Genomic DNA, 72,089 nt, shown 5'->3' with positions numbered 1-72,089 from the left:
TCAGAGAGGAGACAAAGCTCGTCCGTTGTTTAGATGAAAAGGGTTTCATTATAGGACTACTGTAGCAACGAGTGCAATTATGTTTTTTTTCCCCTGTGACATGCCCTCTCTATTATGTGCCCGGTAAGTGAAATTACCAACTGAACCTGCCTTAGCATAGTCTTCCCCCAAGCTATCAGAGTCCTCAGTACATAGAGCCTGGACACCAGCTTACTGACTTCCACTGTGCCTATTGTCTTATTTATTATTTATTGTAATGCCTGTACTGTTTTGTGCTCTTTATGCAGTCCTGGGTAGGTCTGCAGTCTAGTGTAATTTTTCTGTGTTGCTTTTAACGTAGTTCTGTGTAGTTTTTGTTCTGTTTCATGTACCACCATGGTCCTCAAAAGCGTCGTCTCGTTTTTATTGTGTACTGCACCGGCAGGTATGGTGGAAATGACAACCAAATGTGTCGATTTGACTTCCGATGAGTTACCTTCGCTGAGCGCTGGCACAGCAACGTAGATGGTGTCTATAAAGTCGGCTTACATTTACAGGTTCATCGGACGTTTCATGGAGCTTTCTCACTCACGTGGCTGCATGTGATAGTCAAAGTACGGGATAAAAACTCTGTAAATGAGCAAGAGATTATCCCCGCCCGAGGCTTTGCAAGCAGGACACCGATCTACCAAGGAGAGAAAAAAAAAACAACAACTCCCAGTGTCCTGCACGAAGACGTCTCACTCACGGAGTTGCTGTGTTCTAGGATTCGCTTACCTGGAACTCCAATCAGGGCAAAGAGGATAGAAAATAATTTCTCGACACGGTAATACGCTTCAAACATTTTCTTCTCACGCAATTAGCCGGTCCGTTTATGTTAAAGACAGTCTGTTTGATTGAATGTTTTCGTCGATGCAGTTTATATCCTTTAGGACCTCCACTGGGACAATCGTTCCCAACTACTACCATTGGATTCTAAAAATGGGAACAAGCAGATGAGGCCATCTCAGTTACATTCCCGACGTGGCAGATTTTGTAAAACTCTGAGTTTGAATGAGCAGACCCGAAACATCTAATCCGATCATACCAATTGCTTAAACTGCAACAGTTCCTTTTCAGTAAATGGGATACCTTTTCAAATGCCAACAGCACATCTCAGTTTCTCATATAGATGGAATGGTATTTATTCTCTTTGTCCTTCACAAATTCACTTTAGCCTCCCGAATCGGTGGATGAACTGTTTATCAATGCTATAATCGAGCATACATGATATTCCAGTATTCATATTAATAGGTCGCATTCCTGGCCTAAATATGGACAGAACAGTTGAATGGTAGCGGCCGCATAAATGTGAGTTTGCTCGTCACATTTGTGTGCATGGGTCTGAGACTACTCGTGAACACGAACATGACGGACGTCTTTGGGTGTTTCTGACTGTACCACCACCTCAACAAAGGAAGATATTTACGTTTGTAACAAATCAGTAGATCCGGCATACTGGATACCGAGAGAATATTACCTAAGTTCCTTTATACTCAGGCGGGCATTCCATTGAAGCACAGACATCTCCCGAAGCATTAATTGCTTATTAATTTCCATAGACGCTGCCTAACCTGCTGTATTCATCCACCATTTTGCCTGTGCTGATTTGGTTTCCAGCATATGCAACATTTTTTGTGTTTATGATTTGCTACTCCTTTGTAAAGTAACGTCGAGGGATGACTACACTGAACAAGTTTAAATCTTCTCAAATATAAAACAAACACCACTCATCCACTCTTCTGTTCCACGCTCTGAATTCTTTCCTGTTCTCACTTATTTATTACGTCCCACTTAGCCTTTTTCTCCTTCTCTTTCTCCCAACGCCCAATCCCTTCCCGTATTAGATTACTCCATCTGCAGACCTTTTCCATTCCCAGACACCAGGCTTCACCTATCAGCTTCTTGCAGAGATCACATCTCTGGCGGTGACACCAATACGGACCCACTCATGGAACTCATGAGGGTAGGCGTACCATGGGAAGAGAAACCAGAACAAGGCAGAATCAGATCTTACAACAGATCGTGCAAAGGCACCTTCGATTAAGAACCAGGCCTCTCCAAGCCATTCTCTTTCGAGTTCACTGCCACCAATGAAATAGTATCAACTTTGTAATTCCAAAGATGTCCGACTGACGCCAGTGGCATTTCCAGATCGAATGCTTACTCCGATGGAACGAGGTAGCATACATCCAAAGGTCATTATCGATGCTTTAGGAAGTTAAATTTTTTAGTTATGTTATTGCTTTCAATCCAATGATCATTTACCTGGGCATATTCCGATTCATCTGGATGACTGTAAGAAAGTTGCAACTGTCAGTCAAATTCCATTAGTCAGTTTGTAATTGTTATTAGAGGACCGTAACGTCGTAGTTGAACAAGTTAACAGTGCTGTCACGCTCGTTGAGAATTGAACTTATCGGGGTGAAACACATGAGTACCCGGTGACAGCAGTACAACAAAGGAAAGGACCATTCTTTCTCATCTTGAATGAATATCAAGAGAGGGCAATAGGGTCATGCGAATGCAAAGTCCATACTTATGGATATTTACTGACGTATGGCGATTAGATCGGGAGGAAGAGTGGTTTGCAGGACCTATCATATACATGCGGAGGGGTAAGAGTACAGATAGAAAGTATTACAACCAATCTTTCTAAATTAATGTATAAGCAAGTGCCCGAACTTGCTTTAATTGATTTTATTGTTCGCAATACAGACGAATATCCATCAGGGAAGACATTACATACAGATAGTATGTGTGTCTTTAATAGTTTGGCTGAATAATTTCCATTATGGGAAGCCCGACCTTACGTTTTAGTCGAGCGTAAAGCTTTACTATCAGCACCCTCCATGTGGTATATGTTTGAGGAGGGTAAATTAAACTCATTTCGATTGATAATTTTTATGTTGATAACCGGGAGAGAAATGAGAGCGATAGAGTTCCTGATTGGCTGGATTTATCAGAGCCGGAGAATGATGCTATTTTAAAAGAGGAATGGTACAAGAATTCATCCGATCTGTTAACGAAGCCCATTTGTAACTCCTCCCATAGCATCAGAGCGAAGAAACTGCTGAACAAAGTTTGTTTATCTTGCGAACAGAACCTAACAGGGAGAAAATGGTACAAAAATAATGTTCTGCTCTCAGTACATCAGCAATTTCTCTTAATATCTTCGGGATCTGTAACACCATATGATGTCGTTGTCAGAGCCAATCCGTCAGCCTATCCAATCCAGATTGTTCAGAATATTTTCGGTTGGTGTCATAGTGACCAAACTGAAACATTTTGGAGAATGGTAATGTCCCCTCGTAACTGTGGCCCAAAAAGCATCTGATGTTCAGGATGGAGATGATGAAGTTCTCATATTTTTTAGCAATTGAGGATGATGAGAATGCAGGAACTACAGCACCTTCAGAGATTTGAGCAATAGTGTTTGAGCAATCACCTCCATGTTTCAACTGAAATCTAAGTATAGTTCACCTCACATTCAGAATCAGAAGGAAACAGTTATGCAAAGCAGTTATTGTAATTGCCCCATCCAATCAGAGATAACGGGAGAGAGATAACCAAATGAAATCACGAGATCTTTTCTGACTAAAGCGGGACAGGTAAGAGCTGAATTTAGGGAAGTATCAGATAAGCGTTGGAATATTCCTACTGAGGGCACCTTACCCATTGTAGAGTCGCCAACAACTGATGACACAACGATTGGAATGCCAACTGTCCCTTGTTCTTTGAGGTGTAATGTGTTTTAGATGAATACAGGGTGGGTTGGACGTATTGGACGTCCTAATCTCTCCTGGTACCGAGACTTAGACATCTGTACGAGACCACACTTGACAAAAGTCCAATTCATAGCTTGCGTGAATAAGCCTCCAGGAGCTGAGCCAAAACTTATAAATTGTACAGAGTACCAAATCAAAATTTAATCTCGAGAGATTGGAAAGGGGGATGCACGGCTAGTTTTACTGTACTGATTGAGATACGCTGCTGTGGAATCCTCGGAAAATACTCTAAATATGGCAGAGGTAGACACGCTGATTTTTTAAAGTAAAATATGGAAATGACTGTAAATCGAGATTGTGAAAATCTGAAAGGAGTTTGCACCGTAGGTAAGTAAAAAAGGAATGCATTGCAGTATTGGAAATACTCCATATTTTACAAGCCTTCGGAAGCAGGGAAACCGAATAATTCACAGTTAATCGTGAAACGGAGATTCAGAGGTGGAGGGTGTCAGCAACATTAAATTAATGGCACCTAGATGCTAGATAACCAATCTGTTTGCCACCTGTGCACTGACAGAAAAACAACAGCAAATGCAATTGCGGAGACGCGATGGATTGCTATCTTGAAACAGAATCAAAAAATGTTATTCATCGGAATTCCAAAAGAAAATCGGTAGCCCGAGACGAATCAGTTTAGAAACTCAAGGACTCCGCAATAAATGCTAATTGGAAGTCCGCTTTATATTGCCAAAGTACGTGGAAAATTCGTGCCTTTCAGAATAAACTGCATTTAACAAATTCCTTCTCTTACGATCTAACAGCAACCTAGCAGGCATATGGATCATTTGATGGCACGAGTTATCGAGTTCGAAACTAGCAAACAAAAAAAAAAACATGCGGATCCCAAGGAACAGGTACAGGTAACTGGGATGAAGCGAAACACTGAAGATGAACACTGAAGGCAGATGTTGCTGTCTTCTCAAGATGGAAATATTGTTTACATAATGGATGATGCGATCTTTAACTTTGACGATTAAAGGTAAATCATAACTGTGTTGTAGAATAACTAGTTGAGGGGATTTAGGCCTTCAAACTTGTATGTGATCGTTTATGCATGGGGCCACCGCGGGTGGGCACGGTCTTCAGTGTGAATATTTTTTCTTGCATTTTAACCGCCAAGAAATAAATCAAGGTGCATAGAGTACATATCTAGAGTAAATCAAACCTGACATGGTGCTTGATATTTAAAAATAAATGTCACCAAATCTCCAGAGCCTGACCAGGCGCACACAGAACAAGTATCAATCCAGCCGATGCCGTAGACACAACGGAACGCATAAAGGCTGGAGACGTGGTGACGTTGTTTCGTTGTGCATGTGTGGAAAAAGTCTAATTTATGGAGCGTTGACTTTAAGTGATTTGAAGATCTCAGGAACAGCCATCCACTTTCTGGCATCGTTTACTACCGCAGCGTTCGATCCAGTTGCTTTGCGCTGAAGTGTCTGAATGAAATGTGGAAGACAGCATGCGATTTTCACCTGAAGGAAACAATGTGGTTACTCATTAGCGTCTCACAGGGATTTGGGATTTTCAGGCACAATTTCACTGTGAATATAAATTATTGCAGTTATTGGTGTTTAACTGGTTTTTAATTGGTGCTTAATAGACCAGCCGGGGAACATGCTGGTAGATAACTGATCGTAGTTTCTAACCCTGTTCAACCCGAATATGGATGGCGAAAGGATGATAGAATTGTGGCAGCTCTGGCTAACGTCTTTAAAGTTCATTAGACTGTACCGCACGCCATTCCGTTGTGGTAAAGTGGTCAAGTCTTTCACTAGGAGAGCTTCAGTTGCTCAAACCGAACAACCATGTGTGTGCATGAAAAGAAAGATCAGCAATCGGTCCACAAACAGCAGCTGATCTCGTGTGGGCTCGTATCTATTTGTTATCAAAAATCCCTGGATTATTGTTCTCGATCTCTGTTATATGCTTTGAAGAAAATACGTACACGTGTTTTATTGAGATAAATGACATCAGCTGTCACTGCGACTTTCAACATTCAAAGCACTTGAAATGATTAGAATGAACGGCAGATAGAATGTCGCATCTGTGCCTTCAATAAGGTACTCCATGTCACCTGGCAAGCCCATTTCCCTCCCTCAATTTTAGAAGCGAATGTGCTCCGCTGAAGGTGACAAAATAAATTTGTCTGAAGTTGATTGCCTGTGGTGATAGTTCAAGATGATAGCCGATGTTAGAAATAACACTGAGCAGACAAATGGCCCATTTCAGCAGCTGAATCCTGAAGTCCTGGAAATTAAATTGGCAATGTGCATGTTATCTATTGTTTTAAAGTATAACACGCCTCATGGCACAGTGACACAGTGAGAAAAATAAATTAATGTAATTGTTTGTGACTGACATGATAACAACACTAAGTGTCTCAGTGGAATTACTCTGAATTGTATATAATTCTGCAAAACTGATCGCCGGTTGATATGAGCAGTTGGAAGATATGGGCGTTGGAACAACGCTGCCTCTGACGGATTATGTGATATCCAGCAATTTACCACATCGCGAGCATTTTCTATCCTGCACTTGTAGCTATCAATATCCCTGGTAAGGTAATAGGTCTGGTAACTATATGTATGGTATTATCGTCATGCTTTTGTTCTGCTGTACTGTTCGGAGCTTTACTCAGCACAGACGCTACCATCGTCTGATAGGTGTTTCCAGAATGGAGGGTTCAAACATCTGACTGTTTCATTTTCATTAACCATACTTTCTCGATGCGATGCTTTTTCTTTGTCAATTACGCTTGTTACTGTAATAGTTACACAATTTCACATTGTTCGGCTTTCTGAAGCGCTACTGATCTGTGGTTTTCTCGGTCCGAGGCTCTGTCAATACAGACACTTCAACCATACAAAAAACATGGCAACTTTCTCAAATTGTTCTGTTTCCGACACGCAGGTCTGTTGATTCATAAATCAGTAAATGATAACTTAAGCTCTCAATCTACTTTGATTAGGCTAGAATTAATCTCTTCAGCCGTTTCACCTTTCATGATGGAAATGATGTTGATTTGGAAACGGTGGACTGCTGACAGGACATGAGTCGTGGAAATCGGATGTCACGCTCGAAACTGTCTCAAGGTCGCTAGCCCACTGCCACTCCAGTCCATTTTTGTCCCCAGCTGGATTTCATTGATGCAGTTCGCACACTGAGATTCTGCTTCTCAATTCCAACAGAAAATAAAAAAAAAACGTCCTGCATAGCATGGGATGAATGGTGGGCATTCAGATATCAGCAACTAACAATATTTCTGCTTTTTCCAAATTTCTTGTAGTTAATTTAATGGCAATTGTGATCCTATCTCGGGGAAAATGCGGACTCTCCAAGTGCATTACCCGTTAACTGGTTGGAATGGCAACAGCGGATCTGATGGTGGTTATCGTTGTTGCTTTACTTGATCAGACAAACAAAATCTACTTTTACTCCAGATCGCTGCTCATTACTCCTGTTTGCGCTCTGACACTTGTACTTGGGGTTGTAACGATCGACTGTTCTGTTTGGTTTACAGTCAGTTTTACCGTCAATCGTTTCATCGCAATATGTTATCTAAAGTTAGGGGAACGATACAGCACTGAGACAACATCAACCTTCGTTATGGTGACCGTGCTTACAGTGAGTTGCGGGAGATGAGTGCCGTTTTACTTTGCCCTTGAACCTTACGTCATCTTTAACAACATACTGTGGCGTTGCTCCCTCACACATGAATACGCTACTTCACCCGTGTGGAAAGGATTCGAGTTGCTGGACATCATTTTAATACCATTGCTACCAATCGATTTCAATGTTCTGCTCAATGGGTTAACAGTAAGACAAATTGCGGCAGAGGACTTCGGAACAGCAGTGAAAATAAAAAGGATCCTGAAGTGGAAAACCGCAGAAAGTCGATGATTTTCTTGTTTGCTATATCAGGTAATTTCATCTTACTCTGGATGCCCTCTGTAGATCATTCCCTGAAATGGCAACCGCAAAACTATTTTTATCTGAATAGATATTTGAGTTCCCCGGTGTACATACTACAACAATTTGGGTATATTGCAAATGCTCAGTATGTGGACGAATACTTGTATCTACACACTGACACAGAAGACATTCAGAAAAGAGCTGAAGAATGGAATCGCTTATGTGTTTACATTAAATGTCCGTCTGTGTAGAAAATGCCCACGTCCAATTGCAAATCAGGGAAGTTTTCTAATAAAACAGTTTTAAAATTGAGTAGGCTTGTCATAAATTCAAACAATCATTTGCCTGAACATCCTGAAATCGCAAAAAAAACGAAGATTAAGGAACGAGACTGGCCAAATTTTCAATGCGCTGGCGTGATTGTTTCATTGGTTGAATTACTCCCAACTATTGCAGAAACATGACAATCAGAAGAACAGGAATGGTCTCTGGTCATACCCGGGATCAGATGTTTCAAGATGTACATAGTGGGGTAAATGGTGGTAAAGGAAGTGTCATTGAAACACAGGGAATGTATAATATTATCACAGGTGCAGAAAGCGAAGTCACGGTAGAAAAACTGCCTATTGATAGACTTTGAGTGGAGCTCGGAAAAAGAAATGGAGCAATCACAAGCATGACAGTATTCTGTGTAGACCAGACCTGCCTGAAACCAACAGAAAAAAAACTGACAGCTCGGTCTCTTTGGGAGGTAGACTTTTGGCCAAGTGCCATATTAATATGGTTGTTGTCACGGATCGCTTAATCTCCCCGGATATTCATTGGCATTTCCTCTGGTTAAAAGGTTTAAACATGACGGAATTTCTCTGTTGTGTGCAGGTAGGATTCCTCATACAATTTGCGTGCGTTCGGACTGGCGAACAGTCCATGTTGGATCTTGTACTGGAAGATGAAACAGATCAGGTGACAGATCTCTCCACGGCAAAACGTTTCAGAACGATAGAGTACAATTTCCCTACATTTACTGTAACCTTGCGTTGGGACGGGAACAACACTATGGAATTTACTTAATTGGTGCTATTAGATAGGAACTCGGGAGCCGAAACTTGTATATGGTCTGCTCATTGAAATGCGCAACAAAATCTGGAGATTGGTAATGGTACATTTGATTTGGAGTCAGTACAGGATTGTCTCATTGAGGCCGCGAACTCATGGTCGTATCAAGTAACCAGGTGGACAAAGGATATGGAACACCTCGACAAGAAGAAGAAAGACAAATACTTAAGGTTTTAGGAAGAAAAGTTAAGGCATTCACAATGTAGCCAGGAGGGATTTAACAATAGACTTAGAAGATTTAGAAGACGACATGAGAAGGCCATGGAGAGCCGCATTAAGGTAGGTGAAGAACAGACGAATTACCAGCGAGACAGTTCAGCGATGAAAGAGGAAGAATGAGACAGGAGTGCAAGGAGGCAGTGAAGCTCCTTATTCACCAATGAGTGCGACCTTGATGAATGCGGATACAGCATAAAAGGCAGTTATACTGGAAACGTAAAACATTAAAAATAAATGTTTGTTAATTACAGAAAACGAGCGAAGATATCACTACGCTTTTGTACATGCCATTTGCGTCCTCACTGGTCGCAGGAGTCGTTCGAGTTGACTGAAGCATGGGAAATGTTGTTGCTTTGCTCAAGAGATGTAATATGGACTGTCTTGATAATTACAGGCCTTTGCGTGTTACCTCAGTAATGAACAAGCAATTGCACAATATTCTAAGAGATGGAATTCATGAGTATCTAGAAATACGTATGCAGGTTGGGTAAAACGTCTCTTCTAAGCAGACGAACAGATGAAATTATACTATTGGAATTGTTTGCTCTGTGCCAAGTTCAATACAGATAAATCGGATGCAAAACTCTGTTTGAAAACATAGGCGCCCTGTGGAAGTGAAATGTTTCAAATACAGATCGACTGCGGATAAAGGTTTGCTTCCATCCCCTAGTGTACTGGAATATCAGGTCAAGGCAAGTCAAGTCACATTTTATTATCATTTCGACCATAACTGCTGGTACAGTACTTAGTAAAAACGAGATAACTTCCATGGCGTTACATGACACAGTACAAAAGCTAGACAGAACTACGTAAAAAAAAACACAGAAAAAGAAAATACAACACAAGACTACAGACCTAACCAGGACTTCATAAAGTGCACAAAACAGAGCAGGCATTACAATAAATAATAAACAAGACAATAGAGCAGTAAGGAGTAAGTCCAGGCTCTGGCTTTTCAGGAGTCTCATAGATTGGGAGAAGAAGCTGTTACATATTCCGATCGTGAGAGCCCGAATGCTTCGGTGCCTTTTTTCAGACGCCAAGAGGGAGAAGAGTTTGTATGAGGGGTACGTGGTGTCTTTCATGATGCTGTTTCCTTTGCGGATGCAACGTGTAGTGGAAATGTCCGTAACGGCGGGAAGAGAGTCCGTGATGATGTTCTCAACTGAACTCACTATCCTCACTGTCCTAGTGGTAGAGCATACTTCCGCCGAGAAGTTAGGGGCTTCTGGAACTGCTAATGACACCGATACCGTTACCGCCAGGAATCTGCAAGAGAGATGTTTCACCCTTTAAAATAGCTAAACAGGTCTATTTTCAGATCAACGTCTGCACCTCATTGCAAAGGTTTTGTAAGTTATGAAACACGGTTCCGCATTCCCTGTGCGGGAAATGGTTGAAAACAGAAACGGAACATTGAAGTAAATGCTAGTTCAAATGGCTGAACAGCAGTGAATCACATGGGTTACTGTCTCACCTTATGTCATTCTGCTAAACCAAACAAACAAAATTTCCTCAATATAATTTGTAATTTTGAAGTTGATTACCAATGGAGAAATGTGTGTGTTAGATTTCCAGATTGGCTGCATTTATCAGAGTATGAGAATGATGCTATTTTAAAAGACGAAGGGTACAGAAATTCATTTGCACTGTTCACAAAGCCTATTTGTTTCGCCGCCCTTAGCACCACACCGGGGAAACTGCAAAACAAAGTGTGTTTGTCGTGCGAACAGAACCTAAGAGGTGGAAAATGGTGCAAGAAATGTTCTCATCTCAGTACATCAGCCATGTCTGTTTATACCTCGGAGATCTGTAGGACCATATGATATTGTTGACAGGGCCATTCCGTCAGCCTATACGATTCAGATTGCTTATAATATTTTCGGCTGATGTCATATTAATCAGACTGAAAGGCTTCAGAGAATGTTAATCACCTCTCGTAACTGTGGTCCATAAAACATTTGATTTTCTGGATGGAGACGATGAAGTTCTCATATTTATAAAGCATTTGAGGATAATGAGAAGGAAGGAACATTCCAGAGCAGCTTTAGTGGTTTGAGCAAGCTCCTTTTGGAAGCTAAGGATAGTTCACCTCATATTAAGAAGCAGAAGGAGACAGTTATGCAAAACATTTATTTTAATATCCCCGGACACATCAGAGACAACGGGAGAGAGAAACAAATGGAATCACCAGATCTCCTCGGACTAAAGCTGGAAGGATAAGAGCCGAATTTAGGGAAGTATGAGATTAGCATTGGAATATTCCCACTGAGTACACCATACCCATTGTAGAGTCGACAACAACTGATAACACAACGACTGACTGTACCTTGTTCTTTGTTGTGTAATAGGTTTTACATGGATACAGGGATAGTAGGACTTGAATAAAGAGTCCTACCATATGTTGGTACCGAGACATAGAGATCTGTAAACTACTGCACTTGACAAAACTCCAGTTCCTAGCTGGTGTGGAATAAGCCTCCAGGACGAAATTTATAAATTGCAATGAGTACCAAATCAAAATTTAATCTCGGGAGATTGGAAAGGGGGACGCACCGTTAGTTTTCGTTACGTGATTGAGATAGGTTGCTGTGGATTCCGCGGTAAACATCAGATTGCACGATTTATGTAGGTCGAAGCCAGAAAAAAAAACATACGGATCCCAAGGTCAGTTACAGACAGCTGAGATAAAGGGACACACTAAACGCAGATGCCGCTGCCTTCTCAAGATTGAAATATGATTTGCGTAATGGATGATGAGATCTTTACCTTTGCCGATTAAAGGTAAATCATAAGTGTGTTCTGCAATAATTAGCTGAGTGGGAAAGAGCCCTCAAACATGTATGTGATCGTTTATGCATGGGGCCACCGAGGGTGGGCACGGTCTTCAGTGTGAATATGTTTTCTTAGATTGTAACCGCAGAGAAATAAATCAAGGTACATGATATGGTGCTTGATATTTTAAAACAAAGGCTACTAAATCTCCAGAGCCTGCCCAGGCGCACATAGTGCAAATATCAATCCAGCCGATGCCGTAGCCAGAACTGAATGCATAAAGGCTGGAGATGTGGTGAGGTTGTTTCGTTGTGCATGTGGAAAAAAAAAGTAATTTATGTGACGTTGACTTTGAGTGATTTGAAGATCTCAGGAACAGCTGATCTCCTGGGAATTTCACTCAGAACAGTTTCTAGGTTGGGAATTATTACGTACAAAAACCTAGTGAATGGCAGTTCTGTAGGCGAAATTGTCTTATTAATGAGAGAGATCAGAAGAGACTGGCCAGACTGATTGAAGTTGGCAGCAAGGAAATACTAACTAAAATATCTATGTGTTGCAATAATGTTGGGAAGGAGAGCATCGCTGAATAGAGTACACATCTAAACTTAAAGAGGATGTGCCCGAGAAGAAGAATGCCATTAGTTTATAATATACTCTGTAGTCCTTTCATCGGTGACGTGAAGTGCCCGATATTGTGGCCAAACTGAGTGTATCCAAAATACTTGTGGTAAGACTTGCTCTTTTGGAAGAGGATAGCGAGGCTTTGAGAGGAAGTGCGGCGGCGGCCATTTTCAAATTGTCCAATTGCTTCTCAGTTCGGAGTTCAGAGAAGCGGGACTGCGCAGGAGCGTGAAGGAGGCCTGGGAAGGAGGGAAGAGCTTAAAATAACGCAACCTTAAGAAGCGGGCAGCTTCGTTTATGGACAGCGGTGTGCGCCGGGTGCAGAGTGTAGGGCTTGGGCTCAGGGGGCTTAGGCAGATGAGGGCTCAGTACGCTTATATTTTAGTTCTTGTTATTTTCAGTTATTCGGGAAGTATGAGTGTGAGGGCAGCTTGTTGTTCTCGGTGTCGGATGTGGGAGGTCCTGGAGTCTCCGAGCCTCCCGGACGTCCTCATCTGCGCCAGGTGCGCCGAACCGCAGCTCCTGAGGGACCGAGTTAGGGAACTGGAGCTGCAGCTCGATGACCTGCGCCTGGTCAGGAAGAGTGAGGAGGTGATAGAGAGAAGTTACAGGCAGGTGGTCACTCCGGGGCCAAGGGAGGCAGATAGGTGGGTCACGGTCAGGAAGTGGAAGAGGCAGGTACTAGAGAGTACCACAGTGGCTGTATCCCTAATCAATACGTACTCATGTTTGAGTGCTGTTGTGGGGGGGGGGGGACAGCCTAACTGGTGGAAGTGGCGGTGGCCGGGCCTCCCGCACAGAGGACGGCCCTGTAGCTCAGAAGGGTAGGGAAAGAAGAAAGAGGACCATAGTAATAGGAGACTCGATAGTCAGGGGTTCAGACAGGCTGTTCTGTGGAGGTGATCGGGAGTCCCGGATGGCAATTTGCCTCCCTAGTGCCAGGGTTCGGGACGTTTCTGATCGGGTCCAAGGTATCCTGAATTGGGAGGGTGAGGAGCCAGAGATCGTGGTACATGTAGGTACCAATGACATAGGTAGGAAAGGGGAATTGGTCCTGAAACGAGAGAATAGGGAGGCAGGAAGGCAGTTAAGAAAAAGGACCGCAAAGGTAGTAATCTCGTGATTACTGACTGTGCCACGCGACATTGAGAGTAGAAATGGAATTAGGTGGATGAATAATGCGTGGCTGTTGGATTGGAGCAGGGGGCAGGGATTCAAGTTTCTGGATTATTGGGACCTTTTCTTGGGCAGGCGTGACCTGTTCAAGAAGGACGGGATAAACTTGAATCCTGGGGGGACCAATATCTTAGCGGGGAGGTTTGCTAGGGCTACAGGGCAGACTTTAATCTAGTAAGATGGGGGGAGGCGGGAATCAATTTGAGGAAACTATGGGAGAGGAGGTTAGTTCACCAGTAGAGCAAGTAAGTAGACAGTGTGTGAGGGAGGAAAGGGAGGTGATGGAGAAGGGATGCGCTCAGCCCGAAGATGTAGGGAAGAAGAAAGAAAAGGATAATAAATTTGAATGCATTGTTAGGGATGGAAAGAGAGGAGGAGGTGGAGAGTATCTTAAATGTATCTATTTCAATGCTAGGAGCATTGTAAGAAAGGTGGATGAGCTTAAAGTGTGGATTGATACCTGGAATTATGATGTTGTAGCTATTAGTTCAACATGGTTGCAGGAAGGGTGTGATTGGCAACTAAATATTCCTGGATTTAGTTGCTTCAGGTGTGATAGAGTAGGAGGGGCCAGAGGAGGAGGTGTTGCGTTGCTTGTCCGAGAAAATCTTATGGCGGTGCTTTGGAAGGATAGATTAGATAGCTCCTCTAGGGAGGCTATTTGGCTGGAATTGAGGAATAGGAAAGGTGTAGTAACACTGATAGGATTGTATTATAGGACACCTAATGGGGAGCGTGAGTTGGAAGAGCAAATGTATAAGGAGATAGCAGATATTTGTAGTAAACACAAGGTGGTGATTGTGGGAGATTTTAATTTTCCACACGTAGACTGGGAAACTCAAAAAGGGCTGGATGGTTTAGAGTTTGTGAAATGTGTGCTGGATAGTTTTTTGCAACAATACATAGAAGTACCGACTAGAGATGGGGCAGTGTTGGATCTCCTGTTAGGGAATGCGATAGGTCAGCTGACAGATGTATGTGTTGGGGAGCGTTTTAGGTCCAGTGATCACAATAGCGTTAGCTTCATTATAATTATGGAGAAGGACGGGACAGGACCTAGAGCTGAGATTTTTGATTGGAGAAAGGCTAACATTGAGGAGATGCGAAGGGATTTACAGAGAGTGGATTGGGTCAAGTTGTTTTATGGGAAGGATGTAATCGAGAAATGGAGGTCATTTAATGGTGAAATTATGAGGGTACAGTGTCATTGTGTTCCTGTTAGGTTGAAAGGAAAGGTTAAAGTTTTGAAAGCACCATGGTTTTCAAGGGATATTGGAAATTTGGTTCGGAAAAAGAGGGATGTCTACAATAGATATAGGCAGCATGGAGTAAAGGAATTGCTCGCGGAATATAAAGAATGTAAAAGGGATCTTAAGAAAGAGATTAGAAAAGCTAAAAGAAGATACGAGGTTGGTTTGGCAAATAAAGTGAAAGTAAATCCGGAAGGTTTCTACAGTTATATTAAAAGCAAGAGGATAGTGATGGATAAAATTGGCCTCTTAGAGAATCAGAGTGGTCAGCTATGCGTGGAGCCGAGGGAGATTGGAGAGATTTTGAACGATTTCTTTTCTTCGGTATTCACTAAGGAGAAGGATAGAGAATTGTGTAAGGTGTGGGAAGCAAGTGAGGAAGTTATGGAACCTATGACAATTAAAGAGGTGGAAGTACTGGCGCTTTTAAGAAATTCAAACATGGATAAATCTTCAGATCCTGACAGGATATTCCCCAGGACCTTGAGGGATGTTTGTGTAGAAATAGCAGGAGCTCTGACGGAGATCTTTAAGATGTCATTAGAGAACGGGATTGTGCCGGAGGATTGGTGTATTGCCCATGTGGTTCCATTGTTTAAAAATGGTTCTAGAAGTAAGCCTAGCAATTATAGAACTGTCAGTTTGAAATCAGTGGTGGATAAATTAATGGAAAGTATTCTTAGAGATAGTATTAATAATTATCTGGATAGACAGGATCTGATTAGGAGTAGCCAGCGTGGATTTGTGAGTGTAAGGTCATGTTTGATAAAACTTATTAACTTTTTTGAAGAAGTTACGAGGAATGTTGACTAGGGTAAGGTAGTGGATGTAATCTATATGGACTCCAGCAAGGCCTTTTTTACAAAGTTCCACATGGAATTTAGTTAAGAAAGTTCAGTCGTTGGGTATTCATGCTGGAGTAATAAAATGGATTCAACAGTGGCTAGATGGGAGATGCCAGAGAGTAGTGGTGGATAATACTTTATCGGGATGGAGGCCAGTGACTAGCGGGGTGCCTCAGCGATCTGTTTTGGGCCCAATGTTGTTTGTAATATAAATAAATGATCTGGATGATGGGGTGGTAAATTGGATTAGTATGTATGCCGATGATACTAAGGTAGGAGGTGTTGTGGATAATGAGGTGGGTTTTCAAAGCTTGCAGGGAGATTTATGCCGGTTAGAAGAATGGGATGAACGTTGGCAGATGGACTTTAATGCTGAGAAGTGTGAGGTTCTACATTTTGGCAGAAATAATCCAAATAGAACATGCAGGGTAAATGGTAGGGCATTGAGGAATGCAGTGGAACAGAGAGATCTAGGAATAACAGTGAATAGTTCCTGAAGGTGGAGTATCATGTAGATAGGGTGGAGGAGAAGGCTTTTGGAACGCTGGCCTTTATAAATCTAAGCATTTAGTACAGAAGTTGGGATGTAATGTTAAAATTGAACAAGCCATTGGTAAGGCCAAATTTGGAATATTGTGTGCTGTTCTGGTCACCGAATTATAGGAAAGATAGCAATAAATTAGAGAGAGTGCAGAGACGATTTACTAGGATGTTACCTGGGTTTCAGCACTTAAGTTACCGAGAAAGGTTGAACAAGTTATGTCTCTATTCATTGAAGCGTAGAAGGTTGAGGGGGGATTTGATCGAGGTATTTAAAATTATGAGAGGGATAGATTGAGTTGACGTGAATAGACTGTTTCCATTGAGAGTAGCGGAGATTCAAACGAGAGGACATTATTTGAGAGTTAGGGGGCAGAAGTTTAATGGAAACACGAGGGGGTATTTCTTTACTCAGAGAGAGATAGCTGCGTGGAATGAACTTCCAGTAGAAGTAGTAGAGGCCAGTTTAGTTGTGTCATTTAAATTAAATTGGATAGGTATATGGACAGGAAAGGAGTGGAGGGTTATGGGCTGAGTGCGGGTAGGTGGGACGGTGAGATTAAGAGTTCGGCACGGACTAGGAGGGCCCAGATGGCCTGTTTCCGTGCTGTGACTGTTATATGGTTATATTGTTATATGGTTAAAATGTGGGCACACCGGTTCGCAAGAGTTAAGATGATAGGGAAAAAGGAGGAGCTGTGGATTGCAATGAAACATTCCCACTGAATCAGAATCATGTTTATTATCAAAGGCATTTGTTAAGAAATTTGTTAACTTACCAGCAGCGGTTAAATGCAACGAAGTTTTCCCAGAATCGCTGAGTATGTCCTTTCAGTCTTCTGTACCTCCTACCGGAAAGTAGCAGTGAGAAGCTGGCATGTCCTGGCCACAGCAGGTCTTTAATAATGGACCCTGACTTTCGGATCCACGGATCCTTGAAGATGTCCTGGGTACTTTGTAGGGTTGTACACAAGATAGAACCAACTAAATTGACAATCATCTGCTGTTTCTTTCAATACTGTACAGATTAGTCTAACGGCCAGGGGTCAGCAACCTTTACCACTGAAAGAGCCACTTGGACCCGTTTCCCACAGAAAAGAAAACACTGGGAGCCGCAAAACTCGTTTGACATTTAAAATGAAATAACACTGCATACAACGTTTTGTTTTGCCTTTATGCTATGTATAAACAAACTATAATGTGTTGCATTTATGAAATTGATGAACTCCTGCAGAGAAAACGAAATTACATTTCTGCATGCAACAAAAACATTTTGAACTCCGAAAAAAAGACGTTGGGTTGAAGGTTACTTTTAAGTAAAATACTCAACGTCTATTTGAGTCCTTCTTGTATTTATGAAAAACGCCAAACTTAAATTTGCCGCCAGCAGCAAACCAAAAATAACGTCAGCCAGCTGTCAACCTGAAAAATAAAAGGACTATTTCACTGAACAATGAAAACATATGAATATACGTAAAATAATAGGCAATTAAAATATTTATCATACTTGGTCAGGTTGACTCACACCTGACAATGCAGTCGTATTCAGTAGGGATGGATCGATGCTTAGGGGAGTGACCGGGAAGGATAATGTGTTTTTTTTTTCCTCTCTGAACTCAGAGAAGCGTTTCCCAAACGATGTTTGCATTGCGATGATTGCAGAATGTAAATACTCCGAATTTATCATGCCGTGACCTTGTTTGAACTCTCTCAAATTGGGGAAGTGAGACAATGTGCATTTCTGTAAATCTCTGGCAAGCAAAGTCAACTTGCGCTCGAATGCCAAAACATCCTCCAACATGTGCAGGGCTGTACGTCATTACCCCTGAAGAGCTGTGTTCAGCGTGTTCAGGTTCGCTGTCATGTCTACCATGAAGTGTAGCTTTTCCAGCCACTCTGGCTGCTCCAGCTCAGGAAAGCTGAGCCCTTTGCTGCCCAGGAAAGTTTTCACTTCTTCCAGACACGCGACAAAGCGTTTCAGCACCTCCCCTCTGGACAGCCAGCGATAAAAACACGTTGTAGCGGTGTGCTACACGCAGTCAGTAAACTGCAGTCAAAGATAGCTTTATTCGAACTAAACAGCCTTGCTTTTAAGCCTCCCTCAACCCGCCCCCCATGGGCGCGGATGCTGCAAAAGACACGTACTCACAAACCCCCGTAGGCTATCTCCCTTAGCCTGAACGCTGGCTAATTGTGAGCCGGTTCGGATGTGTCTGGAAATTTGTCACCACAACGTCTTATTTAGATTGTACAAGATCACCATAATCTTCAAATTTAGAATTACATTTCAAAAACTAACAAACTAACATAAAATACATTTTAATTAAATACTGACCATGTAGCGGTGTGCTACACGCAGCGCTAAAATTACGACTCGGAGTTGGTAACTGCAGTCGAAGGAAAAAAACATTATTCAAAATCTTCAGCCTCACTTTTAAGCCTCCCTCAACCTGCCCCCCATGGCGCAGAGGCTCCAAAGCTCTGTGCTCGCAAACCCCCGTAGGCTATCTAATTGTGAGTCGGTTCGGATGTGCCAGGAAAAGGGTCGCCACAACCAATTATTTCCCAAAGCAACAGGGAGCCGCAGCACAGACGTAAAAGAGCCACATGTGGCTCCAGAGCCGCGGATTGCCGACCGCCGGTCTAACCTTTCCCCTGCCATACAGACAGCTCCGCTGACGTACACTGATCTGCACGCACGCCCAATCCAAGGACAGCAGAATATTTGACACAACACCCTGGAATCAATGCACATTCCCAAACCTGCGTGCAGCACATATTTGGGATACTTATCGCTACATTTTTATGAAGCACGAAATTACGGTGCAGCCCAAATTGGCCGACACTTACTCAAGTCTATGCGCAGCCCTACTTCCATGTGCATCAATTTCACCTTTACCCCAACCCTAAGATTGTGCGCACCTCCAAAACCGCAAGCAAACCGCACATCAGAGTGCACACCCAAATCCACAGACAGCTGAAAGCGTTGGCTCCCTTAAATTGACATCCAGCCGCAAATTCTCAACCACAAACCCGTCGTCAATCACTTTAGGTTATTCCTGAGCAAGAATTATTTCGGAGTTCTCACTATGTAGGCTATCCCCAAAATCGTGCGCACCCACAGATTCAAGAACAAACCCAATATCCCGTTTGCATCCATGTGCTCCCCGAAACTCTGTGCAACCCATTTTCGCTTACACGCCTGATTTCTGCGCAAACCCCAGTGCAGCGCGCACCCAAAACCCGCTGACGCCCCCACACCCCCATGAGATTTTCCCGAGCAAGATACATTCGAGAACAGTTGAGAAATTGGTAGACTCGACATTAATAATCCACACTCAACAAATTCGTGTGCAAAACCTGTTCCGCCAACACACACAAACGGGCATGTATCCCCAAATTTGTGTGCACTGCCAATTTGAAAACGCAACCTCAAATCTGCACACATCGCCAATTGTGCGTGCACCCTCTAATCTGTATACTTCAACAAATTAGTGCGCACCGAAACACGCTTCATCCCACATACATAACAGATGACTCCAAATCAGAACTCACTTCAAACAGTACTGACGTTAAACATTTTTCTCAAACTCCGAATTCCGATAGCAAATCTAAATCGGCCGTCAGTCTAGACTCTGCGTTTCATCCGAAATCCGTCTGCACCCTCATAAACCGAAACGGACGAAAAATCTTCGCAATCCACAATTCAGTGCGCACCCGAATATTTACAATAGACAATAGACAATAGACAGCAGGTGCAGGAGAAGTCAATTCGGTCCTTGTAGCCAGCACAGCCATTCACTCTGATCATCACTATCAGTACCCCGTTCCTGCCCTCTCCCGATATCGCTTGTCCACGCTATCTATAAGAGCTCTATTTATCTCTCGAGAGAGCATCCAGAGACTTGGCATCCACTGCCTTCTGGGGCAGAGCATTTCACATATCCACCGGTCTCTGGGTGAATGTTTTTTTCCGCATCTCTGTTCCAAATGGCCTACCCCTTATTATTAAACCGTGGCCTCCAGTTTTGGACTCACCCATCAGCGGGAACATGCTTTCTGCCTCCAGCGTGACCAATCCCTTAATAATGTTTCAATCAGATCCCCTCTCATCCTTGTAAATTCCAGTGTATTCCAAATTCCAATTTGAGACCACAACCCTAAATTCGTGCGCATACCGAAATCCATGTGCACCCAAAGATCCCCAGATGCACAGTAAGGTATCCCAGAGCAAATATCACGTGGACTGTCCGGGTCTAAGATGAGGGGAAATGTCTCCACTCCGAGGGTGGGGAATGTCTGTAGATCCCACTCACTGAGGGCGGTGAAGACTCACTGATCGTCCTCAGATAAAACAGAGTTCGGCAAATGCGTGGCTACCGAAGAATGGAGTAAATGAGCATCGGGAAGAAACATATAAATTACCTGGGGCAACAGCCTCCATCTTATTGATGGTTGGAGAGGCGGCGTGGCCACCTCCTGCTGTTTCTCAATTGGTGATGTGTATGAGTTACTGTACAGTGAGGCTGGAGGAATGTGAATGGAAATCAATTATTGTAAACACTGAAGTGAATTAAATGACACATTTCCGTTTCGGGTTCAAATTGTATGGTGGAATGGTATGGGGATTAATCCAGTGACTGTGTGAAACTGAGGAGGTGAGTTGGGGGAAGATACGGAAGGGAAAATAAAAATGTAGTTGCTGTATATATGAAATAATATGGAAAATGCTGCAGGTTGGCAGGGAAGCGTATGAAGGTCGAGGAGAAGAGTCACTGGGTTAAGTGTAAGTCTGTAAATCGGTCACGTGATCCGACTTCCCGCTACCATTTTACCGCAGATTTGTAGCATCTCCGGATTTGTTTCTCGTCTATCTAGCTTAATCTGTGCTACGTTCAGACAAAGCATTGAGATCCAGATTTGTCACGTCCTCTCCTTGTATGTGGGCACTTTTCCCCTCACACCTTTGCCGAAGTGTGGCCAACATTTCGCAGTATATGACCATATCGTTCCAAGATTTAGAACTTTTTCATTTATCCGGGCTTCTCAAAAATGTGCACAGTCCATTTAAAGCTCCCTGCAGAAGATCTTAATATGCAACCCAGGCTGTCTAATATTTACACACAATTAAAATGGTCAATCGGATTATTTCCCTTCCATTTAAATTTTGCACTTGTTTATTTTAACACACACACACACACACACACACACACACACACACACACACACACACACACACACACACACACCTTTAAAACGCCGAGAGAATGAGAACTTTGGACACTTTTGGAATTCTACTGACTACAACATTGCTTGGTTAATATGGTGAGAGAAAAGGAGTTGCATGATGGACAATGAATGTTTAGCTTATACAACTTCGAGGCTTGTTTTTAATAAACAAGGTCAGATGATCCTCGTACAGGCAGATATACAGAGATACGGGCTGAGAGTGAAGATCGATTCTGTCAATGGAAGATACCAGTGAGTCGATCGCTGGTTTAAACTTCCAGTAGCCCAAAAGGGGTGAGTAGAGATCGATCCAGAGTATTAATAATCCACTCTCACAAGTGCAGCAATTAGAAGAAATTGGCAGAGAGGAGGGGAGAGGAAAATTTGAAACAGAAGAAACAAAGTTACACAGAGGTCAATGTTTATACTCTCTCGAAGTAGCCCATAAAGGCACACCTGTGGCAAATCACTGTTGCAATAATTTTGTATGTCGTGGAAGCGGATGAGGGGCTATCACGTTGCGTGGTAGTGGTAACCTTATGGAATCTACCGGTGTGTCGACCCTTGCCTTGCTGGTGGTTCCCTTGAATCGGGTCCTCTTTCTGATACGATATAGTTCGTGATAATCCAAATGTGGATTCGGTTTGGGATGTCCCATGGTTGAATTCGGGTGTAACATCACTTGTGTCGAAAGGAGATTCGTTCAAGATCACTGCCCGTGGGTGTGGAGTGGAACATCTACGGAGATAAAAAAATATTGTTATTGTTATTCTGTATTGCTGTCGTGGAATCTGCAAAATATCGACCTAATTGCCTTCTCACAACATTCGCCCTTGGATTACAAATATCTGGCATCTATTAACTTGAGGATGGAACTGTTTTTACATACCATCGTGAGATTTACATACCATCTAAGCTTCAAGAAGTTTGTTGATTTATATACTTACAACTATATATGTATAAGATGTTAATTCTTGATTTACCTGATTTACGTTACCATATGACGTAATTACTAATAAAACAGTGTTTTGTTAACAACACTGCAGGTTTGTTCCACTGCTGCTGATTCTTTTAGTATTGCGTGCATATCACGGGTACTTTCCCCAGGGGTGCGTGCACGTGACAATATATATCAGAAATTCCGTTTATGATGATTTTCATTTTACTGATGCGATAAAGACAATACATTTCCTGAACAATACCAGTGATGTTAACCATGATTCGGAAGTTGTCACGGGAATCCCCCCACCGGTCACGTGTTCACACTTAATTGGATATCTGAAACAGTTGCGGATATGATTCCCAAGTCCCGCCCGCCGCATTTATTTACTGAGCCGAGGGAGCGATCACTGACTGCGGCGTGAAGAAATCAACTTTACATTTGAGAGTAATGAGGCCGGCCCCACGAAAGCAGGTCTTATATTGGGTAGTAAGTCCCGTTAACTTCCCCGAATTGGCAGTCTCGTTTAGTTTCCGAGACAAAGCCTGCTGGCGTCACACGGTATGGGATAACGGCAGGGGAGTCGGGATGACTTCAAGAATTGGAACAGCCCAAGGTTGAATGACGGAGCAGACTCGTGCACCGAATGGCCTACTTCTGCTCCTATAACTTACGGTCTTATGGCGTCTGACCGGGTTGTGGGACGTTCATTGCGAACCGCCTGAGATGAACTGTGGGGGGGGGGGGGAAGAATGAGGCGGTGTTGCCGGGATGTGACCCATCTTTCATCTTTCGCAAGCTCAGACAAGGCGGTAGGTTCCAGATCAGACACGGCCACCCATTATAGGGATACATTCGTTTCTCACTCCCTTCCTCGTTTATGTCCTGACGATGTGTAGCCAATGTTTCCCGATGTAGGATCCTATTTATGGGAGAAGTGAATCTCTTCCATTCATATGTGCTTACACATCTGGAGAAGAAGGATGCCTATGTGAGAATGCTGTTCTTGAACTACAGTACAGCATTCAACGCAGTTGTTCCATCTAGGATCTACAGGAAGCTCAAAGTCTAGGGCCTTGACCCTGCTTTGTCCAGCTATATCCTGGACTTCCTGTCAGATCCCCAGCAGGTTGTAAGAGTAGGCTGCATCCCCTCTGCGCCTCTGAATCTCAATAGAGGGGCCCCTCAGGGCTACGTACTGAGTCCTCTCCTTTACTCCTCTATATCCATGACTGTGTCGCCACCCACAGGCTCCAATCTGCTAATTAAATTTGCCGACGGCACTTCAATGATTGGTCTTACTCAAACAACAAAGAAGTGGCCTACAGGGAAGAGGAACTCTCTCTGACACAGTGGTGTCAAGAAAACAACCTCACCCTAATGTAGCAAAAACAAAGGAACTAGTTGTGGATTACAGGAGAAATGGAGACGGGCGAACCCCTATTGACATCAATGAATCTGGGCTTGAGAGGGAAGCAGCTTCAAGTTCCTCGTCATCCACATTACTGAGGACATCATGTGGTCTGTACACACCAGCTGTGTGATGAAAAAGGCGCAATAGCTCCTCCTCAACCTCAGACAGTTGAGCCAGTATGGTATGGCCCCTGTATCCTAAGAACATTCTACAGGGGCTTAATTGAGAGCATCCTGACTGGCTGCATTACTGCTTGGTATGGAAACTGTACCTTCCTCAATCGCAGGACTCTGCAGAGAGCGGTGTGGACAGCCCAGCGCATCTGCAGTTGTGAACTTCCGATGATTCAGAACAGTTACAAAGACGGGTGTGTAGCAAGAGCTAATAGGATCATCGCAGACCCAAGCCATCCCAACCACAATCTGTTCCAGCTGCCGCTATCCGGGAAGCGGTACAGCAGCATAAAAGCCAGGACTAGCAGTCTCCAGGACCGCTTCTTCCAGCAGGCCATCAGATTAATGAACTCACGCGGACTTGAGTGTACTGTATATTAGATTGACTGCCCAATTTATTATAAATTATTTTAAATTACTATGATTGCACATTTCACATTTGGATGGAGATGTAACGTAAGGATGTTTACTCCCCACGTATGTGAAGGATGGAAGAAACAAAGGCAATTCAATGCAATTCATTTCAAAATAAAAAAAGTGCAGTTTCGTTACTTGTTCCTCGTTCCTTCCTCCAAATCAGCAGTCCAGTTTGTTTAATTGACATGGGAGAGTTACAAATCGGTCATGTGAGCCTCTCTACTGTGGAGCTGCAACATCTGCGGGTTGGTTTCCGCCCACCCCTCCCACTTCAGCTCTGAAGACGGGAAGCTCAAAATGCGCATGCTCAGTCTCTGGATAGTTGGTGCTTCCATTTCAGTACTGTGTTGATGCTGATCGTCGGCGGGCAGCGGGGGGAAGATTTACTGTCTGCAGGAAAAGCTCCTTTCGGTGAGTATTGTGGCCCGTCCCGAGCGGGGAAGCCTGATGAAGGGTAGAGAGTCCCGTTAACTCACCAGAACAGGTTGCTGGACAAAATTTGCTGGGGTCGACTCGGGTTTTGGACCATCACACTGAACGCCTGAAATGAGCCTACCCTCAACCATGCTGCTCTAGTCCCAGGAGCGGGAAAAGGCAGGGTGCCGGGACTGCTCCCATCTGTGGAGTTGTTGCTCTGGAACTTTACCTCCATCACCCGGTAGCAGATCCAAATGTCACCTGGATCGTTAATTGGCCATTCGATCATGTGGCGTTCTTGCAGACACAGAAGGCTAGAGGCAGTAGTCCCACCTTTGAGGCACTACCCCATGTGTATGAGCCGTTTAACCTTACTTCTCTTCAGACAAAGCAGTGAGATCCACATTTGTGACGTCCCCTTATTTCGTCTGCACATTTTATTCCTGATTCCACTCCCATGTTACGGCTTGCCGAACTGCAGCCAGTGCTTCCGTGTATATGACCCTATTAATGCGAGAATTAAGCGTAATCCATGTATGTGGGCTCCTCAGAGGTTTGTACACTTTCGGCAAATCTCCCTCCGGATGTCCCAGAGCAGAAGTTACGTCTGTATAATATATCTACAGAATTAAAGTCGGACTTGTTTATTATTGTCACGTACATTGAAAAACTTGTCTTGCATGCCATCCATCGAGATCAACATATTACAATAGTACATTGAGGTGAGAGAAGGTAAAACAATAGCAGAATATAAAAAGTATTATCACATGCAGTTAGATAGTGAGGTCCAGAGTCCAGATTACTAAGCTGTGTTTTATACTGGAGACATTCAAATTGATATAGAGCGGCATGCAAAAGTTTGGGCACTCCTGGTCAAAATTCCTGTTACTGTGACTGGCTAAGCGACTAAAAGATGACCTGATTCCAAAAATCAAAAATTTCAAGTTGACACATTTCTTTAATATTTAAGCAATGTTACTTTATTATTTCCATATTTTACAGTTTCAAAATATCAAAAAAGGAGAAGGGCCCGAAGCAACAGTTTGGGCACCCTGCATGGTCAGTACTCAGTAACAACCCCCTTGGCAAGTATCACAGCTTGTAAACGCTTTCTGTAGTCAGCTAAGAGTCACTCAAATCTTGTTTCGGAGCTTTTCGCCCATTCGTCCTTCTAAATGACTTCTAATTCTGTGAGGGTCTTGGGTCGTCTTGTATGGACTCTCTTTTGAGGTCTATCCAGAGATTTTCGATGACATTTAGGTTGGGGGACAGTCAGGGCCATGGGAAAACCTTCAGCTTTCGCCTTTTGATTTTGAGGAGTCTTTAGGATCATTATCCTGTTGTAGAAAACATACGCTTCTCATCTTCAACTATATTTTTCAGACGGTGTGATGTTTGCTTTCAGAATTTGGTGGTACTTAATTGAATTCATTCTTCCTTCACCAGTGAAATGTTCCCCATGCCAGTGGCTGCAACACAAGACCAATGCATGATCGATCCACCCTATTGCTTAACAGTTGAAAAGGTGTTCTTTTCATGAAAATCTGCGCCGTTTTTTCACCAAACATGCATTTCTTCATTTCGGCCACAAAGTTCTATTTTAACTTAATCAGTCCAGAGGTTTTCGAAAGGCATCAGGCTTGTTTAGATGTTCCTTTGCAAACTTCTGACGCTGAATTTTGTGGTTAGGACGCAGGAAATGTTTTCTTCTGATGAATCTTCCATGAAGGTCATATTTGTGCAGTTGTCGCTGCACAGTGGAACAGTGTGTTTCCACTCCAGGGTCTGTTAAATCATCCTGAAGGTCTTTTGCTGTCAGACGGGGCTTTTGATTTGCCTTTCTAGGAATCCTACAGGCAGTTCTCTGGGAAAGTTTTCTTGGACTTCCAGAGCTCAACTTCACCTCCACCGTTCCTATTTACTGCCATTCCTTAATTACATTATGAATTCAGGCAAAGGCTACCTGAAAACGCTTTACTGTCTTATAGCGTTCTCTTCTGCTTTGTGGTCATCGGTTATTTTAATTTTCAGAGTGCCAGGCAGCTGCTTAGACGAGCCCATGTTGCTGATTGCTGAGACAAGGTTTGGGGATTCAGGGTATTTATAAAACTTTGTAATTTGTGACCTTTCCTAACCATGATTTTGAACAAGCCGTAGCCTTAAAAAGTTTGTTAAGTTCTGAAATCTTGGTAAAAGGTATTTGAGCGCTCAAATCTCTCGGGTTGCCCAAACTTTTGCAAGTTGCTACTTTCCTTTTTTCACTCTAAAATTGTACAAAACAAATATACTACAATAGTCTTACTTAAAATGTAGAAATAATGTTTCATCTTTAACGTTTTGATTTTTGGAGATCAGTTCATCTTCTACTCACATTATTCACAGTAACAGAAATTTTGATCGGGGTGCCCAAACTTTTGCATGCCACTGTAACAGCAAAATGGAAGACACCTTTGAGCCTAGTGGCATGTTTTCCGTTTTTTTCTAAGTCTTTGATCAGGTGGGAGTGTGAGAGGTGATTATGTCTAGGTTTGTGAGAAACTTTAACTATGTTTCCTGCTTTGCCGCGGGAAATGTAGACATAGTCTATGGAGAGGCGGCCTGTTTCTATGTTGTGCTCAGCAGTGTCCACAGTTCTCTGCTGTTTCAAATTGTCATGGGCAGAGCAGCATCCGTACGCAGGCGGGAAGTATCCCGATCGGATATTTTCCTTGACGAATTGATGCTCGGTAAGGTGCAACGATCATATGCCAAATTTCCTATTGTTTGCTGTAGCTTTGTCATAAGTATCAGCAAACTCTCTTCTGACATAGGTCTGCATCGTAAAGTGAACTCTTTCACAGTTTCCTTCTTTTAATTTTCTAGGAATAGTTGTTGTTTTATTTGTTTTCTAATTTGTGTTTTTGTTGTTTTTTTTATTTTGTTAGCTAGGACGACCAGGGGTCTAATTGAGTACAGCACGAGGCAGAGTAAAAGCAGGCATTACAATTTTAGTTTCACCGTTATGAAATAGCTGCAGTGTTGACCGTTGTCATAATCAAACATAGCTTTTTTTTTAGTTTGTTGTTTCCTTTCTCAGTTACTTTTTCTGACCCACTTCCTCTGTTTCCATGGTAACGGCCCGCCAGAGCTGCAAGGGGTGTTGCACATTTTATCGCTCTGTGGTCACCGCCTCTCAGGGTAGAGACAGTTGCCTCAGGAGCAAATGCAACAGAATGACAGTGTGAGGGAAAGATCCTGTGAGCTCTGACTGGACGGGATGTATTACACCGGGGTCGGAATAAACACAGGACTAACCAATTGGAGGAGTGGAGATGGCCTTTTAGGTTGTTCGAAGCATTTTGAAATCAGCTAATATCTGTGCAATAAAAATAAACACAAACTGTTTTTGCCTGAAAATTTAATGCAAGAGAAAAAAAGAATAGTAGAAACGTTCAGCAGACCGGCCGCATCTTGGACGGTTCCATTTCTGAAACTTCCACCCTTTCTCCTTTCATGGATGTAGTCTGATATACTGAATTCCCAGCCTTTTCTATTTTATAATTTTACATTTCTGCTACCCTGAAGGAAACATGCAGCCAATCATGTAGGGTAGGATGCCTCACAGTAATAAGATCTTGATCAAATGTGCTCAGTTGAGCTTCTGAAGTGCATCCGTATCCTCTCTCAAACTATAGCCTGGTTAATCAGCCTGAGCCCCGGCACAGCAGAGGGTCATTTCGTTCCTGTTCCACCTTAGTTTGTAAATCGAAAGCGGCAGGAACACCACGACAAATCGCCGTTCAAAGCGTTTGTGTGTTGGTTATAATATTAGGATGGAGTCTTTCAGAATATAAAACTGGCACTCTACGTGCTTCAGTCCAGGTTGGTAATTCTAAAGATGGGATCGGAATTTCCTCAGTCTGCAGTGAGGCTGAAGTCTCAGATGTTTGGCGACTACAGCACCCAGAGGGACATCATACCTCTCAAGTTTTCTGGAGACGTGTGAAAAATAACTATGGAGATAGGTGAAGAAGGGAAGTGATATTCTGAATACGGACTTTGGTAAAGCCCAAAGATCCCGCATGGCAGCTGATCCGGAAGCTTTGGTCAAGTGGGATTCACGGGGAGCTTGCAAGGTATGTTTACACCGGGCTCAATGACAGGAAGCAGAGAATAATAGAATTCCACTTGTCCTTATCTACCTCCCCTTCAGCCTCTGCGACTTCCACGATATCCAAAGAGGTCTTACAACTAAACATATCTTTACTTTCCTCGCTACAACCCCGCCCTCTTCTTTTAACAGGGATCTCACCCCCCTCAATTACCTTGTCCTTTCATCCCTCCTCACTAATCTCCCTGAAGTCACTTGACGTGCAAGTAGCCTAAGAGCTACACCTTCCAGTACACCTCCTCCCTCATCTGTATTCGGAGCCCAAAACTGCCCTTCCAGGTGCGGCAACACTTCACCTACGGATCTGCTGCGGTCATTTCTTGTATGCCGAGCTTCCGCTGAGTTCTCATTTACATTGATGAGACCCACATACCGTTTTGAAGAGCAACTCTGTATCTTCTTCCACAAAGGGGACTTCGCTGTGGCCAAATATTTAATTCTGATTCCCATTCCGACCTCTCGATCAATGGCTTCCTGTTGTGCCAAGATGAGATCACGCTCTGGGTGGAAGAAAAGCACCTTATATTCTATCTGGTTACCCTCTAACCTGATTGTATGAATATTGAATTCTCTTTCCGGTAAATAAATACCCCACCCCCACAAACCTCTCTATTCCCCACTCTGAACTTTCATTTCTCCTCACCATCCTATTACTTCCACTGTGTCCCCTTCTTCCCTTTCTCCTAATGAGAACTCTCCGATTTTTTTCTTCTCCAGTGCTTGACCCGTCCTACACTTGGCTTCACCTATCACCTTCCAGCTTGCCTCTTTCTCCTCCCCGACCTTTTTATTCACATATCTTTCCCCTCCCTCCTCCGTAGCAAAGAAGGCTCTTTGTTCAAAATGTCGCCTGTTTACTCTTCTCCGTAGATAAAGCCTGATGTACTGATTTCCTCTAGCATTTTGTGTTTGTTGCTTTGGATTTCCAAAATTTGCAAGCTTTCTCGTCTTTAAGAGAGGTATTTACCATAATAATTACTTGTACCTTGTTCGGATTGGATCTTGAATGTGGTGTAAACTCTTGATCCCCAGACTAACACGGGTTATATAGAGCAAAGCACACATGGCCTGAGGAACTCAGTCAGTCGGGCAGCATCTGTATAGCGAAATGAACAGTCAACATTTCGGGCTGAGACCCTCCAGGAAATAGTCAGAGAAAGGAGTTGTGTGGTGGTCCAGTGCAATAGCTGGAGAGTAAGAGGTAGATCCAGTTGAGGGGGAGGTGGTAAGTTGGAAATAGTGACAGAGGGTGGTGGTGAGCGGATGGGGCAATACGGGGCTGAAAAAATAGAATTTAATTCCATGAAGAATTAACAAATAGGTTAGAGAGTATATGCTTTAGAGATTTACAAGTCTGATTCTTGGAGGATGATGATGATCAGTGATCATCTTTACATAAAACAGAGGTCGGCAGATGTGTGGAGACCGAATGGTGCGAGGAAATGCGGATCAGGCAGAAACATATGGCTGAGATGAGAGAGCAGCCGCCATCTTGTTGATGGTTTGATGGGCTGAATGCTCACCTCCTTCTGCTTTTCATTTAATTTTTCAGTTTTCCTGTCCTCTGAGTCCTCGGGGGAATGGGAATAGAAATTAGTATTTATAAACACAGAACTGATTTGTATGAAATCTTTTCGGGTATGACTTTTGTATCGGATTGGGATGGGAATCGAAACCGTAACTATTGGGAACCGAGAGGTGGAGCGATAGGGACGCCGAAGATACCGAGGGGGAAAAATCCATATATATATAACGTATGATGTAACGTGCAAAGGTGCGGCAGATCGGTCGGGCAGTGTGTGAGGGGCGAGGAGCAGCGTCACCGGTTCAGCTGGGAGACCATCCACCCGTCAGGAGATCCAATTTCTCTCTCCCATTTCAATGCAGATCAGCAGCATCCGCTTCCGCGCCCAGCCCCCGCTCTCAAAGTCTCTGGAATGGCGGTGGTTTCCTTTCCGTTTGCTGCTGAAGCGTATATCGTCGGCTGTGAGCCGGTGGGGTGATCGCTGTCTGCGGGACAAATTGGTCAGGTTCTCATCGCTCAGTGTTGAGGCCTGTCACTGGGGGTGAACGCGACCGGTAATTTCCCTTCGGTGAGTACTGAACCCGATCCCGGGGGTGGAGAACCTGATGTTGGGCAGAGAGTCCTCGAACTTGCGGCCTCTTCCCACTTCCTGGATACAACCTGTCGCGGTCTTTCCGGGTTCACACCGAACCGCCTGAGATGAGCCGCCGCTCAGTCCCTGGTATTCTGGTCCCAGGAGCGGGATAATAGACAATAGACAATAGACATAAGGTGCAGGAGTAGGTCTTTCGGCCCTTCTAATCAGCACCGCCATTCACTGTGATCATGGCTGATCATATACAATCAGTATCCCGTTCCTGTCCTCTCCCCATATCCCTTGATCCCGGTATCTATAAGAGCTCTATCTAACTCTCTCTTGAATGCATCCAGAGACTTAGCCTACACTGCCTTCTGGGGCAGAACACTTCACATGTCCACCACTCTCTGGGTGAAAAATTCTTTCCGCATCTCGATGTGGTGATGATGCCGAGACTAAACCCATCCATTCAGATGCACCTGGGAAAATCTACCTCCAGCACCCGGCCCAGTATTGGATCCGAACTCCACCTGGATCAATAACTGTTTTACATGTTCCCAGCACACTGGAAGCGGCCGTTCGGCCCGTTGTGTTCTTGCAGACTCAGGGGTTAAACAGAGTAATCGCACCCTCGGGACACTGTTCCACGTGTATGAGTAGTTTCAATTTCCCCCGTTCAGACAGGACAGTGAAATCTAGATCTCTCACGTCCTCTTGGGGGGACTGGGAAGTTTATTTCCATCTTCTTTCCATGTCTCCGACTTGCCGAAATGCTGACAGTGTTTCCCGATATCATGCCCTATTAATGTGAGTATTAAGTCTAGTTCATTTATTTGGGTTTCTCGGAAATGTGTACACTCACTCCTGAATTTCCAAAAGTGTACAGAGGAAGTGCAGTGCAGGCAGATATGTGGTACAAGGTCACATCGATTTAGACTGTGAGGTCAGGAGTCCACTGATCAAGCTGTTCGCTTCGAACAGCAGAATGGACACCGTCCTTGACCCTGTGGTATATTTCTGTTTTATTTTATCTTCGCCCCTATGGGAGGGTGAGAATTGAGAATGTTCAGGGTTGTGGGGATCTTTCATTATGTTGTCTGCTTTATTGAGGCAGTGGGAAGTATAGATAGAGTCGATAGAGGGGACGTTAGTTTCTATGTTGTGCTCAGCTGTGCCCACAGTTTTCCGTTATTTCATTCAGTTAAAGGAAGAGCAGTAACCGTATGAAGATGTAAAGTATGAAGATGGGGTAATTTCTACGGTGTATTGAAAACGCGTTTAGAGTAGAAAAGTGTATATACCAAAGTTCTTATTGTTTATTCTGGATTTCTTATATTGGAATCTGTTATCTACTCGTGCGTACAATTATCTCAGGATCTGTGTATTGCTGGAGGGCTATCGGGGATCGTCCTTCATCTCCTTCTACCATGAGGTTCCATCTGCTCATCCCCTCCCCATCGTGTTCAACCTCTTTCCAGCCTGTATCCCATCACATCAATGGTATATATCAACCACCTTGTTCAAACTCTAACCAGCCAGTATCACATTGCTGCAATAAAATATTTCAGCAAACTCTCTTCATTCTGATGATTTGTTTTGTATCTTTTCCAGGACTGGTCTTTTGATAGCTTGGACTACCAGAGGTGTAATTGAATACAGTACACGGCAGGGTGAAAACAACCCTGTTTAGATTCCCCGTTACAAAATTGCTGCAGTGTTAATCTTTGTCATAATGGAACTCATAGCATCTGATGTTTTTCGGTTATTTTCGGTGAGCCACTTCCTGTGTTTCCAGGGTAACAGCCCATCAGAGCCGCAGCAAGTGTTGCCCATTTTAATGTTCTGTGGTCACCGCCTCTCAGCGTAGACATAGTGTCCTCAGGAGCAAATGTAACAGAACGACAGTGGAAGGAAGGGATGCCGTGAGTATTAACTGTGTGGTATGTATTACACAAGGATCAGAATGAACTCCGAAATAACAAATTGCTTGTACTGGGGTGGCATTTACAGTTTAGGGTAGCAATCAGTTATTATCCGTGCATTAAGGCAAAGAGGGAAAAATACTACTGCAGGACATTTAAGTTAAGGAGGAGAAAATACCGGAGACGCTCAGCAGATCGGCAGCATCTCGGACAGTCTCAGTTCTGGAACTGGGTCTTCCACCATTTGACCTGTCAGAGATGTAGTCTGATGTACCGAGTTCCCAGCATTTTCTACTTTATAATTTTACGTTTTGTTCCTGCTACACTGCAGGAAATATGGCAACCAGCTGTGCTGGGCAAGATCCTACACAGCAAGTGATTGTGATCAAATGTGCTCGGTTTAGCTGCTGGGGACAGGATGAAGTGTAACCGCAACCTCTACACAGCATCGGCCCCGGCAGAGGGTCATTAGGTTCCAGTTCCACCTTTAGTTTGTGAATCGGAAATGGCAGGAGCACGAAGGCAAATCGCCGGCACCAAAGCGTCTTTGTATTGTTTATAATATTGCGCCGGTGACTCTGAGGATATGGAATATCCAAGGCTTCAATCCTGATTGGTAATTCGACAGCTGGGATCGGAATTCCCTCAGCCTGCAGTGAAGCTGAAATTTGGGCATTGGTTATGGGGTTATCACCATCTACACGGCCCAATGGGACATAATTTCTGCCAAGCATTTTGGAGATTATTTAACAGTTAACTAGGGAGTTAGATGAAGTTGGGGAGTGATGTTGTCAAGATGAACTTTGGTACAGTCTGTAACAAGATCACGCATGGCAGCTGATCTGGAAGTTTAGGTCACGTGGGATTCAGGGGGAGCTGGCGAGGTGGATTCACACCAGGCTTTAGAAGAAGAAGCAAAGGGAGATTATTGAAGTTGGTTTGAGCAAATAGATGCTTGTGATGAGTGCGATGTGTGTGCCAGTGTCGAGACATCTGTAATTCATTATTCATGCCATTGATTTGTATATGAACGTACATGGCACGATTAATAAGTTTGAATTGAATTAAACTGAATTGATTTCTTACATCCTTCACATACACCAGGAGTAAAAGGAGTTTAATCATTCTGGCCTTCTTCAGTTAGAGCACTGAGTTCCGGATTATGGGTAATGTATTGTTTGTGCGGCTACACAGTATTATGTACACCTTCTGGAGAGGGTGCTGACAAGAAATCTGAAGATATTGCCAGGACTGGAGAGCCTAATAATAGGAAAAGGTTTGTCGAGCTGGATCTTTATTCCAGAGGAGAATGAAGATGACATTGTTGGTTATCATATTATTAGGAGGGAGTATAAATAATATGGTTGTTCGTGTTTTTTCCCCAGGGTTCAAGATTCAAAATTGTTTAATGTCATTCTAGTACACAAGTGTAAATGAGAACAAGAAAGGATCCAAAGCAAGAAAGTTAAAATAATGCAACATTATAGTGGCTAGAACAATAAACAAAACAATACACATTAAGTGTGACAACTTAAAAACATTGATCGTATATCCCTAAAGTGACGTTAGGCACAGGAGTGTCTGGACATAGGAGACTGACATTGATTCTGTGTCCATAAAGGGACGTTAGGCACGCAATTGGGGGGACATATGGTTCTGACATTGATTGCCTTTCCATAAAGTGATGTTAGGCACAGGAGTGCCCAGAACTATTAAGAAATGTTAAATTAGTAGTGGGTGTGGTGTGGAGGGTGGGTTAGTGAGTGCCGGTGTTGATCAGGCTTACAGTTTGGAGAAGGTAACTGTTTTGACCCAGATTGTCCTGGCGTGCATGTTACAGAACCACAATTCCTTCAAGGTAGCACGAGGGTCGTAACGTGAGTTTTGGGCATATTGACCTTTAAAACGAAGGCTATTAAGAAGAGGGGTGTCACATGGGGACAGGAGGCTGTACTCAAGTGCAGGACGCAGGCACTGAAGTACAAGGGGTGGGACAAGAATAATTAAAGGATAGAACCAAATGGGGATACCAGGGCGTGCGAAAGATACGAGGCCTGCTAGGTAATCCTGGGGTTCAGAGAGAGTTCGTGGCTGGGCTGTATCCCGGAGTTCGTGGCTAGGCTGGGTCTTGGGAATTCCGTGGCTAGGCTGGGTCTTGGAGTTCGTGGCTAGGTTGGGTCTTGGGAATTCCGTGGCTAGGCTGGGTCTTGGATTCCGTGTCTATGCAGAGTCTTAGATTCCGTGACTAGGCAGGGTCTTGGAGTTCCGTGGCAAGGCAAGAGAACCCCATGGGTGACCGCATAACTCCAGGGCAGGGCCGCCTCCCCGGCAGGAACACGGAGGCCCGGGAACGACGCGGAAAACCTGGGCAGGTGCGGGCACAATCCGTGGAGTGCAAGGGGTAGGAACGGGCAGAGACCTCAGGGTGGGCCGCATAATCCTTGGTAGGGTCGCCTCCCTAGCAGGAACACGGAGGCCCGGGCAAGACGAAGGACACCTGGGCAGGTAGCGGACACAATCCCCCTCGCCGGGCAAAGGCAGTCTGGCCTGCTACCTGATAGAGGCAAGGTGTCGGAGCGGAACTTAGTCCGGGCTGACTCCAAGGCTGATTCACATAAATTGAGTATGAAGACGTGAGCCCTCCAAGCCGGGACGACCGGAACTAACAGAGCCGATCGGAAGAAACACCTCTGAACATGGCAAACCAGCTCGGACAAGACAACCAGCGAACAGGACAAAACAGGTTCAGAGCAGGACGATCCCCCAAATAGGCTCGCTCCCAGAGTCCCTATGTCCACCTGCCAGCTGATAGGCAACAGGTGCATCTTCTTAAGCCAAGGTGATCCTATTTGGTTTAAGGGTGACAGGAGGGACGGCTGCAAGACCCAGAGTCTGGAGTCTGCTGATCGAATGAAGACCCGGAATGCGGGCTCTGGACCGCACCATAACAGGGGGTTGGGATATTAATGATAAAGTTGCAAAATAAACCGTGATTCCAAAATATGCAAACTGTGTGCAGTTCTTTTCAGCTACTTGGAGGAAAGATATCGATAGGCGTGGAAGTGTGCAGGAAAAATTACACGGACATTGCTGGTAATTCAGGAAATAGTTATAGTGACAGGTGGAACAGGATAGAACTTGATTGCCTGGAATGCAGGGGAATGAGGGGCTATGCTAACAGGGTTCCAACTTTTCTATGCCATTTGTCCTAAAATTAAAGGGGGGGGTCCATTGACCCCTGGTTGAGAAAACCTGCTGGAGATATAGCAATAAATGATGGTATAAATAGGGTAAATGCGGGTGGGCATTTTCCCCTCAGGTTGGATAAGATCATGGATTTAGGGCAAGAAGTGAATTATTTACGGGGAATCTGAGGGGGAACTACTTCACTCAGAGGATGTGCGAATGCGGAAACAGCTCTCAGCAGAGGTAACAGATGAAGGTTCAATTGTAGGAACTGAGAGATGTTTGCTTGGGTATATGGATGAGCGAGATCTAGAGGGCTATGGCCTGAGTGCAGGGAGATAGGACCACAGTGAACACGGCACTGGCTGGATGGGCTAACAGTCTTGTGTTTGCCCTGTCATGGTTCTAAGAATCTGAATTGTAACTTCTACACATAATCGACATTTGTTGCAGACGTGACGCATCCAACAATGTGTTTTTATTTCGGACCAGCGTCTGCACTGCTGAGAGTTCTGTACAGCTGAAACTACCATGAGGTTTACTGAATGCACCTCGAAAGGGTATAAACAACCACTGGAATTTGGAAGGGTGTTGAACATGTTTCTCGCTCTCTGGTTGCTGACACTCAGCGGAGTGAGAGTGGTCTTAGATACGAGGATGCTTTGAGCATTTACTGATTTACTGTACGGAATGGAATGAAGAAGATTGCAGGGATTGTATTTATGCAATTCTGTTCAGGGTGTAAATCATCTTGCAGTCAGTCAATCGTTTCTGCATTAATAGAATTTAAAAAAAAAATCTCCTGTGCTGTGTTTCTAGTGCCAAATTTTCAATTTTATATTTAAAACATTTTATTCCTGTTATACGACGTGGTAAGTGGCTGCTAATTAACCTGGGCAACACCGCACTCAATAATAAAATAATGAACAAATGTACTCAATGTAACTGAGAGACAAGTTGAAATGTACCAGCACCCATGTCTCCCAGCTGCGCTCCATCCAGACAAAAGATCATCAGGCTCCTTTGCTGTCATGGCTTGATCTGGGTGTGTACGTTTTTGGTCTGGGATTAGCCGAGACACTGCCGCATATTACCGGCATCAAAGAGCCATGGGAGGTTTGAAGCTGGCGATACAATCTTGGGATTGGGCTCTAAGAATATGGAACTGGCAGTGTTTGGGCTTTGGTCTACGTTGGTGTTTTTACAGATGCAGATGTCTCCGGTGACAGGATATTGGTAGCGCGAATCTTTCAGTGTAGGATGTAGGAATACCCAGTGTGAGATGAGGAAAATATGTGCGAGGCCCTCGGCGTGGGCTGTAACCCTCTGAAGTTAGTTCCTGGCATACATCACATATTTTGACCCAGATAAAATGAATCAGGGGTCAAGATGCCCGGATTTATGTGCTACTGAGCGAGTATTTCTGTTCTGTGCTCAGATGTTTGGTTCTGCATTTCCTTTGGAAGTAAATCAGAGAATGAGTTCCCATTCCATCCATCACAGGGAGAGGCTGTGATTAAATACACTGTTTTATGTTTGCACCAGAAGAAAAAAAAAACGACTGGTGCTTCAGAATTAAATTCTCATTTGGAAATTCCCCCTCACTGTCACCTGCTTACCTGCCAGAGGGAGTCAAACAGAAATTCAAGATGCTGAAGATAGAACAGAACATGGAACAGTACATCACAGGAACAGGCCCTTCGGCTACAATGGTGGACAAACCAGCTGAAGAGAAAATCAACCTCCCCAAAAAATGCTAATGACTCCTACCTGCACAATGTCCGTATCCTCTCAATCTCCCTCTCACCCACGTGCCTATCTAAATGTTTTTTAAAAGCCTCCAGCGTATTTGCTTCCACCGCCATAACAGGCAGCGCATTCCAGGCATCCACACCTCTCTGAGTAGAACAACGTACTCTCAAATTTCCTTTGCATCTACTTCTTCTCACCTTCACTGCATGTCCTCTGGTATTTTTAACCAACAAAAAGATACTCCCTGTCTACTCTGTCGATGTCTTTCAGAATCTGAAAAAACTCTACCAGATCTTCCCTCAGTCCGCACCGCTGCATGGAGAAAAATCCAAGATTTCCCACTCAAAACTGAATGCTGTTTGTATCCAATCTGACACAAGGTCAGGAAATCAAATCGCTGAGCTTTTTCCTCTCCCCACAGCTGTCCCTTACCTGTTGAGCGTTTCTAGTGATTCCAGTTTCTCTTTATTACATTCACCCTAGAACATTTGAAATCTCCTGCGAATGGACCAGTGTACCAGCCCTCGTTTTGTCAGAGTTGATAGAAGAGTAAAGAAACCATAGCTTTTCCCACTCTATTATCCTGGTAATAATTGTCATGTTTTTCCCGGAAATGTATTCAGTACAGCGGTTGCTAACAATGTTCACAAGAATAATTTGAGGAATGATAAGCATTATTCATGAGGAGCAGTTGATGGCCCTGTGCCTGTGTTCATGGATCTCAGAGTGATGGTGTTTGAGGGTTGTGGGGTGGGGGGTTTGGTGAGGGGTGATTATTTAAAACAATTGAATAACAGCAAGGCTGGATGCAATTTGAATGGAGAGCGTGTCTTGATTAGCCAGGGAGTCTGGGATCTGAGACTACTCTCTCAGAATAAAGAAGCATTACTTTAAAACTGAGATGAGAGAAATTACTTCAGAAAAATGTTGGGTGAGATGTGGAATTTGTTACCAAAGAGGCTGTTGGAAAATATCGTTGGGTATATTTATGTTCTGGATTGCTAAATATGTTGAGTATTATAACAGGGAAGCAAGAATACGGTGTTGGAAAAAAAATCCTCCATGATTGATTATGAAGCAGAATAGATTGACCGAATCACATGATTCTACTCCTATATATACTTGTATCTCATATCATGACTGAACGATGTTTCCCATCACATCCCTTGTATCCCATTACAAACAAGAGAAAATTTTCAAATGCTGGAAATCCAAGCAACGTAATAAATTCTGGAGGATCTCAGCAGGCAAGGCTGCATCTATGGAAGAGAGTAGTGTTGACAAACAGATGCTGCCTGGCCTGATGAGTTCATTCAGAATTTTGGGTATGTGTGTTCTTTTCTATCCAATGTTAGGCTTCTGACTCCGAGTTTCCATTCATTCAGTCAGGAGAAAGTTTCGTGAGTCTGATTTACGCTAGCACTGGTCCATTAGACATTAAATTTCTGAACCAAGGAAAATAGAAAATACCTGGAGTGAGACTGAATAAACCTAGTAGTACCAGTTATGCTAGTTGCAATCATCCCAGATCTGCTGCCAGCATCAGCTCTGTGAAGCCACGCATATTCCCTGATATTGGTTGCTCATTTCAAACTTGTCACTTCTGATGTTTCCTTGCTTGTCTGTGTTAAGTCAGAATGATTTCAAAATGCCTGACAATTTCCTCCCTCTGGAAGACGCCACAGATGTTTCCTGCTTCAGTGGTTATATCACTAGAGTGACATATTAACAAACCTTTTCAACCTTTGTCCTGTCTGTATCCCACCAACTCAATGATATCTATCAATCATCTTATACAACCTCTGGTCAACCTATACACACCCATAATTAGCTATCAACAATATTTCTCCTCCATTGTCTTCATCGTGAAGTATTTTGCCTCACTAAGGTATTTCCGTAATCGGAGTTTATTACTTGTAACTACCAGAGGATTTATTTAATGCAGAATGAGGAAGGATAAAGACAGTCACCACAATTTTAGTTTCAAAGTTACCAAATGGCCTTTGTGTTAATCTTTGTCAACAGGAGACACTCCATTTAAAGTTGAGTCGGTTATGTACTGTTTTGGTCATTTTTAGACAGTTAATTTCTCTGGGACCAGATGGAACAGATTAATAGTAGGGTGGGGAGGATGTTTTGAGCATTGACCGTATCGGTTGTAACATGCCTGTGTTAGACTGAGGAGAAAGCTAATGAATGTGGGCATAACATTTGTGCAACTTATTCCAGGCCATCACAAGCATCTTGTAATCAGTTATTAGTTGTGCATAAAGTAAAAAGTAAAAAGAAGAAATGCTGGACGTGTTCAGCAGATCAGGCAGCATCTTGGACAATCCCAGTTCTGATGCTGGGTCTTCCACAGTTTCTCTTTCCACAGATCCGATCTGATGTACCAATTTTCCAGCACTTTACTTTCTATTTTAAATTAAAAACCTCTCATTCCTGTTAGCCTAAAGGAAATGTGACGGCCAACTGTGCTGGGCAAAATCTCGTTTAACAATAAGATAATGATAAAATGTTTTCAGTTTAGATGCTAGAGACAATGCGAAACGTATCCATGCCTACTGGAGAACCAGGCAAAGTTTTTTCCAGCTTAATATCTAGCTCAGCCAGAGGATTATCAGGTGAACATGAAGAGTATGTTTCCATTAGACCAAGAGTCCGGGGTCTGACATCACAGTCTCAGCATAAGGAAGCTCACCTTTAAAGTTGAGATGAGGAGGATATCTTAAGTAAAGGGTGGCAGATGTATGGAACTTGGTGTCACAGAGTGTGGTTGAGGCTGCCATTTAGGTATATTTAAGGCAGAGGTTAATATATTTGTGATTTGAAGGTAGTTTCAAATATGGAGGAATATGTTGGAATATAACTCAGCCATGGATTGAATTGTAGAGCAGATGCGATGGACTAAATCAGTAATTCTGTTCTTGTGGCTCATGTCCCACCATGATTGAATGACGACTCCTTCATCACCCATACCAGGTTTTGTAACGTGCGAGGGATATTTACAGATTTTTTCAGTACGATCATTGTATTTATCTTAAATGTTTAAATTTCACTTTCTTTGGAACATTGAACAAAAGTGTTCTCCTTTGTATTGGTAACGCGGTTTATTATCTCTCTGGTTAAAGTTTGACCTGTGTTGAGAGGTTTATTGGAAGAAGAGCCCACAACTGGAAGCGAACCACAACTGAAAATGAAAGAACAGCAGCAGGTGAACCAGGGCTGAGAGCATCAGCTGGAGAGAACGCCTCTGACTCAGGGTGTCCTTTGATTTCGTCAGGAGAAAGACTGGTGAGTCTCAGTTACTCAAGCACTGGTCTTTAGATAATACATACCTACACAAAGGAGGGTAGGAAATAGTTGGAGTGAGACTGAATCTGCCCAGAAGTACCGGATATAAATCTGTCAGATCCAGTTACAATCACTACAGGTCTGATGATGTGCTATCCGTATTCCAGCTCTTTAAAGTCACACTCATGCTCCCAGTGTTTGCTCATTTCAAAGACTTGCATCTTGTGAAATAGGTTTTGGTCGTTTTTGAGTGGGGAGATGGAAACAGAGTGAAGAGTTCATAAATAATATATTTCAAACAAAATAATTGTTTGAACTTGCTGCAAACTTATTTGGCCTTTTGTCCTTGCAGCGATAGAGGATTGGAGTTGAGCTGATAAAGGTGTATAAGATGATGAGAAGCATTGATCGTGCTGATAGCCAGAGATATTCTCCCAGGGCGGAAATTACTAACATGAGGGTCACAGTTTTAAGGTGCTTGGAATTAGATGGAGAGAGGATTTCAGGAGTGTAGGGGTGTGTGTGTAATGCAATGCCGACGACTGTAGCGGAGACGGATACAAGAGGGTATTTTAAGAGAGTCTAAGATGGGTACATGGAGATTAGATAAATAATTTTATACACTTGGATAATTCTACACAGTTTCTGGAATAGGTTACATGGTCGGCAGAACATTGTGAGCTGAAGAATCTGTAATATGCTGCAGATTTCTACGTTCCATCACTAGGTTATTGATACAGGTGACAAGTAACAATGGGTGGAAACACGGGGAACATCACTAGGCACTGGCCTCGATTCCAAGAAACAGTCACTCAGTATCACCCTCTGTTTCCGGCCATTCAACTCTTCCCAGACTATGGGGCTGTCACAAACACAACGTTATCAGGAAAATTGGACAGTAATTAACGTGAAAAGAGAATAGTTGCTTCCAGAAAGGTCACGTAACCTTTCAGATTCAATGGACTATCTCCTGCCGTGTTTACGACTTAATTTGTCCTGCAACCAATCTTCTGGGTCACACTGCATCTGACGACCCATAACCCCGAACCTCCCTCCACCCCGTCAATGGCGCCAAACCCTTTCTACCCTTTACACAACACAGGCACACTAAGACTGATCCACATCTTCCACATCCTCCCTCCATCCTGCCAATGGCCCCACACCCTTTCAACCATCTACCACACACCCGCGCATGTAGACTTATCCACATTACCCTCATCCTCCCTCCCAGCTTAGGGAACCACAACTATCTGATCCCACAATCTCGGCTCGGGCATGAAACTAGAACGAGAGCTGCAAGACTAGATAGCCTGTACTCTGCAGCCATCCGGCTCGGTCCTGGAACCACGATCACCGCAACAAACGCTCGATTTACACAAATCTGGGATCAGCCTCTTCTTCAACGCCGCCTGAACAGAAGAACCAGTGGATGACACTTGTTAGGTTTCCTTCGTTGTTCCCCTGAAATCATTAAAAACGTCTACTGAACAGCTTTTCAAAACAAGGTAACACTCACATGTGACGTCTCTCTACACACCTACCTACCTCATGATACGTGTGGTTTTCCCACACGGGGATCTTGACATCACTCTGCGCTCCCGCATGATTGATGTCACATGTGGGTTCCCCACACCATGATCTGATGTCACGTGTGTAGTTACTTATGTTACCTAGGCCCTGAGATGGTTGAACTTTACTGGCTAGGGTAATAACTACCTGGCACACCACAGAGTCAACAGAGCAGTTACACTCTTCCCATCGGTGCATAACGATGTTAATCTCTGGTTACACTTAATAGCCGAAGCGAGCTAGTCGAGTGGGCGTTACCCCTGCTGATACATCTTCTGCTCCCGCACCGAAACTCCCCATTCAATGGGAACAAATCCCAAAGTTAACGTCGCACTTTTTGATTTATTTCTATTTCCCTCCACGGGAAGTAGGGGGCGTTTGTGAAGTGTCATCTGCGGCTGGAGTATAACACATCTCTGACAGGCAGGAGGAGACCGTCGGTCAATTGGCTTGATGCAGGCTCTCTGCGGAGGGAGTGATCCAGCAGAAAGATGAGGGGGAGGGATTTTACTGAGAGGATGAAGGTGTTGTGAGAGGAGGTGGGTAGGATGGAGTCTGAAAGGATGTTTGGCCCCGTGGGGATCAAGGAGCCGGATAGGAAAGGAGCCCAATAACTGTCAGGAAGAGACATGAAATGTCTATGGAAATGCCTGAGCCCATGGTGGTGGCGATCAGAGATACTTTGTTGGGCAAACACTGGCAGACTGTTGAGGTGCAAGTGGGGTTGTAGGACCTTCACACTGAACTGCCGCTCAGCCTTGTTGGAATAGGCCCGACACAGGAAATTAGGACCATAACTGTTGGCACTATGGTTAGCATTTTCTCGTTAGGCTGAAAGGTGTGTGTCTGTGCTCTGTAGCTCTGTGACTCTATCAGTAGGATGCGCTAGATATCACTGGACAGACATACAGATGTGGTGTCGAAGTTGATGTTATTGGGGAATGTTTAGTTCCTGAGCAAACTGCTGCTCTGATACAGGGGCTGGAGGTACTGTCATATTTACAAAGTGATCGTTCTCCTTCTGACCTTCTCATGTAGTTCAGGGGATCACCAGCAGGTGGAGCTTTCCTGCACCAGGACCATTGTGTAAACAAGAAGAGACTATCAACAATCACAAGTCAGAAACAGAATGGACACAGGTATGATCACTGGAATCTTTATAATCTATTATATTGGTGCATAATATTTCAGATGATGAATCTTAAACAGATGCAAACAGAGCACAGAAAAGTTTAATCAAACAGGGTCGATGAATCTGTTGGTAAAGAGGCCTTGAGTAATCGATCAATCCAACAGTTCCAACATAGGGACCTGGCACCGGTAACGGTCCAATCATTCCGCTAACCATGCAAAACATCAGCTGAGTGAAAGCAGCAGAAAGTCGTGAATGAAGTGGTTGTGAGTGAAACACAGTCAAGAATGTGACAGTGGTCTTGTGGATGACGTTAATGTCCAGAGAGGAGAAAGGGTCTGTTTCACCTCGAGATATGGAGGCCCTGATATGGAAGATGTTTCGAAAGTTCATCTCTTAAATCTGGTGCCAGATAATTGGAGCATGTTCAGGAAACATAGAAACATTGAACATAGGTGCAGGAGTAGGCCATTCTGCCCTTCGAGCCTGCACCGCCATTCAGTATGATCATGGCTGATCATCCAACTCGGAACCCTGTACCTGCTTTCACTCCATACCCCCTGATCCCATCAGCCACAAGGGCCATATCTAACTTCCTCTTAAATATAGCCAATGAACTGGCCTCAACTGTTTCCTGTGGCAGAGAATTCCACAGATTCACCACTCTGTGTGAAGAAGTTTCTCCTCATCTCGGTCCAAAAAGTCTTCCCCTTTATCCTTAAACTGTGGCCCCTCGTTCTGGACTTCCCCAACAACGGAAACAATCTTCCTGCATCTAGCCAATCCAATCCCTTTAGAATTTTATACGTTTCAATAAGATCCCCACTCAATCTTCCAAATTCCAGTGAGTATAAGCCTAGTCGATCTCAGGAGGTCTGGGCTTGAGCGATATGAGTACATTTCAGCTTGGGGAAGGGAGATTCCCTGTAGGTTTTTGATATTTTTGCACAGTAGAGATGTGGGGAGCTTCCTGGAGTCCGTTTTATGTGGCTGAGTTGGAGAATGTTTCCAATGGGTGGAATAGCTTAGGGATCAGCTCATTGTAAATGAGTCACTCTTACAGATTTACTGTGTGTTATCACACTTTAATGCCCCAATGAGCATGTGATTCTACTGATGCTACAAATCCAGAGTAAACACACATGCGCAATGCGGGAGGAATTCAGCAGGTCAGGCAGCATCCATGGAAATAATAAATAACCTACGTTTTGGGCCAATGTCCTTCTTCAGGACTGGCCAAGGAAGGTCGGCTCTCATGAAGGGTCTCAACAGTTTTGACTGTCAGTGAAACTGGCTTTACGGACTTAGTCCCAGCCCGGTGAATAGTCAAAGACTAAAGAATGCAGCGCAAGTAGTGAGGACCAAGAAGCTATCCTCAAGGGAGGCAGAGGATTAAGCGGCCGTACTGGACAATATTCAGGAATCTTTGAATCTGAATAAATACGGCACATTTGTCCCCGACTTCATTAACACCAGTGTAGATGAGTGGGTGCCTTCGAGGACATTTCATAAATACCCAATCAAAAGCTGTGGGTGAACCAGGGGATTTAAAGTTTGCTAAACTCTGCCCGTTTAGAAAATCGTCTATACTTGTGTTCCTTCTAAGTGCATAGCCATACACATTTCCAACTCTGTATTGTCTGCCAGTTCACTCACTATTTTCCTCATCTCTCCACAGTAGGTCCACCTCCTGCCTCTTTGCTTCCTCAATACAACCTGCCATTTTACCTATTGTTGTACTGTCTGTGAACGCGGCTACACAGCCAACAATTCCATCATTGACTTGGAAACAGAAGAGTCCTAACACAGACCCCAGTGGAACACCGGCAGCCAACAGGCAAAGGCTCCATTTGTTCCCACTCTGTGCCTCCTGACAGTCACCCTGTCCTCTGTGCATGCCAATATCGTACCTATTATACCATGGACACCTACATTGCTTAGCAGCCTCAAAGATCTTCTGAAAACCGAAGTAAGCTGCATCCACTGATTCTCCTTTGTCCACCCTGCGTGTTGTTTCCTTAAACAATTCCAACATATTTGTCAGGCAAGGTTGTCCCTTCAGGAAACCATGCTGACTTTGCCCACGAGAAAAACTGCAGATGCTTTAAATTCAAAGACACACAAAAAATGCCGGTGGGGCGCAGCAGGCCGGACAGCACCTATAGGAAGAAGTACAGTCAACGTTTCCAGCCGAGAACCTTCGTCAGGACTAACTGAAAGGAGAGGTAGTAATAGATTTGAGTGGGAGGGGAGGTTGGGATCCGAGTTGATAGGAGAAGACAGCAGGAGGAGGGAAGAAGCTGAGCGGGAAAGTTGATTGAGAAACTGGATCAAAAGTTGCAGAAGGGGGAGGATCATGGGACAGGAGGCATACGGAGAAAGAAGGGGGGGTGAATCTCAAAGGAATTTGGACAGCAGGCAAGGCTTGATTGGGTGAGATGGAGAGAGAAGAAAAAAGTGAAAAAAGAAAAGGCGGAAAAGTAAAAATAAATACGGAAACAAACGGTAAATATAAGTAAGGAATACGGTAAGAAGGGGAGGAGCTGCATTGACGGAAGTTAGGTAGATCAGTGTTCATGCCGTCAGGATGGAGGATACCCAGATGGAATATAAGGTGTTGTCCCGACAACCTGAGTGTGGCTTCATCTTGACAACAGAGTAGGCCATGGATAGACATAACAGAATGTGAATGGGGCGTGAAATTAATATGTGTGGCCACTGGAAAGTCCTGCTTTCTCTGGCGGATAGAGCGTAGGTGTTCAGCAAAACGGTCTCCCAGTCTGCCTCGGGTCTCCCCAATACATAGAAGGTCGCACCGGGAGCAACAGACGCAGTATACCACACCAGCTGACTCACAGGTGAAGTGTCGCCACAGCTGGACGGACTGTCTTGGGCCATGAATGGTGGTGCGGCAGGTGTTGCACTTGTACCGTTTAATAGGATAAGTGCCTGGAGGGAGATCGGTGGGAATGTGTGTTGGATACGAATGGACGAGGGAGTCGCGTAGGGAGCGATCCCTGCGGAAAGCAAAATGGGGCGGGCGGAGGGAAAGTTATGCTTCCTTTTGGAGGTGGTGGATGTTTCGGAGAATTATATGTTGGACGCGGAGGATGTTGGGGTGGTACATGAGGACAAGGGGAACCCTATCCCGAGTGTGTGGCGGGAGGATGTGGTGGGAACAGATGTGCGTGAGATGGCTGAGATGCGTTTGAAAGCAGAGTTGATGGTGGAGGAATTGACCCCCCTTTCTTTAAAAAGCGGAAGACATCTTCTTCGTCCTGGAATGAAAAGCCTCATCCTGAGAGTAGATGCGGCTCAGACGGAGGAATTGTGAGAAGGGGTTAGCAGTTTTGCAAGAGACAGTGTGGGAAGATAAATAAACCAGGTAGTTATGAGAGTCCATAGGTTTATCGTAGACATCAGTGGATAATCTGTCTCCAGAGATAGAGACAGAAAGATCCAGAAAGGGGAGGGATGTGTCGAAAACGGACCCGGTAAATTGGAGAGCAGGGTGATAGTTGGAGGCAACGTTAATGAAGTCAATGAGCTCAGCATGCGTGCCGGAGGCAGCGGCAAAGCAGTCGTCGATGTAGCAAATGATAAGTTGGGGACGGATATTAGTATATGCTTGCAACATGGACTGTTCCACAAAGCCAACAAAAAAGCAGCCATAGCCCCAGTCCTGGGCCCATACGGGTGCCCATGGCTACACGTTTAGTTTGGAGGAAGTAGGAAATGCAAAGAAAAAATAAAATAGAAAGGACCAATTCCGCAAGACGGAAGAGAATGGTTTTATGGGGGAACTGTTTATGTCTGGAATCCAAAAAGAAGTGGAGAGCTTTGAGTCCTTTGTTCTCCACTTCTTTTTGGATTCTAGACCAAACCAAATTTCTATAGATGTATCATAGAGAACCTATTAATTGTCTGTATCAACATCTATTATGGAGCGGCCACAGTATAGGATCAGGGAAGAGCTGCAGAAATTCGCAAACTCAGCCACTTCCATCTTGGAGGACACCTTTCCAGCATTGGGGACGACAGCAAATGGCAATAATTAAAAAAAACGTCTCCGTTATTAAGAACTCCCTTCACACTCTTTTCCTTCCATCAAAAAGGAGGTACGGGAGCCTATGGACACATACTCAGTGTTTTAGTGACTACGTCCTCTCTGCTATCACTGGAATACTCAAAGCATTAATCATCAGACTAAGTAGAACCGTTTGGAAACATTATGGCGATTTACAGCATTGGTCGAGGATAGTGTACTAACATAGAACAGTCTTTCTATAGCTGTAGGAAACTTTGATCAGGGCCCAATTGCAGATCGTGTCCAGTTCTGGTTTGTGGAGTCTCCCGACCAAGTGCAGAACAATGCTGTATTGATCACAGAGCATCCGCTATAAGGAGACATTTGACAAGCTTGTATTTCTTTCTTTCCAGACTCAGGGTTTGATGCTGTGGTGTATAAAACAGAGAGGCATATATTGCATAGGCAGACGGCAACTTACTCAGGAAGGGCATATCAAAACCAGTGGGCATGAGGTTTTGTTAGGGGATTGTGCAAAGGAGAATTACATTGCTCGTTTTCCATTGAGAGTGATCAGAGCCTGGAACGCGCTGCCAAGGAGCTGACGGTATCAGATACGACTGCAGTGTTTCAAAGACAGTCAAACCTGCACATAGTCAGACAGGGACTGGAGGTATGTAGACCATGAGCATTTAGACAAGATTGTTTCATCTTGGCATCGTGTTCGACACAGATGTGCTGTCACAATGGGGATGTTCCTGTGCTGTACTGTTCCATGTTCTATATGCCTGTTCACAGATCTGAATTCCGCTATCTCCAAGTTCTTCTCAAACTGTGAGGATCACCAACTGTTCTGGTTGACGATATTCTACATGGAGCGACTGCAGCAGGCTTTTGAAGAGGGTGTGGAGGAGCTCGGCCTCATCTTAACAGGCAAGGATCGCTGCACCGCACGACAGTATCATGTAAGTAGAAAGTACACTAACAGATTGAGTTTCAATGCTTCAACAGCCTGGCAGAACAGATGTAAACAACCAGGTCTGTGTGGGTCAACAAGGCAGAACAGGGCTGCAGCCATGCTGAGTCTGTATTTGGCAGATACAAGATGCGACAGGAGTCTCTCCAATTACCTGAACACATTCGTTTTTAGTCGGGTTAAAATACAGTCAATGATTGAAGGGTGATTGTTAGTGTTGTGATATGTGATGGGTAGTTTCAATGATCAGAGAAATGTTTTATATTAATCTGTCTAACTTCCCAACATGTGACCAATGATTGACCTGGGCGACCATGCAACAGTGTTGCCTTGAAGACTTCTGGGATCCCACAATCCATATAGATTCTACTGTCTTTCTCCACCCATGTCTGAGCTCTGCCTTCACTTGTCATTCGATCCCATGGAATCAGTTGAATCGACAGAACTGGACTAGTGTCTCTCCTTTGAACTACTGACTCTGTCTGTTTTGATAATGTATCCTATCATGCCTTATGGTTCCGTTGCATTCAGTTCCTTGTGACAGTGTCAGTTTGAGGTAGGAATTACTACAGCATGTGATATCAACACTGAGAATTGCATAATTAGAGTAACTGAAAATATTCCAAATATCCCCAGCTAACCTCGGCACATTTACCTGCTGCCAACCAGACTGAATTTAAGCAAAGATACATTATTTGTAACTCTCCACTACATTTTCCATCTGACAGCTGACTGTTTCACTTCATACTTCCTTCTCTACATTGCTACCAGTTAGATTTGGCCTCACAGACATGCACAAGGGTCTTGCGATTCACTGTAATTTCCCAGCTGTCGGCTGACACTGGACCCTCATGGATCCCAACAGTGAATTGTGAACCTGCTGTAGTTCACCAGGGATTTACCGCAGCCGAAATCGGTACGGACACTTTTATCGTCCGATCTCCAGAGTGCAGCAACGGACACTTCAGCACATCTATTCCACACTGACCCAGCAACCTGCTTAGCCCCATTGAGCTGCAACCAGTCTTTAAATGTCGTACTCCTCCCATCCATGTACTTACAAAATTTGCCCTTAAATATTGAAATCGAAAGCAGAGCAACAACTTCAGGTGGTAATCTCTAAGTGAAGAAGCCTGCGGTTTTAACTAAGCTGTTGCAGTTCTCGTAAGAACGTTGCCCTGCGGAAGTAAGGCGTTAATCACCTTTGACAAATATACTAAACCGAATGTTCCAAACAGAGGCCCTTAGCAGCAAGCAAGGAACATTCTGCAAATGCAGAGTTTTCACCACCACACTTACTCTTACAAATGTCTCTTTCACCTTTCACCTTTAATCGATGACATCTAAATCCATTCACACACAACATCGGTAGCAAATGCATTTTTGCATTTATCAGTACTATACATTTTATAAACGTTTATACTTCTCTTTCTGTTGTAGCAGAGTTTTAACACTTTACTTAAAATAAAAGACAGAGACTCTCTGGGCTCAGTTCGCAGCGAGAACCTTTATTGTCATGATGAATACGGAGAGCCAACACTCACGGTGGAGCGACTGACTCTGACTCGCGTATGCGAGTTGACCTTTATACAGATAGATGAAACGGTTTAACATACAGGAAAGTAATCACATCGTATGTCACCTCTTAGCCTGCGGTTTTAACTAAGCTGTTGCAGTTCTCGTAAGAACGTTGCCCTGCGGAAGTAAGGCGTTAATCACCTTTGACAAATATACTAAACCGAATGTTCCAAACAGAGGCCCTTAACAGCAAGCAAGGAACACTCTGCAAATGCAGAGTTTTCACCAGCGCACTTACTCTTACAAATGTCTCTTGATTCTCCGACACGCAAGGTAATAATGTTGTAACCTATTCAGACTTCCTCTATCTCTGGGGACATCCTTGTAAATTTATTCTGCACTCTTTCAATCTTATCTATAGGTCGGTGCACACAATACTCCAAATTATACCACAGCAATATCTTATTCAATTTCAACATAATATTCCATCTTCGGCAGCCAATAATATGATATATGGAATCCTATGTCCTAAGCAGTAGCAGAAGGTCGTACAGGAGTCTCCTGCGGTTATCAGCCTCCAAAGCAGGTATACCGCTTTTGAGTCCGGCTCATCAGGTGAAGGCAGCAGTAGCCAGGATCATGGCACCATGGGTGGAAAGCGCAAGAGGGCAAGAAAAAGAGTGGCAGAGCTGTTGTGATAGGGGTTCCAATGTTAAGGGGAATAGAGAGGAGCTTCTGTGGCCGAAAACGGGACTCCTATATGGAGTGATGCTTCTCGCGTGTAAGTGCCAGAGATGTCGTGGAGAGGCTGCAGGACACTCTGAAAGGGGACGGTGAGCAGCCAGCTGTCGTGGCGCAAGTAGATACTAAAGATATAGAACAAAAACGGGATGCCGTCCTACAAGTTGAATTTAGGGAGCTAGGAGATAAATTAAAGAGTAGGACCTCAAAGGGAATCATCTCAGGATTTTTACCAGTGCCATGTGCGAGCCAGAGTTGGAGTAGCAGGATAGCTAAAATTAATATGTGGCTTGACCGGTGGTGGTGGAGAAGGGATGTTTTCCGATTCTTGGAGCAATGGAACCGCTTCTGAGGGAGGCGGGACCAGTTCCGACCGGACGGTCTACTTCTGGGCGGAGCCAAGATCAATGTCCTAGGGAGATTTTTTTGCTGGTGCTGTCGTGGAGGCTTTAAACGAATATGGCAGGGGGATGGAAACACACACAGGAAAGAAGAGAGAAGTGATGCAGTGACTGAAGCTACAGTTAGTGAAGAAAAAAGTAAGAGTGCAGTGCATTAAAGTAAAAAAAAAAAATCGCTGAGGTCACTAGATTCTAAAAGGAGAATGAATATAAGGGCACTTTAGCTAAATTCCCGTAGTATTCGAAACAAGGTTAGTGAAATTGTGGCACAGATGAGTACCAAGGCATATGATTTATTGGCCATTACAGAAACCTGGTTGCACGGCGGAGGTGAATGGGAATGAAATATCCAAGGGTATCAGGTAACATGGAAAGATAAGCAGGAAGGCAAAGGAGGTATGGTTGCACTCGTGATTAAGAATGAGATAAGCGCGAATGTAAGAGATGATATAAAATCTACGGAGCAGAATATTGAGTACATCTGAGTAGAGATTAAGAATATTAAAGGGAAATATATCACTGCTGGATGTTGTCTACAGTCCACCTAATAAAATATGGCAGTGGCAGAGGCGATTAACCAAGAAATAACTGAGGCTTGTAAGAAGGGAACGGCAGTTGTGAAAGGGGTTTTTGAACTTTCGCACAGATTGGGTGAATCGGGTAGGTTAAGGAAGTCTTAAGGAGGACTTCACATACTGCATCCGTGATGGCTTTATTGAGCAGCATGTTAGTGAATATATAAGGGAAAATATTACTTTAGATCTACTCCTTTGCAGTGAGGCAGATGAGATTAACGATCTTGTAGTCAGTGATCCTCTTAGAAAGAGTGATCGTAGTATGATTGAATTTCGCACTCAGATGGAGGATGAAATAGATCTAAAACTAGTGCATTGTACTTGAACAAGGGAGACTACAAAGAGATGAGGGAGGAGTTGGCTAATGTGGATTGGCAGCACAAGCTATTTGGTAGAACAGTTGAGGAACAGTGGATTAATTTCAGGGAGGTTTTCCACAGTGCTCAACAAAACTATATTCCAGTCAAACGTAGAGACAGTAAGTGTGGGGAGAGCCAGCCTTGGATAACGAAGGAAGTAAAAGACAGTATCAAATTAAAAGCTCATGTGTACAAAGTTGCAAAGAGTAGTGGGAGACCAGAGGATTGGGAAAACTTAAAAAAAAGATAACAGCAGAGAGAATCTGACGAAGGGTCTCGGCCCGAAGCGTCGACAGTACTTCTTCGTATAGATGCTGCCTGGCCTGCTGTGTTCCTCCAGCATTTTGGATGTGTTGCAGAGAACAACTAAACAAGAAATAAGGAAAATGAAGATAGAGTACTAAAGTAAAGTAGCACAAAATATAAAAATAGCTCCCAAAAGTTTAAGTAAATATATAAAGTGGAAGAAGATACCTAAAGTCTACCTAGGTCCCTTCGAAGCCGAAAAGGGGAAATCGTTCTTAGATGATAAGGACATTGCTGAGGCATTGAACGACTATTTTGTGTCGGTCTTCACGGCAGAGAAAACGTCTAAATATAGCGAAGAAGGATGTTATCGACGAATGGGAGGTGAGAACCTCGAGAAAATGAATATCACTAAATAGATAGTAATGAGAAATCTAGAGGGCCTGAAGTTAGATAAGTTCCCTGCTCCTGGTGGGATGCATCCCAGGGTGTTGACGTTATGGTAGTTGGTAATAATTTATCAAAACTCTCTAGACTCAGGGCAGGTGCCAGCTTGGAAACCAGCAAATGTCCGGCCACTTTTAAGAAAAAAGATGTCGGAAAAAGACAGACAAATATACGCCAGTTAGCATAACAGTTGTAGTCGGGAAAATGCTTGAAGCTGTCATGAATGAAGAGATAGCGAAACATTTAGAAAAGAGTGGTTCCATTAGGCAGACGCAGCATAGATTCAGAAAGGGTGGGCCCTGTTTGACGAACTCATCGGAGTTATTTGAGGACATTATGAGCTCAATGGATAGAGGGGGAACAGTTGGATGTCGTATACTAGGATTTCAAGAAGTTGTTCGATAATGTGCCGTACAAGAGATTTATAAATATGATACGGATTCATGGAGTAGGAGGAAGTGCATTGGCATGGATAATGTATTGGTAAACCGATGGAAGACAGAGAGTTGGTACAAGTTTGTGTTTCTCTTGTTGGCAGTCAGTAGTGAATGGAGAGCCGCAGGTGTCGGTGCTCGGCCGGCACATGTTTAACATTTACGTTGAGGATTTGGAAGAGGAGACTAAGTGTATCACAGCAAGGTTTGCTAATGACACTAAACTGAGTGGAAAAGAAAATTCTAAAGAACATGTGGAGAGTGGAGAGTCTGCAGAGGGATATAGATAGGTTATGTGAGTGGGCCAAGGTCTGGCAGATGGAATATAACGTTGCAAATGGGAGATCATACACTTTGGAAGGAATAATAGAAGACCACATTATTATTTCAGTGGTGAAAGTTTGCAGCATGCTGTTGCGCAGAGGAATCTGGGAATGTCTGTTCATGAATCGCCAGAAGTTGTCTTGCATCTTCAGCAGGTTATTAAGAAGGCAATCGGAATGTTGGCCTTCATTGCTAAAGGGATTGAATTCAACAGCAGGGAGGTCATGCTACAGTGCAGAGGAGGTTTACTAGGATAATTCCAGGGAGGAATGGGTTAATGCACAAGGAGAGATTGAGTAGCCTGGGAATATATTCTCTGGAGTTCAGAAGAATGAGAGGGGATCTTATAGAAACATACAGAAATTGAAAGGGATAGATGAGATAGAAGTAGGAAATTTATTTCCATAGGCAGCTGAGACTAGAACTAGAGGACATGGTCTCAAGATTCAGGGGAGAAAATTTAGGACGGAGATGAGCATAAACTGTTTTGCCCAGAGAATGGTAAATCTGTAGAATTCTCTGCCCGGGAAAGCACTTCAGGTTTCCTTACTAAATATATTTAAGGAACAGTTAGATAGGTTTTTACATAGCAAGTAGATTAAGGGTTGTGGGCAAAAGGCAGGTGGATGGAGAATACGGACAGATCAGCCATGATTTTATTGAATGGCAGAGCAGACCCGATGGGGCCGGATGGCTTACTCCTACTCCTATTACTTATGTCCTTATGTTCTCTCTTTACAACCCTATCTACCGTCGACACATTCAAAAAATTATGTATCTGTGCTTCCTGATGCCATGGTTCTAGTACACCTTCTGATGGCTTACCACTCACCATCTGTTTTTATTTCGTGGTCTATCCTCCAAAACGCAACACCTTATCCTCATTAAATTCCATCTACCATTTTAATTCCACTTTTTCCTGCTACAGGTCTCACTGCAAGCTTTGATTAACTTCTTCGTTATCCGCTGCTTTGGTGTCATCCACGAATTTGCTGATACTGTTTTCCACATTAATTTCCAGAGATTCCAAATATTTGAGAAACAACACCAGGCCCAGCACAGATCCCTGCATCATAGACCTCCAGCCAGAGAGTCAAGCATTTACTACCGTGATTCTCCCATGAATCTAATATCTAAAGAATTTACTTAGCGTGCCATAAATGCCAAGCAACTGAATCTTATCGACCAGGGTCCCATTTGGGACTTGCTGAAGTCCATGCAAATAAACATCCACTGCCTTGCCCTCACTATTTTCTTGGGAACTTCTTCGAGAAACTATAAGATGGGTTAGACAGTATCTGCGCACACGAATCAGTGTGGACTACCCCTAATCAATCCTTGTCCATCCAAAAACTCCTACCTAGTCGCTTAGAATAACTGCCAATAAGTTTACCACCACCAGTGTTAAACATACCAACCTGTACTTCGGTGGTTTAATCTTACAGCCTTTTCGAAAAGCAGGACAACATTAGTTATCTTCCAATCATCTTGCATCTCTTATTTTGAATAACTTCGCTGGGGCTTCTGCGATTTTTGAACTAGCCTCAAACAAGGCATGCAGGAAAACCTTGAGGATTTATCCTGCCTCATCTGCCTTTCGATAGCAAACATTTCTTCCTCTGTAATCTATTTACAGTCCATGATCTCACTGCTGTTTTCCCTCACTGTATGAGTCCCGAGTAAATATAACTGTAAAACTTCTATTTTAAATCTCTCCCACCTTCTTCAGCTACATGCATAAATGTCCATTCTGAACTTTAAGAGGACCAATTTTGTCTGTTGCTATACATGCACTGAATATATTGGAAGAAGGATCCCCTTTTCCTTATCTGCTATAGCAAACATGCCGTACCTTTACCCTCTTGATTTTCTCCTTTAGTATCTCTTGATTTATTTATACTCAATCAGTACCTCATTTGTTATTCTCTGCCTATACAGTACCCTCTTTGTTCTCCATGGACTTAATATCTGTCAAAAACCAAGGTTCCCTAAACATCAAACACGAGAAAATCTGCAGATGCTAGAAATTCAAACATCAACACACACAAAATTCTGGTGGAACACAGCAGGCCAGGATTTGTGTAGGGTCTTGAATTTTCTTGGCCCGGTACGTGGACAGTGCTTCTCCTTATAGATGCTGCCTGGCCTGCTGTGTTCCACCAGATTTTTTTCTGTGGTGTTGCCGTTCCCTAAACATGCTACCCTTGCCTTTTATTCTGCCAGGAACATTTGTAATCTTCACGAGGTCATTTATACATTTGAAATCTGCTGTCTCAAAATTTCAGTTTTGAATGCATCACACTTACTAGCACAGCATTGCCGAAAACAACATGTCCCAAACCGCATGCATCAGATCCTTTCTGATACAATTAAAATTGGTCTTTTTCCAAATTAGTCTCTTGACCAGAGGATCAGATCTACTCTGTTACACAATGAACTTTAAACGAAGGGCAGTATGATCCCAAGATCCAAAGTGTTCCCCTGTGCACACCTCTGTCATCTGCCCTGTCATGTACACTATCAGAATTCCAGAATGAACTGTCTGTAGTTATGACAATATATTGATCACAAAAACTTCCTTGAACCCATTTGACCAATAATATCCTATCAGCCCTTTAAGGTATGGGTGTTCCGGTCAATAAATGGAAAATTACAATTGCTTAGTATCCTAACCTGTTTCTCGTAACTGCCTGTGATTTCTCAACAAATCTGATCCTCTTAAATCACATTTTCACCCATATAGCCTCAGTGGATGAGCTCTCCAATTTGTCCTCTCTGAGCAATGCAGTGATATTCTCCCTGACGAGTTATGCCAACTCTCCTTTAATCCCTCCCACTCTATCAAATTGTGTCTCATGCAACGGAACTGTTGAAGTCTGACCTTCTAAGTCCTGCACCTCCTCCAATCAAATTATATTGATGTTGTAATTCAATGCGCTGATCGATGCTTTAAACTGATCTGCCTTTCCTACAATAGTCCTTGTATGAAACAGTACACATGTTTGAGCATTAGGTTCACTGTACTCTTCCTTTCGATTTCTGGCTTTGAATGCAGGATTGACAACCTCTAACCACACAACTGCTCCACTATCCACTCTGGTACTTCATCCCTCGGCAACGTTAGTTTAACACCTATGCAATGTTAACAAGCCTACCCGCAAGGGTATCAGTACCCCTCCAGTTGGGATGCAAAATGATCAAGTCTGTCCAGGTCCCATCTACCTTGGAAGAGAGCCCAATCATCCAAATATCTGAAGCGTCCATTGTGCACCATCTAAACAGTCATACGTTAAGCTGTATTATCATCTTATTTCATGCCTTACTAGCAGGTGGTGAGGGTGGCAATCCTTAGAACACCATCCTGGATATCGTGCGCTTTTACCTATCACCTACGTCCATGAACTCACTTTCCAGGACTTCATGACATTTCCTCCCATGCTATTGGTGCTGATGTGAACCCTGACCTCTGACTGCTCACCCCCCCCCCCCGAATCTGTTTCAGATTCCATTCGAGATATCCCTGACCTTGGCAAAACACCGCCAGCAATCTTGTTTTCATCAACAGAATCTCTAATCTGTTCTCCTGACCATTGTATTCCCAGTGTGTGCAACTCTCTTCTTTCACCCTTTCTGTACCACAAAAACCAACTGAGTGGCAGAGGCATAGTCTCTGTGGCTTCCCTCTGCTAGTATTACTGAAAGTGTTTGCCTTTCCGATTTCCAAATCCTGACAGTCCACCCAGTTATCTATGTACTGTGTAGCCTGTCAGTCAAACTCTCAGACTCCTGGATGACCCTGGGTTCATCTGGATGCAGCTCCAATTCCTTCGCTCAGTCTGTAAGAAGCTGTAGCTGGATTCATTTCTTGACGGTGTGGTTTTCAGGGATACCGGTGGTCTCTTTGCCTTGAGACAACCTGTAGGAATAGTTCTCCCCTTTCCTGCCTGGCATTCCAACTGTTCTAACTAAGAAAAAGAAAGAAAAGTAATTGCCCAAACTCTAATGAAAAGCTCAGATTATCCTCAGTGAACGCTCTCTGATTTAAAATCTCAACTTCCCACTCTACCTCTGGTTCACTCACGTGATGTCTGTTCCACTGAACCCTTGGCAAGCAGATAATTGTTCCGCAAACAGAGGCATTCACGAAGTCGTGACTGAACCCGCTCACTTCTTTCAAAATCTCTTTCCTACTACTAACACTTCAATGCCTATTAGTGATATCTGGCGTGCAGAATATGCTTGCTCATTCCATGTTCAGGCTAAGTTTGTATGCATCCATCCGCTCCTCAATATATTCCCCATTGTTCATTACAGAGCGTGACTGAGCTCGTGGAGAAGGGAAACCGAGCGGGCGCTTCCAAGCTCCTCCTGGATCTGGTGATGGAGAAGGGCTCCGGGGCCCGGAGGGTGATGTGGGACTCCTTTGTGAAACTGCACTACCATTTACCGAAACTGAGCAGAATACTGAATGAAATACGGGAACGTGGTACGGTGAACAATACAGTGTGCGTTACAAATGATAAACTTACAATATTACACAAAACAGACTTCATGCAGCTTAATATGTTTCAACAGGTGACGGCCAGTTCGACTACATGGACGCTGAGCCGGGTTTTTCTGAAATGCCAAGAGATCTAAAAGGTAAGCGATGGAACGGAATCACAAAGTCTTCAGTCTGAGAGTCTTGAGTTACTGTCTTTAGAGACTCTCAGAGGTCATGAGGAAGATTTTTTTTGGCTGTAGCAAGAAGACAGGAAACTATTTGTCACAACACATGGCACGTTCCCGATCTCGGGCTGTGACCCAGATATCTCTGTGACATTTATAAGCAGACTTTTCCGTCAGTCGGAGAAAACCACGTCGTTCCCCTTTCCCTAGCGCCGAATATCCCGAGATTTGACCAAGTTGAAGCCAAACCATTCCAATTGGAACATCCACCACAGGTCCGAGAAATTACACCTCGGGTCTGAAGATGAGATGAGATTTGCTGTTATTCCTCCATAATACCACAAGGCATGGGAGCAGAAATAGGACATCCATCTCACCGAGTCTGCTCCGCCATTACATTATGGCTGATTCCGGGTCTGACTCAAACACATAATCTGATTCTCACCATATCATTTGATGTTCTGACCTGTCAGGAAGCGATCAGCTTCCGACCTCAATATACCCACGAACTTGGCCTCCAGCGCAGTTTGTGGCAGAGTATTCTATAAAATCACTACTCGCGGGCAAAAAGATTTCATCTTTGCCTACGTGGCGTAGGGGCATCAGCTCTGGAGTTCGAAGCAAAGGCTCCCGAGTTCCAATCCAGCCGTTTGCCTTACGTGCATTCCATCCGTACTGTGTTGATCGTCGAGCTAGCAACCTGGTCTCGTAAAAATAAGAAAGCCTGCTAAGAACAACGCCGTCACGACGGCGTCCCAATTACTCCGCTCGGAGTTAAGCGCCTTCTTCCCCTTCTCCTCCTTCTCCTCCTCCTCCTCCTCCTCCTCCTCCTTCTTCTTCTTCTTCTTCTTCTTCTTCTTCTTCTTCTTCTTCTTCTTCTTCTTCTTCTTCTTCTTCTTCTTCTTCTTCTTCTTCTTCTTCTTCTTCTTCTTCTTCTTCTTCTTCTTCTTCTTCTTCTTCTTCTTCTTCTTCTTCTTCTTCTTCTTCTTCTTCTTCTTCTTCTTCTTCTTCTTCTTCTTCTTCTTCTTCTTCTTCATCTTCTTCTTCATCTCCTTCTCCTTCTTCTTCTTCTGATAGAAAGGATCACCCCTTAATTTTGAGTTTGGAGCCTCTAGCTATGGAAACATCCACCATAGAATGAATCCTCTCCACAGCCCCCAGATTTTGGTCTTTCAACCTTCTGTAGGTTTCATTTAGATCACCCTGCATTATTTTAAATTCCAGTAAGTGCAGACCCAAAGTTGCTAAACCGCTCCTCATATGTTAACTTCATTTCCGGAATCATCCACATGAATCTCCTCCGGAATATCTCCAATAATATCACCTACTTCCGAAGATGTGGAGCCCAGAACAGTTGATATTACACCAAGTGCGGCCTGCTTAGTGTCCATAAAACCTCAGCGTTATCGGATTGAGTTTATATTCTATTCCCCCTTCAAATAAATGCCAACATTGCATTTGCCTTCTTTACCACAGATTCAACCAGTAAATTAACATTCTGGGAGCCTTGCACTAGGATTACTAAGTTCCTCTGCACCTGTGATGTTTGAACCTTCTCCCCATTTCTCCTTTTACCAAAATGCATTATCAGCCATTTGCCAACACAGTATTCTATATGCACTTTTTTATTGCCCTTTCTTAAAATTTCCCGAAGTCCTACTCCATTCACTTTGGTGCGTGGCCTTAACAACACATTGCTCTGCGAAGATACCGGTGCCAAGCTGCATGGGTCCTAGTGCCCTTCCCTTGGACAACATCGGTGGCGTGGAGAGGAGAAGGCCTGTAGCTTGGGCAACTGCCGGTCTCCCATACAACTCTGCCCAGGCCTGCGCTCTGGAAACTCCAGACGCAGATCCATGGTCTCTTGAGACCGACGGATGCCACACACACTCCATTCACATTGTTTCTTCAAGTACTTACTAACTACCCCTCCAGCGTTCTTCATATCTTCCACAAACCTTGCCACAAAGCCATCAACTTAATTATCTAAATTATTGACAATCAATGTAAAAAGCAGCTTTTCCCATGAGGAACTCCAACTTGTCACCAACAATCAATTAGAAAAGGCCCCTTTTATTTCAACTCACTCCGTCCCAACTGTCAGCCATTCTGCTATCCATGACGTTATCTTTCTTGTTATGCCATTGGATTTTATTTTGTTAAGCAGTCTTCTGTGTGGCTCCTTATCAAATGTTTTCTGAAAATCCAAGTAAATGACATCCACTGCCTCTGCGTTGTATTCGATAAACTCCAACAGGTTTGTCAGACAAGATTTTCCTTTACAAAAAACAGGCTGACTTTGACTTATTTTGATCATTACTGCTCAAGGTTAGGCGGATTGGCCCATAATTTCCTCACGTTTCCTTTCCTCCAGTCTTAAGGAGTTGAGTGACACTTGCAATCAGAATCACGTTAGTATTGAAAGATCATGAGCAATGCATCCGTTATTTCTACAACAAACTCTCTCGGGACGTGAGTAATCTTTTTGGAGTTTGCTGAGGGTGTAACAAGGATGTTAGACGAGGGTAGGCCAGTGGATGCTGTGTACCTAGATTTTCAGAAGGCATTCGATAAGGTGCCACATAGGAGATTGGCGAGTAAAATCAGAGCTCATGGCATGGGGACAGGTTTTCAACATGGATTTGGGACTACAGCTCTTTACGATTTATGTCAACGATTTAGATGAGGGCAGTGAAAACTATATCAGCAAGTTTTCTGACGATACTAAACTGGGTGGCAGTGTGACATGCGAAGAGGACGTTAGGAGAATACAGGGAGACTTGGATAGGCTGGGTGAGTGGGCAGATACTTGGCAGATGTCATTCAATGTGAATAAATGTGAAGTTATCCACTTTGGAAGCAGGAACAAGAGGGCAGAGTATTGTCTGAACGGTGTAGAGTTAGGTAAGGGAGAAATGCAAAGAGACCTAGGAGTCCTAGTTCATCAGTCAATGAAGGTGAATGAGCAAGTGCAACAGGCAGTGAAGCGGGCAAATGGAATGTTGGCCTTTATTACAAGGGGAATTGAGTACAAGAGCAAGGATGTCCTTTTGCATTTGTACAGGGCCCTGGTTAGACCACACCTGGAATATTGTGTACAGTTTTGATCTCCAGGTTTAAGGAAGGAAATTCCGGCAATTGAGGAAGTGCAGCGTAGATTCACTAGGTTGATTCCTGGGATGGCAGGGCTGTCTTACGCAGAGAGATTGGAGAGATTGGGATTGTACACACTGGAATTGAGGAGATTGATAGGGGATCTGATTGAAACGTTTAAGGTAATTAAAGGATTTGATAGGATTGAGGCAGGAAATATGTTCCAGATGTTCGGAGAGTCAAGTACCAGAGGGCACGGGTTGAGAATAAGAGGTCAGTTATTTAAAACAGAGTTGAGGAAGAACTTCTTCTCCCAGAGAGTTGTGGAGGTGTGGAATGCACTGCCTCGGAAGACGGTGGAGGCCAATTCTCTGGATGCTTTCAAGAAGGTGCTAGATAGATATCTGCTGGATAGGGGAATCAAGGGATATGGGGACAAGGCAGGGACTGGGTATTGATAGTGAATGATCAGCCATGATCTCAGAATGGCGGTGCAGAATCGAGGAGCCGAATGGTCTACTTCTGCACCTATTGTCTATTGTCTATTGACTCTGGAATATAGTCCATCGGGCCCAGTTGACATCCACCTTCAAACTTTTCTGTTTCCACAGCTGATTTTTCCCTTTGTAATAGTGATGACAGTCACTGCTTCTCCCTGTCACTCACGGAACTCTGTTAGACTGATAGTGTCTTCACAGCGAAGACATATACAAAGTACGCAATAGCCGCATAGGACCCTGAGCAGACCCTACTTGGAGTACTGTGCTCAGTTCTGGTCACTCCACCAACGGAAGTATGTGGAAACTCTAGAAAGGGTGCAGTGGAAATTAACAAGGAGCTTGCCTGGATTGCGGAGCATGCCTTATAAAAACAGATTGAGTGAACTCAGCTTTTTTCTCCTTGGAGCGGCGGACGATGAGAAGTGATCTGACAGAGGTGTATAAGATGATGAGAGTCATTGTTTGTCTGGATAGAGCCTTTTTCCCAGGGCTGAAATGGCTGATACGAGGGAGCGCAGATTTAAGGTGCTTGAAATTGGAGAGGAGATGTCAAGTGCAAGTTTTTTTATGCAGAAATTGGTGAGTGCATGGAATGGGCTGCCAGCGATGGTGATGGGGGTGGTTTTGATAGGGTCTTTTAAGAGACTCCTCGATAGGTACATGAGCTTTGAAAAATAGAAGGCTATGGATAACGTTAGGTAACTTCTAATACGTACGTGTTCGACACTGCATTGTGGACCGAAGGGCCTGTATTATGTGATAGGTTTTCTATTTTTATAAAATTCATCTGCTAATTATTTGTCCCGCATTTCGACCTCACCAATATTATTTCCCAATGGCTCAATATCAACTCTCAACTCTATTTTACTCTTTATATAACTAAACAAAAACAAATGTTATCCTGCTTTATATATTGGCTAGTCTAGCGTCATATTTCATCATATTTCATCTTTCCCTTTCTTATAGCTTTTTAGTTGCTTTTGTTAGTTTTTAAATGCTGTCCAATTATCCAGCTTCTCACTGACTTTTGATTCCGTATAGGCGCGCGCGCGCGCGCGCACACACACACACACACACACACACACACACACACACACACACACATACACACACACACACACACACGCACACACACGCACACACACACACACACACACACACACACACACACACACACACACACACACACACGCTAATCACAGGACACACAAAAGTCGATCAATAGAGATCACCAGCATTTCATTTGTTTTCATTCGAAGTGGCACTGGTTAATGAAATATCTGCAAGCTAACAAACCAGCTCGCCGAGCCACACAAAATCAAGATCTGAGTTATTGCACAACACTCAATCTAAGCTAGATTTTCACCAATTAGGCTCGAGCACAATATATACCCTTTCCTGTGACCCAACAACTTAATTAGGCTTAATATTTCTATTCCCTTTGTATATTGAAGTACTCCAGTAAAAAAACAAGTATTACCCCTATTACTCGTACATGCCTGTTCCAGGTTCTTTACAATCACAATTCCACAGCTTAGGGACTATTTTGGGAACTATATATGATTTCCATAAGGTTTCTTGCTACCCATGTAAATTGTTATCTCCACCCACAAAGATTCAACATTCTCTGATCCTATGTCCCCTCGTTCTGAAGATGTAATTCCATCTCGAAAATACAACCACACCACCGCCGAAATCTTTCTGCCTGTCCTTTCTATACAAAATATACCCTTTGCTATAAGTCTCCCAATCAAGCCCTTATTTCTGCCAATACTCAGTCACGCCCAGAACGTGATACCGACTAAAATCGCATTTTACCTCTGTGGTACAATTTAATACTCGGCTGTGTCAGCATTTAATCCTAGTGGTTCATCCTCAGCTCTATCATACTGGTTTCCATCCTCCTGTCTTATTAGTTTAAAACAATCGCAACAGCTCTAATAAATCTGTCGGCAAGAATGTTATGCCCCCCTCGTATTCAAACGCAGCCCATCACCTTTGTACAGGTCCCACCTGCCCCAGAAGTGCTCCCAACTATTCGGAAACATGAATCACGCCCCATTAATATAATTATTCGGCCACACATTTATCTGACACCTCAATCTATTCTCTGTACTCTTGCTATGTCGGTGGTACCAATATTTACCACGACTCCCAGTGGCTCGCCCTCCCTGTTCAGGATATTGTGGATGCGTCCAGAAAAATCGGGCCCAGGAACCTGGGAGTCAAATTACCATCTGTGACTTCTTTTTGTGACACAGAATAGCCCATCTCTCCCCCTCACTATAGAGTCCGCTATTACTGTCCTCATCATCTTCAGTTTCCTGCTCTCTGCGTAACATCAGGGAATTGCCTGAATTCACGCACCAGATTCTCGGAGCAGAGGGAACTGCAGAGATGTGGTGGGAGCAAATTGTCTGAGGTCACCTAAAAGCCTCCCGGTGCAGAGGAGACTGCTGAGCTCTGCAGCGGGCTTATTCCCTGAGTTGACATAACAAATCTTCGGAGCAGAGGAGACTGTAGAGTTGTGGTGGGGTGTTTTGTCTGAGTTAATGTACTAGCTCCTTGGAACAGAGGGTACTGTTGAGGTGTGTGGTAGCGTGTTACACAGTACCTAGCTCAGACTGGAACTTGAAACAGAAGTTATGTTCTTTTTCTTTGACTCAGCACTGAGAGTTTAAACCTAACGGAGTATCAAGCTCCATTGTCAGAACAGTAAAATTAGGTAGAGCAAGTAAGTTCCACCCACCCCCATCCCCTCCCACTGTAACCCTCTGCAGGGTTGCACACTTCAGCAGAAGCTGAGCAGTGAAACCACCCGCTCCACACAACGTTGTCCTCTCCAGAATCACGTGTGCACTTGGTGCTCGCTGGAACACCGGGGAATCTGCAAACTACGAACAGAGTGGAGAGTGGAGACTTTAATAGCGAATCTGAATCAGGTCAGAATTGCTTCTGGACGGTTGTTCACTTTCTGACACTGTTATCTCTGATTTCCCGATTTCACCCAAAAAATGTCCTTACCAAGTTTTTTTTCTGTAGCCCCCGGCTCACCTTAGTCTCGCTCAGCTCCCTTGCGACTAGTGGAAGCATCCTTCGGCCCCGCCAAACTGGGTAGCTAGCTTGTGTGATGTCCCCACCCCGACAAATAACAGACAGTACACCGTATGCGATTAAATGATTACACTTTATATATATCACTAGAACTAAGTGATTAAAAAGGATAGAGTATATATGAAAGAAAAGAAAATAAAGAAAAGGCGCCAAAGTTATCCAAGTCCACAACAGTTGGAGCTGAATTACCGAAGTCTCCTGGCCACCATTCGATCCCCTCCGAACTCCTGGACTTGAAGGTCAGGACCACCCGAAGTGATCAATCAAACCCATTTGTCCTTGTCTCCTCTCCACGCCGAACCTGGCCTCGGACTCCCGCTTGGGTTCCTTTCCTCACCCAGCTTACAGCATCGCGTTCTCTATCTCTGACCGCCTCGCGCCGACACTGCAAAAGCCCGCTATCAAAGCTTACAGACCCAGAATAACAATAATCCGTATTGGTTAACAAACGAATACAATTCTCTTCATCAGTAAATTTTACCCAAACAAACTACGAGAGAATACACTTATCATAACAAAGAAGCATTCCTGCTTTTAACAAAACAAATAAGTCATTTTGATTAACATACGCAGTAACAAAGGAACCCTCTTACATTTTTAATTTTGAAAAATGTGTTCAATGTTCTGTTCATCAGATCAAGCATTGATAACTTATTTATGTCCGTTCTAAGACGTTCGACGGAAACACATGGAGACTCTGCGGAAACAAACTGAAACATTGAGAGCGAGCACGATCCTGATGAGGGAGAAGGTGAAGGTTTTCCAGCTGCTTGATCGATACGCTGAGCTCACGGTTATTTCTACTGTTCAAGATTGGGCACTTGTGGAACATGAGCTGCTGGCAAGAGGCAGAGACCACGAGGAGTGGAGAGAGAAACATATCCAAGGAGAGGTGGACAAAATCCGGACGGATGAGTTTTTCCAGATGTGCTTTGTTAAAAAACTGAGAAGATCTTTCTTTGGAATGAAATCCGGGAAGTTCGCAGCAGTGGCCGGAGTCGCGGGGATCGGGAAAACGACAATGGTACAAAAGATTGTTTACGACTGGGCCACGGGAAAAATATACCAACAGTTCCAGTTTGTCTTCAGTTTCAAATTCAGAGATTTAAACAACTTTAACTGCGGAATAAACCTCAGGGAACTGATACTGCATCAGTATCCTTACTTTGTGAATTGCCTGAGAGAGGTCTGGAAACACCCAGAGGTGTTGCTGTTTATATTTGATGGTCTGGATGAATTCGAGGACAGATTCAATTTTGCTGAGGGTCGGAGATACACAGAATCTCAGTACACAGATCCTGAATTCCGGTGCAAAGTGTCTGATATTGTGTACAGTTTAATCCAGGGTCAGCTGCTCCCAGGGTGTTCAGTGCTGGTGACCACACGCCCTACTGCATTACATTTCTTGGAAAAGGCAGAGATTTGTACCTGGACTGAAATCCTGGGATTTGTTGGTGAGGAATGGAAGGAATTTTTCATCAGATATTTTGAAGACGAGACGGTGACGGCAGCTGTTTTCAAACACCTGGAGGAAAACGAGATCCTGCACACCATGAGCTACAACCCCTCCTACTGCCGAGTCCTCGCTATGGCACTGGGCCCCTTCTTCACACAAAGAGTCATGGACCCTCAGCGAGTTCCCAAGACCATCACCCAAGTGTACTCCTACTACTTTTACAAAATCCTGAAAAACCACGGCCAAGAGATCGAGAACCCCCGTGATGTGTTACTCAGGGTTGGTCAGATGGCCTTCAGAGGAGTGTCCGAGAAGAAGATTGTGTTTACTGATGCTGATTTGATCAACTACAATCTGCAGCCTTCCCAGTTCCTGTCAGGATTCCTGATGGAGCTTTTGGAGAGAGAGGATTCTGCCCTTTGTGTGGTATACAAATTCCCACACCTCACCATTCAAGAGTTTGTAGCTGCAGTCGCAATATTTATGAATCCACATCCCGGGGATATCCTGAAATCCCTCACTGAAGCCTGCAATACAACAGATGGGCGATTTGAGTTATTTCTCCGTTTTGTTGCTGGTCTCTCCTCGCCAATAACAGCTCGGAGTCTGGAGGAGTTTCTGGGCCCATTTCATCATGAAGCAACCTGCCGGGTGATTGACTGGGTGAAGGAGGAGGTTAAACGCCTGAGTGGAAACACAAGGAGTGAAGCTGGCAAAAGGAGCCGCCTGAACGCATTGCACTACCTGTTTGAGTCTCAGAATCGAGGTCTGGCTCAGGCCACAATGGGATCTGTGGAAAAACTTTCATTCCGTGGAATGACACTGACCCCGATTGACTGCACGATCCTGTCTCATGTCATCGGGGTCTGTGATACAATAAAACATCTCGACCTGGAGAGCTGCCACATTCAGTGTGATGGAATGCAGCGACTTGGAGCCGGACTGTACAAGTGCCTGGAGTTGGGGTAATTTGATTTATCTCTCAATCTAAACTGTGTAACTGCTCCATTGTCTTATTTCAATGTAAAGTGATTTGGGTACAACTGTAGTAAATCAGATTATGAAGAGTTGTGAAAAATCCCCAGACATTACCCAGGTCAGTTATTCCTCAAGGACAGGAAAGTTCTGGAGTTCCGTGAACAATGGCCATTGGTTTAATGGTAGTAAATCAAAGGAACGGCCGTTTTTCTCGCTGCCTGTGACACGTCCATTGACAATGTTGTTTCTCACTGTTACTGACACCCAGACCGACACTGACTGCAGCAGGTGGATCGGAGATTCACACCCCCTTCCTGGTGAGGGTCAAGAGAACGTCAGCAGACTGTCCGAGTGGGGAGAGAAATACCATTGAGTGATAGACCTCCCCTGCCGTTCCCCGCGTGTGCCTATCACCATCAGTCCACCTTTGTGACTTTGCTCACTATCAGATATCCACAACCAATGACTGCATCTCATCTCCCAATGTGGTCCTCAGTTCGGACCCACCTCTCGTGTACCACCTATTTCTGGATCATCTCATCTGATTGGATTACCTTTTCTCATCGGTATACTGATATGGGACCTTTCATCCCAATCACCTCCCTACCATTGAATCTCTGTTCCCCGTTCCCCTTCCGCCCGCAAGTTTTCACTCCCTATCCCTTTGCATCAGGTGGGATCTCTTCCTCCATCTCCCTTCGACATTTCCCCAGTCACAAATCTTCCTCACTGTCGGCCTTACACTTACTTTTCATCACGCCCCTTCTGACCATCTCACATCAGGAACTTTTGCCTCACCATTGGGGAGTGAGACGGAATATGTGGAGTTTACAGGGTCACACCAACAAACTAAATTACAGACATTCGGTGAATGCCCTGGAGCTGGGCAGTGAGGGACGTTGACAGAAATGGGAAGTCCGATTGGCGATTGACTGAAGGGTTTAATGTTTCCTGAAATATCCGAGTGAGAGAAATTCCCTCGGACCTACAATTTGAATCACTTTGTTCATTAATCTGTCTTTTTATGTTTAGACTCGGGGGGAATGTACTGGGAGATTCAGGAGTGAAACTGTTGTCTGCGGCTCTGAGGAACCCGGAGTGTAAAATACAGAAAATGCGGTAAGTACCAGACTGTGGCAGATTGTGTTTACTGTCACTGGTTGCCTGACACTGAACATTAATGTGATCAGTAATTGTGTTACTGATAAGCACTGGAGATTTGTACCGTCTCCCGTCTCCCTGTGACCTTCATCTTCACCCGCTCTCAATCCCAGGCTGCAGAGTGTCGATCTCACATGTTCTGTTGCCGAGGATCTCGCCTCCGCTCTCAGTACAAACTCAACACTGAAGGGGCTGGACCTGAGTGAAAATGAACTGGGAGATTCAGGAGTGAAAATGGTATCTGCGGCTCTGAGGAACCCGGAGTGTAAAATACAGACACTACGGTAAGCACCAGCCTGTGGGAGATTGTGTTTACAGTCACTGAGTGTCTGAAACTGAATACTAATGTGATCAGTAATTTATTTACTGATAATCTCCGATGGGTTGTACCGTCTCCTGTCTCTCTGTGTCCTTTACCCTCACTCTCTCCCTCTCTCCAGGCTGTACCGTGTCGGTCTGACAGATTCTAGTGCTAAGGATCTCCTCTCCGCTCTCAGTAGAAACCCATCACTGACGGTACTGAGCCTGAATTCAAACTCGCTCACAGACCGATCTGTCCCCGCTCTCCGCCGCCTTATACCGACCCTTCCCAGTCTGCAATGGATCAGGTGAGTGTTTGTGTTAATGTTCAATCTGGTAGAATATCTGCGGATCTGCGGATTTTCTGGTGATATTTGTCTGTGAATGTTGTTGAAACATTACCGCTGGTCCCCTGTTACTGACAATGTTCTGTAATCTGTTTAATTCTTCTTTATTCTTCCATCTGTTTCAGCCTGTGGAGCAATAATTTCAGTCAGGTCGGGAGGAAGGAACTGAAATCCCTGCAGGGACCCAGAAGCGGACTGGCAGTGGCCGTGTGAACATCTAAATGTGTGGACATCCCCGCCCGCGGAATGGGGAAACTTCGGCCGTATCTACGCCCTCCCCTTTATCTCCCCCCCCCCATTTAACATCAGCCCTTACCTTTAATAGCCGCTCGCCAGTTCTAATTCCCAACCGTTCTAATGGAACTGGCTCCAGTCTCGCGCTCTGTGAATCGTAAGCAATCTCGCAGTGACGTATTTCCACCTGTTGTCTGGCGGCGCTGCTTCCTTCCGCGGGATGTCCGGCTTCGAGACTGCCCCTGGTGAGACCGTGGGGAATTACACAGACAGAACAGGCCGGGGCCGGGGCCAGTCTGGGACTGCAGTGTCCCTGAATGGGATTATCCGGAGAGAAACATTTTCTTCACTTTGCTGAGGACGGTGCATTGGGCAGTCTGGCCGATATAATGATGTTAATTTGACAGATCCCTCGGCAGTGACCGTGGATCGGCAGGGATCCTGAAGTGTGATGTTATTATCAACGGTTCCCCGATGCAGAGTGGCGATGATAAAGCGGTACTGATTATTCAAGCTGTTACTCGTTGAGGCCGGTCAGTTAATTGTGTGACTGTGTGAATCGTGAGCAGCTTATTTATTCCCGCAAGTTAGCAGATCACATGTTCTTTAATTTATGTTTGTCATGATGAAATCAATAAATCGCATTAACTTCCTGTCTTGGTCTCAGACTTCTCGTTAGAGGAGAAACACACTGCCAGCGTCAGACGCAGAGGGAAGCTCCCTCCACACCGACCCGTCACACACGCCCAGGTTTAAACACACAGTGAAGCTCCCTCTGCACCATCCTATCACTCACTCACAGAAGCAGACAGAGACCGAAGCTCATGCCGCACTCTCGCCGATCAGACACAGAGTGAAGCTTTCACCATATCTTCCCATCACACAGAACCCGGATCACAAACAGATCGAAGCTCCCTCCACTCCATCCTATCACACGCACCCCGTAACAGAAACTGGGAGAAGCGCCCTCCATACCATCTGATCACACACCCACAAGGACAAACATAGGGAATTCTCTCCACACCATTCCATGATGCAATCCCAAGTACAGTCATTGGGAAAATCTCACGCCCGGTGTCACAATACAAAATTCTTCTGTCAGACACAGAGTAAGGCTCCCTCCACCGTCACATCACACACTCACAGGGACAGACGTTGAGTGAATCTCTCTCCGCACCACCCAAAGTCACACTTGCCGGATCAGGAACAGGGTGAAACTTCCTCCACACAGCCCTATCAAACTCAACATGGGGTAGAAACAGTGAAGCTCTCTAAACACCGTGTCATAACAGACACCCCTGTGCAGATACAATGCGGAGCTCCCTCCTCATCATCCCATTACTCACTCATAGAGGCAGACGTAGAGTGAAGCTCTATCGGCAGAGTCTTATCACATACTCCGCGGATCTGACAGAGATTGGAGCTCCCTCCACAAAATCCCATTACACACTTATCAGATCAAAATTGGAGTGAAGCTCTCTCCACATCGGCCCATCACACACTCCAAGATCAGACACAGAGAGAAGATTCCTCTACAGAGACCCATCAGACACTCCAAGATCAGACACAGAGTGATTATCCCTCCACACTGTCCTATCACACACTCCAAGATCAGACACATAGTGAAGCTTCCTCTACACAGACTCATCACACACTCCCTAGATCAGACACAGAGTGAAGCTCGCAAAATACCGCCTCACCACAGACGCCCCGGTTCAGTCACAACGGGAAACTCGTTCCGCATCATCCCATCACTCACACACAGAAGCAGTAGCAGATTGAAAATCCTTCGATAGTGTCCCATCACACATTTCCCGGATCTGACATAGACTATAACTCCCTCGATAATATCCCATTACACACTTCCCAGATCAGAAATAAATTGAAGCTGCATCTGCATCAGTCCATCACATCAGATCAGACACAATGTGATGCTCCCTCCGTATCATTCCATCACACACTCACAGATCAGACACAGAGTGTAGATCCCTCCACACCGTCCCATCACACACTCCCGGATCAGACAAAGAGTGAATCGCCTTCCTCATCATCCCATCACACACTCCACCGATGAGACAGAGGGCGAGAGAGGAGTCAGTCTGTTTAGAGTCTCGGTTCCGTTCGCTGCAGTAGTGACGTTGGTCGCAGAACAATTTCTCCCAACTATCCAACACTCGGACTGCAACCACAGAGGCGGGGAGTTGCTCCTTCAGATTCAAGATCA

General features: G+C 44.2%; 1 protein-coding gene across 3 annotated transcripts; it reads left to right on the top strand.

The window, feature by feature from the left end:
* The first annotated feature begins 24,813 nt into the window (after window positions 1–24,813).
* On the top strand, window positions 24,814–70,500 carry LOC132377475 (NACHT, LRR and PYD domains-containing protein 3-like). Of its 3 annotated transcripts, XM_059943750.1 has the most exons (12): window positions 24,815–24,853; window positions 25,862–25,918; window positions 41,103–41,265; window positions 43,873–43,973; window positions 48,792–48,958; window positions 58,329–58,500; window positions 58,590–58,655; window positions 66,061–67,810; window positions 68,856–68,942; window positions 69,098–69,268; window positions 69,425–69,592; window positions 69,757–70,500. In XM_059943750.1, exons 4-12 carry the CDS (start codon window positions 43,964–43,966, stop codon window positions 69,842–69,844), a joined length of 2,679 nt encoding a protein of 892 aa, XP_059799733.1. In that variant the 5' UTR covers window positions 24,815–24,853; window positions 25,862–25,918; window positions 41,103–41,265; window positions 43,873–43,963; the 3' UTR covers window positions 69,845–70,500. The 3 variants fall into 3 exon arrangements, with proteins under 3 accessions (XP_059799734.1, XP_059799733.1, XP_059799735.1); XM_059943751.1 differs by lacking the exon at window positions 25,862–25,918 and having other exon boundaries at window positions 24,814–24,853; XM_059943752.1 differs by lacking the exons at window positions 24,815–24,853; window positions 25,862–25,918 and having other exon boundaries at window positions 40,719–41,265.
* The last annotated feature ends 1,589 nt before the right edge of the window (window positions 70,501–72,089 follow it).

The sequence above is a fragment of the Hypanus sabinus genome, chromosome 18 (genome assembly GCF_030144855.1).
Source record: "Hypanus sabinus isolate sHypSab1 chromosome 18, sHypSab1.hap1, whole genome shotgun sequence".
NCBI lineage: Eukaryota > Metazoa > Chordata > Chondrichthyes > Myliobatiformes > Dasyatidae > Hypanus > Hypanus sabinus.
The sequence above is the reverse complement of the archived record's forward strand: the minus strand, read 5'-3'. Positions and strand labels throughout refer to the sequence as shown.

What these genes read in the sequence shown, in the direction of transcription:
- LOC132377475 (XM_059943751.1), top strand. An exon ending in GAATGAAATACGGGAACGTG is followed by an intron (nt 58,501 to 58,589) that starts GTACGGTGAACA and finishes ATGTTTCAACAG; the next exon opens with GTGACGGCCAGTTCGACTAC. An exon ending in TGTAAAATACAGAAAATGCG is followed by an intron (nt 68,943 to 69,097) that starts GTAAGTACCAGA and finishes TCTCAATCCCAG; the next exon opens with GCTGCAGAGTGTCGATCTCA.